A 66,047-nucleotide genomic window follows, 5' to 3' on the forward strand; every position below is an offset into this window, starting at 1 on the left:
GAAATGATATCACCATAGGAAATGATGTCACCCCAAGAAATGACATCATCAACCTAAGGAAACTCAAACATATAAATAGAAAGTGGGCTACACCACCAGTGCTTCATTCGGAGGCTCACTGAAGATGTTACCTAATATGGTGAGGAAATGTCTGAAAACAAACCTTCCAGCTCAGCAAGCAAACCTACACCCAAAATAGTCATGTTTTCAGAAGTGTCTATATTACAGAAGCAGTTGTACTGGAGGACTTAAAATGCATAAAATTAATGCTAGCTTACCAGAGGCAATGGGCAAGTCAGCATGGTGAGTGGCTTGAAGGGGAGCTTGCAAGGGGAGCTTCACACATCTGCTGCCCTTGTCCTTCTAGATGTAAGTGGTCATAGGTTTGGAAGATGCTATCTGACAACCTTCGGTAAATTTCTGCAATGTATCTTGTAGATTGTACACACCGCTGTTGCTGAGCATTGGTGGTAGAGGAAGTGAATGTTTGTGGATATGGGTGCTAATCAAGAAGGTTGCTCTGCCCTGGATGTAGTCAAGCTTCCTGAGTGTTGTTGCAGCTGGACCCAGCCAGGCAAGTGATGAACATTCCATCACACTCCTGACTTATGGCTTGTCGATGTGTACAGGCTTTTTAGGGAGTTAGGGGACTTCATGAGACATGTCATGAGATTTGTATTTCATATCTAATAACATTCTGTGGACTTTGGTGAAATTTAAATTCAATTAATTGGAATTGAAACTTGGTCTCAGTACGATGACCATGTAACTAACATTGATTGTCATAAAACACATGTGGTTCACTAATGTTCTTTAGGGGAGGAAATCTGCCCTCCCTGCCTGATCAGGTCTATATGTCTCTAGACCAGTAGCAATGTGGTTACAAAATTGAATTAACTGGAAAGGAGATTATAGAACCATACAAATTTTGTCAAGGAATATGATTCAAGATGAACAGCATTGTGGTTAACTCCTAACTGCCTTCTGAAATGGCTTACGTCTAAAAGAGCAATTAGAAATGGGTAACAAATATCAGTGGTTGCCTTTACTCCTTAATGGCAAGCATTTAACCATTTAAATAATTGCCAATTATCTTGCCCTTTTCTGTGATGGGTTGCTCGGCCACATGTCTTTACAACAATCAACAATGGTTCAATGGTCACCATTCATCAAGCATTTAATTCCAGATTTTAATAACTGAATATAAATTTCACCAAATTTGACCCCACTTCCCTACAGCGTTAGCCTTGACATCTGGACACTGATATTTTCATTGTCAATGTCTCTGTGACCCATATATCTAGTGAAATAATAAAGATTCTACAGAAATAGATTATGAATGAAAACAAAATAATCACAAACAGAAATTCAAAACTCCATTGTCATGCAGGCTAAATGTACACAGCCAATCAAATAGATCAGAAGAAAGACACTACTTTAATATTTCATTTTTATTGCTGAAAAAAGCACTCAGTACAACAGATTTCTAATATACTTGTCGTGCACAAAGCCAAATATCTGTGTGTCAATGCCAAACTATTCTAAGTTCTAAGAATTGCACATGATTGATTGAATAATGTAAGAACAGCAAAGAAATAATTAGGAGATCAAACCAAGAGTGACATTAAAGGCATTTAGCTAGAAATCATATTTTCTGCTTATTTATTGCCAGTCCATGATTTTTCTATCTAATAAGATGATTAGACGCAGAAAATATGGATTGAAATGTCACAAGCAGAAAATTCCGGCTGATGAGTACAAAACTGGGCACCAACAGGTGACCTTTTTCATGTTCATTCACACTAATTAGTCAGTCGCTGTGCTTAGACCAAATGTTGGTAGCATGACGTGTGATTCCACTTGCCTCGAATTTTAAGTTGCATTTATGGTCATCTAGTCATGGACCAGTCAAGATTTCATCATTGATTTGAATTTCAGAGGGGTTAGATATTGACAATTGGAGGTATTTCTTCAAACTCCTGCACTTTTGATGAAGATAACTCAATTCATAGTCCATCATAGCAACTGCAGCAGATATTATAAAAGTTCAGTTATGCTAACTCCAGTATAAATTACAATTGAGTAAACTAAAATAAGTATATTTTGATGCATTAAAATGTTTTATATGTACTCTGATCGGTTCTTATGTGCAATCTTCTTGATTAATTTTCACAAAGTCACCAGTGTTAATCTTATATTTTTCCAGAACACCATGCAGGTACTGTGTGGTATTTGCTGACAGCTGTCGTTCTCTTGAAAAAGTCCAGGCATAAGGGGTGTGCATTATGCCAAGGAAAGATGCACAGGAGAATACCAGAGAGTAACTTGTATAGTCAGTGTCTACCACCCAGTAATGCAAAACATTTCCATCTGGAATGAAATAAAAGAGTACTGAACATTAATCTATGAAAAAACAAGTAGCTGGTTTCTTCTTTGTTGGCTCATTAGTTAATCAGATTAATTGCAGTTTTGGAAAAGAATTTCAGACAAACTGAAACACAGCATTTCCAACAGTCATGTGATAAATATCTCCATTGATTGAGGACCATCTCACTGCTGTCAGACTGCTGGACCAATTCTTAGCACAATCCTACTACACCCGGTAAGCTAGCATTGATACCTTTGGTCTTACAAAACTTATGCTGATGATGTCCCAAGAGTTCTTCAGATCCCCTCTAAATCACCTACTCTTCACTTTAAACTTATGTCCTCTGATCTTAGACAGATCTGTTATGAAGAAAAAGATTCTCATGATCTACTCTGTCTATGTCTCTCACACGTTTGTATACTTCAAACAAATCACCCCCTTAGCCTCTTCTGCTCCAAGGAATATGACCCTGCCTATCTCAATATTTCCTCCTAACTGAGATTTTCCTTTCTAGGCAACATCCAGGTGAATCTCCTCTGCACCCTGTCCAATGCAATCACATTCTTCCGAATATGTAGAGAGCAGATCTGCACACAGTATTCCATTTGTGGCTTACCCAATGTTTTATAAAATTATAACAAGTATTCTTTGCTCCTATATTATACACTCAAGCTAATGAAGGCAAGCATCCCATATGCTTTCTTCATCACTCTGTCACCTTTGCTGACACCTTCAGGGATCTATGACTTGTACACCAACATCCCTTTGTTATCCATTACTCCCTTGGGACCGACCATACATTGTGTATAACTTCCTTTATTACAACTCTCAAAATGAATCATCTCACGCTTATCAGAATTAAACTTCATCTGCCCATTGCTCTGCCGATTACCAGGTGATCAATATCAGACTGGAGCCTGAGACCATCCTCACAATCAACAACTCCACTAATTTCTGTCATTCAAATTTCTACTTGTACATCTAAGTCATTAATGTACATAACAAACAGCAAGGGTCCCAGCAACAATCCCTGTGTTATTATTACTGGTCACAAAAATAAAACCATTCATCTTTGCCCCTTTGCCTCCTATCTGTAAGCCAATTTTATATCCGGTTGCCAAACTGCCTCAGGATCTCAAGGGCTCTTAGCTTTTGGACCATCTTCCATGTAAGACCACATCAACAATACTACTCAATATATTGAGTCACCTTTTCAAAAAACTCAAATTTGTCAGACAGCATCATCAACACAGTTTGCCAGTGTTCTAAACTTAATTCTTACTACTGCATATGCAAATAGCTAGTTTGTCAAGTTGAAGAACATTTGAAAGACTATCTCAGTTGGGTTGTTGATACTGAAATTATGTGCAAAACCAGAAAGTGAAGCCTGCTCAACTGGCAAGAACATACCACCCAACATAGACAATAGAGATCATTCAACCCACCCGGTGGGAAGTTGCTTTGCCACAGCATTCTAATCAAAGACTCAAAGCCACAATGTTAAAACCTTATCACAGTTCACACCTATTGTTTGCCACATCCACTGGTGGAACAGTGGCTCAGTGTTTCACATTGCTGCCTCACAGCACCAGCGATCAGGTTGAATTCCAGCCTCAGGTCACTGTGTGGAGTTTGCATGTTCTCCCTGGGTGTTCTGGTTTTCTCTCACAGTTCAAAGAGGTGCAAGTTAAGTGGATTGACCATGGTAAATTGCCAATAGTATTGTGTAGGTTCGTGCATCAGCCATGGAAAATACAGGGTTACAGGGAAACGGTAAGGGGATGGATCTGGGTGCGATGGTCTTTAGATGGTCGGTATGGTCTCTTTTGGCCAAATGGCCTGTTTCCACACTGTGGCTATTCATTCTATTTTATCTAGTGAGCATAGATCTACATCAGTAACATCACAATGTCAAATAAAATCTCTACCCAATGTCACAAACCAATCAGAGGCAAAATACATAAATACTGGAGTTCACAGCCCTTGGAAGTTTAGCATTTAAGCTTCAGTGACTGTTGCTGTAAAAGGACAGATTTTGTCAAAGCATTCTGTCTTACAGGTATGGGACATTCACAAGAAGACCAATATGAATGGGAATAAAATTGTATTCTGTTTGAGAAGACAGTGCTAACTGGTTGACAAGTTTACATTGCCATTAAAATGCACCAACCAACACTCTCTTTTCACACAGCATTCAATGTTGTTTCCCTTCATATTGATTTTCATGTGAATGTTCTGATAAGTGCATAATAAGAAGTTTCAATGAGATGTGTCTTTTTCAGTAATATTCTAAACTGGTATTATTAGGGAACATTTCAAGTCTAATGACTTTTTTTTCACGCACATTAAAGAGTTAAAAAATTTCCCCCATAAACCTTTGGTTTTATACTCTGCTCCATCTCATGATGTCAGTGATCCTGCATATGATACTTGTATTCATCATTAATGGCTGGTATTACAAGAGTAATGTTCCACTAGTGGAAATGCTACCGTAAATATCTCATGTTAGTTATTAGCTAGCATCAAAGTTTTATTCAGCAAGTTTGTTTTCTCAGTAAAGGCCCAACATCAATTTGTATGTTTAGAAATTCTGTTGGAAATTATTTGCCAGCTTTATTCCCAACAAATGATGCCAAATTCAAAAATTAACAAAATGTTTAATCACTGTCAATGTAATGAGAAACAATCAACAGGAGTTACTAGAAAAATGTAATCAGTAGTCAAAACACTGAATATTGTATTACATTCCCAAATAGGATCGGATTTTGTTAGTTACTGTGTAACATACTTATTACTCAAGGAGTTGTACTTTTTAATACGTACGATCTAAAGGATCTTGGACTCCGTGTTGATCTGTTGAGTGAAGAAAATAAAAAATAATCACAAGCTACAAATATTGCATTCATTTTCAAAGAACAACAAAATGGAAGTTTGCACTCTACCACTTAAATTAAAATCCTTTGCAATAGAAAAACAACAAGTTTTATTTATCCATCACCTTTAACAGAATAAAGTGTCCCCAAGGTGAATCATAGGAAGAAAAAATTATGAAGTCATAAAGTCTCTAAAAACACAAGAAGAGGTTATTTAGAACTTTGAGTCCATGTTGATTGTTCCAAAGCAATCCAGTCAATCCTGGGTCTTGGTTCAATTCCTGTAGATCTACAAATTTGCTTCCTTGAAATGCTAATCCAATTTCCTTTTTGAAATTGATTATTCCCATTTCCACCACCTTCACAGACAGTGAATTCCAAGTCTGTACAACTCACTGTATACAAAGGCTCTTTATTATACTTCCCTGCATCTCTTGATCAGATGTCCGTCTGTGTCACTGAGAAACAGTTTGTCATTGACTATCTTATTTTGGTCTGTCATAATCTTGCACACTTCGAACAAATCTTCCCACAATTTCCATTGTCCAATGACAACAACACCAGATTTTCTAACCAAACCTTGTAACTAAATTCCCCATGTCTGGGACTATGGAGGGTAAAATCTCCTTAATATTCATATCCTCTCTTAACTGTAAGCTTTACCACCCTGAACATGTCCTAGCACCTTCAAAGATCAATAGATTTTAACCCACAGCACCCCTGCACCTGTAAACTTTTTAGAATACTGCTGTTCAGTCTATCTTGCCTCTCCCTCCTCTCTGTGCCAAAATATATCACTTCACACTTCTCTGCACTAAATTCCACCTGCAACCTGTCCACCCATTCTGTTAGCCTAACTATATTCCATTGCAAGTGATTTGTATCATTTTCACTTTTTGACACTCATTCAAATTTCATAAAATGGCAAATTTTGAAATTTCCCTCCATTCCAAGATCCAAAGCATTTCTTCACAACAACAGAGTGCTGGTACTAACATTGGCTGATGGGAAACACCATATCTGGTCTTCCTGCCTGAAAAATACCCATTCATCACAACTTACTGCTTAAATCCCTAAGCCAATTTTTTTTAATCCCACTGGATACTGACCCTTTAATTTAATGAGCCTCATTTTTTTTTAAACCAACCTTTTAGGTGTTATCTTTTCAAATGCATTTTAAATACAGAAATGCTCTTTCAAAACAAAAACTATAACCTCTAGAGAATGAAGCACTCTGTACAAACAATACTGTTTCTCCCATCGATGATCCTATTTACTGGAAGTGAAAAGCCTCAATATTCTGCAAAGGATGAGGCAGTGGGGTTATGGCAATGTCAGTGGTGTAGATCGATTCTCTGTGAAGAAAGATTCAAGTCCCACCATTCCACCATGGAATTTAAACTCAATTAGCAAGTCTGGAATATAAAGCAACTGATCCACAACCCCTCCCTCCAATTATTGCTTCCGGCCCTAATTTTGTGCTTCAACAGGATTCCGGTGCCAGCATGAATCAGGTCGAGCCCATCCCATTGGAACAGTTCCCTTTTTCCTTAAGGTGCCAATGTCTTATGAATTTGAATCTATTTCCCCCACACCAATCTTGGAGCCATGCATTTACCTTGTACATCTTGTTAAACTTGTGCCAATTAGCTCATGACTCAGGTGACTCTTTCGTTGTATAGTTTTAGCAGGACCTCCCTATTTTTACCCTCTATTCCCTTTGAAATAAAAGTCAATATTCCATTTGCATTTCCTATTACTGTTGAAATTGGGTCCTAGCTTTGTGTTTACATGCATGCAGATTTTTAAAACCTTCCCTGTTATAACTCTATGTAGCCTTTAACCCATTTAAATAATACTTAGCTTTTCTCATCTTTGTGCCAAAGTGCAGAACATCATGCTTTCGTAATTTACATTCCAACTGTCAAATTTCTGTACACTCACTGGACCAGTCTATACAACTCTATATACTAGTTGTGTCATCCTCACAAGTTCACATATTTATGGGTCACCTTCAAATTTATCAATCATATATTTACTTCTATCATCCAAGTCAATAATAAATATCGTTAATAATTGTGGCACTGATCCTGTAGCACTCCACTCATTATAGTTGCCATCCTGAAAATTCCCCCTTTATCACAAAATTCTGATTTCCGTTAGTTTACTACTGACATTACCATAATCCCACTGATTTATCCTTTGCAGAATATTGAAGCTGTTCACCTCCAATAAATAGGATCATCAACGGGACAAACAATATTATCTAATCTTCTATCCATGATAACATTCTACCTTCAAAGTTCTTATCTTATGAAATAGTCTTATGTGTTGTATCTTATCAAATGCTTTTATGGAAATCCAAATATACTACATCTACTGCTTCCCCTTTACGTATCCTCCTTGTTAATTTAATCTCCATTGTTTTTCCTAGTACTTTTTCTCTCAATATTGTTTTTTGTTTATTTCCGGTTAGTTTGACGTTTGTTTGCTTGAGCATTCAGTATTATTTTTGGAATGCTATTTTGAAGACTGACAGAAGTATTTCTTCGGCCATTCTCTGGGTTCCCTTGTTATTTCTCAGCTTTGGTCTCTGAGGGACCTGTGTTCACATTATCCTCTCTCTTGTTTTTCATATATAAAAATAACCTTTTATTGACTATTCTTATATTATTGCTAGTTTGCCTTCATAGTTTATTTTCTCCATCTTTTGTTTCTTTTTTTTTCAGCTTTTAAAACTTTCTTACATCCTTTGGTTTGTCAAAGATCTTTGCAACATTGTAAGTTTTTACTTCCAATTTGGTACTATCCTTAGCTTCCTTGTTTAGCATAGTTAGTTTAACACTTTACTAGAACCCTTCTTCCTGACTGGGAAATATCCTTACCATGAATCTGAATGATTTTCTTAAATATCTGCCATGATCCTCAATGATCCTTTCTGCTGAATTTGTTTGCTAGTCCAGTCCAACCAACTCTGCCCTCAAACCTATGTAATAATCTCTATTTAAATTTAGTACTGTTGGTTCTGACCCAGGTTTCTCACACTAAGCTGCATGCTGTATCCCATATTGTGGTTACTATTCCCAAAGGGACCTTTTACTGTGAGACCCATGATTCCTGGTTGGATCCACAACATAATTTTCAATGAAACTGCCAAAAATAGTCTATTAATTATTCCTTCCCAATTAGCTTTTCCCAAAATACTTGAAGATTAAAGTCATCCGGGATCAATTTTCTGCTCTTTTTACATGCCCTCCTGTTCTGATTTATTCACTGCCCTTTATTTATATCATTGAAGAGACATTTTACCCCATCGATCATACTTGCTTGTTTTTTCTGCTCATTCCAATTCCACTCGGAGTACCATTATAAAAAATATTGCTGCAGTGCTGTCATTTCCTTTTGCATTGTAAACCAACATACCTTCCCTCCTGAAACCTTCCCCTCTAATTAACTAAAAGCCCTCCAAACCCTCAACTTCTACCAATTAGAAAGACAAGGGTTGTGGATACTTGTGAACACTGTTATCTGCAAGTTCAGCTTTAAGCCACACACCATCCCAACTTGGAACAATATCACAATTCCTTCACTGCCACTATATCAAAATCCTGGAACTCCCTTTCTAACAGCACAGTGGATCTATCTACACTTCATGACTAGATCAAGAAGGCAATTCACCACCACAGTGTTTAGAGCAATTAAAGGTGGGTAATAAATGCCGTCCAAACCTCATGAAAGGTAAATAATTTTTAAAAACTTACTAAGTCTGAAGATTAGTTTTGCTTGATCTTTGGCTGTCTCGTCAGGTGGAATTAATTCTGCAGTGTGTTCAGTCACCTCATTACCCTTCCTGCAAACAACAGAAAAGCTGTGTATATATAAAGATGAATCCTGTACTTTCATCTTGTCATGAATTCATCTGAGGTAAAGATGTGGAGTGATGGGGCAGATTTTCACCTCTTCAAGGTAGATTTCCAGTGAGATGGATTTCCATTATACCCCTTCACATCAACGACAACACCCACCGGAAAGGATTGATGTAAATAGGGAGGGGATACTGACTTAATGTGGATGGAGATGAATGATTAAAAGGGGTCTCTCCATTTTATGAGGAGGAAATTTGCTCCCAGTTTTGAGAGACATGTCGGAAAGTCATTTTTTCTGGGACTTTTTAAATATCTACTTCGTGATCGCAATAGAGTATATTTGGTATTTGCGTGAAGACATTGATAAGTCCAACAATAAACAATGAAAGAAATCAGATGGATGAGTAAAACAGAGCAAGCAGAATGTGAGCAGAGTCCACTGTCCAGTTAAGGTCAAAGGAGAAAGAGGAAATGCAAGTACAAACACCAGAGCACTACATTCAATTCAAGTTAGCGCAAAACCGATAGGTTTGTGCTGGGGACCATTGAGCATTGAGTTCTAAGCTGAATTTTTAGATTAGGCTCAATGGCCTGATTTCATTTATTACTTCTGTGAATTTTCATGTGAAAGTCCAGCTTATTTTCCTGGGTTCATTTCATAAGAGGGAAACCACAATATATGAGGAAATGTGGGAATGCCACAGTGAAGACATCACACGTGGTAGAAAAGTGAGGAGTCCCCTCAGACCAACACATATAATTGTACCATAAAGATTGAAGTCTTCAGCCACAAGATCTGGGCCTGACACAAGAGAAGAGCTGGCCAATACAAATCTCGTTTCCTCCTTTCAAGGAGCCTAGATCTCTTACATTACTTTCTACTGTATGGTGTGATCTTTCACATGGCAGTGCAAAGATGCCATGGATATGATGGAACTCTGCTGGGAAACCCCTTCCTCTTCACAATTTAGATTGTGACAGGCAAGGAAGGAGCCTCCAATGGCATTTGAGCTTATCAGGAATACAAAGAGTCCAGTTTTGATTTGATAACAACTGGGGAGACAATGATTACAGCATACAAACAGGAGAGTGGAGCTGAGACTACAACCAGATCAGACATGATCGTATTGAATAGTGAAGCAGGACCGGAAGGGCAGATGGCCTACTCTTGCTCCTATGTCCTAATATGTATTTAAGTTGAAGAATCCGTGAGCTGAATTCTCAAAAACAAATGAGCTGGAGTCATTTCAAAGGTTCGAACAGAAAACAAGTATGAAATATTGCAGGGAGGAGAATGGTTTATGACTCAATAACACTATCCCAGCCTCCCTGGTTACAAACAAGCTCAACGTGAGACTGTTGCCGCTTGGTGGAAGGGGCAAAATCCATTTGCAAAAACTAAATGGATATTAGTTTATCAGAGCTTTTTTTGGTAATGATCAAGCACCCTAGGGAGGAACAGGAGGCGAATGGGGAGGGAAGATGGTGTTTTCATTTCAGGATGGTGCCCTGATGAACTTAGGGTATCCTAAAAGCAGATATCCCTCGACTTTCTAACTTTTTCACCAGTGTAGTGAAAGCGTGGGCTGTCCACATTGCCTAACCTCCTCTGCCAAACACCATATGGTATGGGTGGTGAAACATTCCAGTCAATTGGCTTGCAGCAAGCTCATTTATTCTAAAATTATTTTCCTTTGGCCCATGCCAAATTCGATGTGCATTTTAACATCGGGTTTGCAACATCACGCTGTATTTGAAGCATTCACTATCTTGATTTCTAAATGTTACATTCCAATCACTCAAGTCTTTTAATGAGACTGCAGCCTTCATTTACATTCATGTTCTTTTTAACCACAGGCAGTTGAGTTTCCAAGGCCACAAGTAACTCTGCAACTTAAAAGAAGCAAGACTTGCTCAGTTCATATGGCAGGTGCCTTGGCAATATTGCTCGCAGGCAAACAGGAGTGTCCCATGATCTGTCTGTTTTCCACATCACTTCCAGAGACCCTCAAACATCATCTGCTCCCCTGGGTCTGCATCCACCAGAGGGCCCTCGCTGATACTCCAGGAGTGCTATTCGATCCAACATAACCCTACCCTCTCCACAATCAAGACCCCTATGACAATTTTCACACCCTTTACTGAAAGATGTTCTGCTTGTCGATCAGGCTAACTTATGGGTGAGAACTGCAGAGAATCATTTCTCAACAACAGTTGAGATGGATGACTGAAAGAAATAGAAACAGATGGGATTAAGATGGTGGATGAAGTGGATGAAGTCCCTCACAGATTGGTTTGGCCAGGCAACTTCCTTCCTTGTTATAATTTGATGTAATTTAAGTCATTTCAGTTCCTGAGAAAGAGCTTACTTATGTAACTATCATCATTGGATACAGGAAAATGTTTATTTAACTGATGGATGTTTGGTCTGTTGGACCAATGTTGCGATGCTGATTTTTACATTCAATGAAAGCAATTAACACCATTGGTCAAATGCATATCAAGGATTACTTAATGGAATCATCATTTACTGGGATCAGTATCAGTGATCTCCACTAAAACCTCTTTCATGCTGGCCACAGTGAAGTGCAGGCCAGTTACAAAATGCCAACTTATCCGCATCTGAGAGAGGATGATCAGGCTGGTGCAGCAAAAACAGCAGCAGCAGTGCTGTACAGACCCAATTTGTTGTCACAAATATTGCTTCATCTTTTTAATCTTTCTCTTTAGCAATCTGGAAAAAGACTTTTAAGTATGTAATTGAGTCCTCAGTTGGAAGAAGAAAATTATGTACTGCTTTCCCATCTTTCTGCAGTTCAATCCTTTCAAACTTGTTCAATTTTGGCTCCCCTGAGCCATTCTACACTTGGCACCGTTCCAAATTTTCATTGCTCTAATCAATGTTGGAGCTTGTGGTTTTCATTTTGGTGTATCACACTGTCCTTTGGAAAGCTGCAGTAACGCCCTGTACTGCTGTACCAAAATAGTTTTTGCTGTCCCTTTATTTGAAGTATTATGGTAGCTAAATTTTAATAAGGAAGCCATGACAATCATTTTTGTGTCTTGCATGTACAGAAACGGAACATACACAAACCTGCATTTACACACAGACACACACACCATTTATAGTCGAACTTACGTAATCAAAGTGATAACCTCATATATGTTTCTTAGCCCATTGTAAGATGAGGATATTGTTTCAGAAATACATCTGAGGTCTTCAGTGACATTGTAAAATCGTTCAATTTCATACCATGTTCCCACATACTGCAAAATAAAACCAAATGTATTAGCTTATTAATTATGTGCATAATTCATTGAGGACCAAATGCTGCAGATGGGGATTAAGTCAATAGTTGCAATGCAACAAGTCAAAAAATCTACACAAGATCCCCTTGAAGTTAAATACTTGGGATTATAAAGAGCATGAAGAGAAAATGAGGTCTGCAGATGCTGGAGATCAGAGATGGAAATGTGTTGCTGGAGAAGCGCAGCAGGTCAGGCAGCATCTAGGGAACAGGAGAATCGACGTTTCGGGCATTAGCATTCCTGAAGAAGGGCTAATGCCCGAAACGTCGATTCTCCTGTTCCCTAGATGCTGCCTGACCTGCTGCGCTTCTCCAGCAACACATTTCCATCATATATAGCATGGTAATGTAAACATGATTCTCCATGCACCAGTGACCAAATCTAGATTCATCAGATTTATCAGTCCTTTCAGAAAATAAACATGTACTTCGTGTTCCTATTAATTCCTCCTGAGAGATAGATCCAAAGCTTTAATAGCAGTAAAGTGCAAATAGATCTTGATTTCATTTATTTCTGTCGCATGTATTTTGTTACAAAATTCAGTGAAAAGTGTTGTACAGTGTACCTATTCCCTAGCACTATCTAAAAGCAGAAAAATAAATCAAAACATCGAGTAAAGAAATAAAGAAGAAGTGTACCACTTAACAGTGCTCCGTCATGGAGTAGGGGCTTGGTGACCAGGTAAGAGTCCCTTGGCCATGCCACTGGAATGTAAATTGCCACTCTTTGGCGCCATCTCACGTTCACTCTTGCCACTATGAATCATAAGACCATAAAACATGGGAGCAGAAGTTAGGCCATTCAGCCCATTGAGTCTGCACTGCCATTTAATCATGGCTGATCAGTTTCTCAGCTCCATTCTCCTGCTTTCTCTCCATAACCCTTGATCCCCTTGACAATCAAGGACCTATCTATCTCTATCTTAAATTTACTCAATGACCTGCCCACCACAGCCTTCTGTGGCAATGAATTCCATAGACTCACCACTCTCTGGCTGAAGAAGTTTCTCTTTAACTCTGTCTTAAAAGGTATTCCCTTTACTCTGAGGCTATACCCTCGGGTCTTAGTCACTCTTATCAATGGAAATGTCTTGCCAAAATCTACTCTGTCCAGGCCATCCAGTATTCTGTACAATCCAATTAAAATCTCTCTCATCCTTCTAAACTCCATCAAGTACAAACCCAGAGTCCTCAAATGTTCCTCATAAGTTAAGTTTGTCATTCCAGGGATCATTCTTGTGAACCTCCTCTGAACACACTCCAGGACCAGTACATCCTTCCTGAGATATGGGACCCAAACCGACACACGATACTTCAATCATCGCTGGAACTCACCAATGCCAGCGCCACCAATGTCATACCCCTGTCTCTTCAATATTAGAAAAGTACCCAATTAGGGTTCTCTTTCATTTAAAAAGTCCATAAAAATGATGGTAACAAGGAGAAAATTAACATCACGTAGGGATTCATTGGCTCCACTTGTATGGTATTTCAGTTACCGACCAGAGCAAATTAAAATGGAAGTGCTTAAATACACAGTGTAACATCAAAAAGAGAGTAGGCAGTTTATATTTTGGGTGATAATCCTTTGTCAGATTCTCAGAGGGAGGCAAAGGCACCTTTACATGAACTACTCAAAATAGAAATAATACAGAAAATGCTCGATTGCGAATACAGGAACATCTATGTCCTAATATAGCAAGTGATTTTATAAAGAAATTGTTATTGGATTTAATGGGTGGCTATGAGATTTTAAAATTATGCAATATTTTAATGCATGGAGTAGAAAAATTGAAGGTAAATGACACAGTTGCCATGTAGGGAAAGGTAGTGCATATTATTTGCTGACATGATAAAAGGCTAGGAGAGAAGAAAAACCCCAAGAAGAACAGGAGAGAGGAGAGCCCAGAGACAGACAGCAGCATATAAAAGAATGGGAAAGAAAAGGAGACATTTATGAATACGGGTCATATTTGATTCAAAACAAGCTACCTGTGTCCCTCTCTACACAGCTGCTGCCAGACCTCACACAGTCACAGATGTATAGCACGGGAACAGACCTTCGGCCCAGCTCGTCCACGCTGACCAGATATCCTAACTTGATCTAGTCCCATTTGCCAGCACTTGGCCCATGTTCCTCTAAACCCTTCATATTCATATACCCATCCAAATGTTATTGCACATGCTCCCACCACTTCCTCTGGCAGCTCATTCGGTACACGCCCCACCCCCTGCGTGAAAACGTTGCCCTTTGAGTCCTTTTTAAATTTTTCCCCTCTCATCCTAAACCTATGCTCTCTAGTTCTGGACTCCCACACTCCAGGGAAAATATCTTGTCTATTTACCGTATCCATGTACCTCATGATTTTATAAACCTCTTTGGTTGCCTCTCAGCCTCTGACACTCCAGGGAAAACAGCCTCAAACTATTCAGCCTCTCCCTATAACTCAGATCCTCCAACCCTGGCAACATCCTTACAGATCTTTTCTGAACCCTTTCAAGTTTCATAACATCCTTCTGATAGGAGGGAGACCAGAAATGCACACAATATTCCAAAAGTGGCCTAACCAATGTCTTGTACAGCCTCAACATGACCTCTAGCTCCTATATCCAATAAAGAAAAGCATACCAAATGCCTTCTATCTACCAGCGGCTCCAATTTTAAGGAAATATAAACCAACACTTCAAGGGCTCTTTGTTCAGCAACACTCTCCAGAACCTTACCAGTAAATCTATAAGTCCTGCCCTGATTTGTCTTTCCAAAATGCAGCACCTCACATTCACCTAAATTAAAATCAAGCTGGGAGTCTTCAGCCCATTGGCACATTTAATCAAGATCTCGTTGTATCCAAAGGTAACTTCATTTGCTGTCCACTTTACCTCCAATTTTGATGTCATCTGCAAACTTAGACTTTCTACGTTCACATCCTGCTGGGTTTCTCCAGCACTTTCTGTTTTTATTTCAGATTTTCAGAGGACTCCCAGCTTGATTTGTCCCAGAGCAGAAATGACTGATGTCCAACCATTTTCACATATGCCAGGTATGACTCCAACCAGTGGAGAGTTTTCCTCCAATTCCCATTATCAGAATACTGTAAGCAATTCTAGTCTCCCGGCTATAGGAATTATGTTGTGAAACTTGAAAGTGTTCAGAAAAGATTTACAAGGATGTTGCCAGGGTTTGAGCTATAGTGAGAGGCTGGTTAAGCTAGCGCTGTTTTCCCTGGAGCATCGGATGCTGAGGGGTGACCTTGTAGAGATTTATAAAATCATGTGGGGGAATGGATAGGGTAAATAGACAAGGTCCTTTGTCTGGGATGTGGGAGTCCAGAACTACAGGGCATAGATTTACAGTAAGATTGGAAAGATTTAAAAAGGACCTAAGGGGCAACTTTTTCATGTAGAGGGTGGTGCGTGTATGGAATCTGCTGGCAGAGACAGTGGGGAGACTGGTACAATTACAAAATTTAAAACACATCTGGATGTAAATGAACAGGAAGGGTTCAGAGGGATATGGGCCAAGTGCTGGCAAATGGTAGTAGATAATTTAGGATATCTGGTTGGCATGGATGAGTTCGATTAAAGGGTCTGTTTCCAGGCGGTTCATCTCTGACTCCACAACTCCAGTTTTGCTCGGGCTCCTTGCTAGGGATCCTCAGTTTAATGCGGCCTTGGTGTCAAGGGATGTGACTGTCACCTCATTAGAATAGTTAGGTATTTGGTTTTGACTGGAAGAGACTCAATGGGTTGAAGGGCCCTTTACGGTGCTATAGATCTCTATGTCTCATCTAAATGAATATGAAGGCATTCTCGGAAGTGGTGCAAATTGGTAGCTGCCTTTGCGTTAGCAGCAAGTTTGTGGTCAGCAGAGAATGATGAAAAGAGATTTAGTTCATTCTTTTACTTTAAAAATAAGCATATTTCAAACATTCTCTTCTAAATAAGAAACAGGAGTTAGCCATTCAACATGCTCCTCAATCAATACAAAAGCTGTTGATTAAGCACTTCAATAAATGTTTTCCCCTACCATCCCCAAGATCATTTAAATATTTAGCAATCAAAAAGTCTTTACTTTAAACATTGCCAAAGACTGAGCTTTCTCAGCTTTCTTGGACAGATAATTCCCATAATTCACAATCATCGAGATAAAAATAATTCTCCTCAGTTTGGTCCTAAGTTTGGTCCCCCCTAATCTGAAGCTTCTTTCCTTTGGTTCTAGACTCCCACACCCAACGCCCATACACAGATTTGGAGAGACTTCTTGCTTACATCTCCCGGACTTACATATCCCTTTAGGTATTTAATAAGATCATCCCTCATTTTCTGAAACTCTTCAGAAAACAGGTCCTGTTTCCCCAAACTGCCTTCATTGGACAGTTCCTCCATCCTCAAAATATGTCCTGCATGGAAACGTAGGAAATAGGAGCAGGAATAGGCCATTCAGCCCTTCGAGCCTCCGCTCACATCCCACAAGAGGAATTCCAACACTTAGCTTATTGCCTTATATGCCTTGACATTGCAAGTGCACATCTAATTATTTTGTAAATGTTATGGTGGTTTCTGTCTACCATCCTTGCAGGCAGTGATTCCAGATTCCCATTATTTTCAGAGTGAAAAGATTTTCCTCACGTCTCTTCTGAACCTCCTGCCTATTACCTTCAATCTGTGTTCCATGGTCATTGATTCTTCAGTCAAGTGTAAAATTCTTTTCTGTCTACCCTGTCTGTGACCCTCATAACTTTGTACATTTCAATTATGTCCCCCTCAGTCTCCTCTGCACCAAAGAAAACAAGCCCAGTCTATCCAATCTCTCCTCATAACCAAAACTCTCTAACATCCTGGTAAATCATCTTTGCATTCTCTTCAGTTCAATCACCTCCCTCCTATAATGTGGATTCCAGAAATGCACATGAAATTCTAACGGTGGCTGAACCGACATTTAATACAGTTTCAGCAATAAATAATGTATGCTGCTGGAACCCACAAGACAGCACTTAACATTAATACTAATTTCCAAATGTTTGGGAAGGTGTTTCTAAATTAAATCCTTAAATTATAATACAAATTTTTCAAGAAACTTCCACTACTCTTATAGTCTGTAACTAACCCAATATTAGAACTGCTGATATTCAACAATTAGCAATATTCCCATTACAATGCTGGTGTATTTTTAAAAGGTTCACTTGATAGTTACAATTAGTATTACATGATTGTTCAGCAGAATTATCCATTAAAATGATTTGCACAAAGGAATATATTTCCTGCATTTGGGCAAGTTATCTTAACAGATATTACACTGAAATCAATTAATGTATTAGTGGCAAAACTTTCTGAAACTAAATCACTATCGACATATATTTAATGTGATTATCAGGAAGTACTTGCTGCAACAAAAAGATAACATTTTGGATCAGCTTTAATCCTTCATCAGAATTACAGAAGGATCATCAATGACCGAGAGGTTAAGTCTGTTTCTCTTCACAGATGCTGCCTAACCTGCTGAGTATTTCCAACATTTTCTGCTTTGATTATTGGTGGATTCAGTGGTGATTTCCCACTCTCAATTAGGTGCCACACTCAAAGACGCTTGTTTTGGTGGACTAATTTTAACGTATTATAAGCCCTGTCTGTGCTGAATGAGAAACCATATGAGTTGGGGGTAAAGAACATTACCTGATTTTGCTTTGCCTCTCTTTCGCTAAAGTTGAGCAGATGGTGTGAAAATCCACTGAACTGTCCAATCCCTTTGGCAAAATATGTTTTATTCATCCTTTAGCATCTGCAAATTTTACTTCCTACCTGAAATGGAATTGCCAAGCAACTAAAGAATTAACAGGACAAACCTGATCAAGACTAAAATTCTTTTGCACTTCCACATGTTCACATGATCCCCATTTGACAGCTTGAACTCTTTTGGTTAAACAAATGGAAGTGATCAACAGCAACAGGAACGGCCCCCACATGGTAGCAGCTTGAGAGGAATCTGAAACACAAAGAGATTTCTGAACCAAATATACTCACAATTTGACTGACTCACAAAAACACAGGCCGTTCACTTAATCTTATGGAGGCAACAGTTTGTCTGTAAATTCTCAGTCGGGGTTGCCGGTTCACTCAGTTGGCTGGATTGTAATATAGAGTGATGCCAACAGCATGGATTCAATTCTTACTCTGGCTGAAATTACCATGAAGGACTCTCCTTCTCATCTCAGTCCTCACCTGAGGTGTGGTGACCCTCAGGTTAAACCACTGTCACCAGCCATCTCACTCTGGGAGAACAATCCTTTGGGAATTCCATAGAGGGGACACTAAGAATATATTTTGAAAAAGTTTGATTCACCATCAGAGAGAATTTTAACTTAACAATTCACACCAAGAGGTAATCCCTGATTATTCTTGATTTGGAGGAGCCGGAGTTGGGCTGGGTTGGACAAAATTAAAAATCACACAACACCAGGTTATAGTCCAACAGGTTTATTTTTAAGCACTAGCTTTCGGAGCGCCACTCCTTCATCAGGTGGTTGTGAAGCAGAACCAGAAGACACAGAATTTATAGTACAAGGATTACAGTGTCATGGAGCTGAAATGATATAACAAACAAATTTAGGTAAGTCTTTAATCTTTTAGGATGGGTTTGCTGGTTTCAGTTCTTTGACACGTAAATCCCAGAACTTCTTCTAAGTTACATTCTCAAGATACCTTCAGGTTTTCTAACAATAGGTGCCTTCGCAGCTCAGACAATACACGAAAGGTGTGCGGTTAAAGTCTGTCTGTGTTCCAATCTTGAGTCAGATTGGTTGTATTTCTAAAGTGGGATTTACAGAATCTTACATGGATATGTATTTTTTGAGCAAAATAAAACATAATCCTGCAAATACAAATTCACCCATTAATCTTAGGTGCGTGTATGTGCAGGAGAGATAGAGTGACTGTGTGCATGTGAGTGTGTACATGTGAGAGAGAGAAACACACACTCTCTCACATGCACTCACACCCACATGCACACACTCACTGTCTCTCCTGCATGCATGCACATATAGGTTTATGGGGTGAATTTGTATTTGCAGAATTATGTTTTATTTTGCTCAAAAATACATATCCATGTAAGATTCTGTAAATCCCATTTTAGAAATACAACCAGTCTGACTCAAGATTGTGACACAGACTTTAACTTCACACCTTTAATCCATTGTCTGAACTGAGATGAAACCTATTGTAAGAAAACCTGAATATATCTTGAGAACATAAATTCCAGAACTTCTTTTAAGTTATGCATCAAAGAACCGAAACCATCATTTCAGCTCCATGACATTGTAATCCTTGTACTATAAATTCTGAGCCTTATAGTCCTGCTTCACAACCACCTGATGAAGGAGCAGCGCTCTGAAAGTTAGTATTTCCAAATAAATATGTTGGACTATAATCTCATGTTATATGATTTTTAACTTTGATTATTCTTTTGCAAAATGCTTCTATATTTCTGTCGTTTCTTAAATCTACCTTCCTTACAATGCCAACAATCATTATAGATTTCTAAGATTACAGCGTTGTAACCCAATGGATTCTTCTGTCATTTTGACAAAACAGTATTCAGCAAAATGAATTTTATTTTTAAAAAAATCCTGGTTCACAGTCAGCAGGCACCATTCCTCACCTTTTTCTCCATTACATTGATGACCGTATTGGTGCTACCTCATGCTCCCACAAGGAGGTTAAATGTTCATCAACTTTACAAACACTTTCCACCCCAGTTCACCTGGACTATCTCAGACACTTCCCTCAGCTTCCTGGAACTCTCCATCTCCATTCCTGGTGATCGACTCAACATGGACATCCATTAAAAACCCACGGACTCCCCAGCTACCTGGACTACACTACCTCCTAACCTGCCTCCTGTAGAAATGCTATCCCTTCTTCCCAGTTCCTCCGCCTCAGCCACATCTGCTCCCAAGAGGACCCATTCCATGTAGAACATCTCAGATGACCTCTTTCTTCAAAGACTGTACATGGTCGACAATGCCCTACAACACATCTCCACTTCCTGCACCTCCACCTTTGAACCCCACCCCTCCAATCGCATCAAAGACAGAACTCCCCAGTCCTCATCTTCTACCCCATCAACCTCCAGATGCATTGCATCATCCTCCGCCATCTACAAAAAGACCTCATCACCAGAGATATATTTCCCTCCCCATTCCTATCTGGTTTCAGAGAGACCATTCCCTCCAAGACTGCCTTATCAGATCCACGCTCCTCCCTCCCCCTCCGCCCCCCCCCCCCCCACCAACACACCTCTCTTTCTAGCACCTTCCCCAGTCATTGCAAGAAGTGCAAAACCTGTGCCCACACCTCCTCTCTCACCTCCATCCAAGGTCCCAAAGGATCCTTCCACATCCATCATAAATTTACCCGTACTTCCACATATGTCATCTACTGCATTCATTGCACCCGATGTGGTCTCCTCTACATTGTGAAGACTGGATGCCAACTTGTGGAACATTTCAGAGAACATCTCTTGGGGACCCACATTAACCAACCCCACCACCCTGTGGCTGAACACTTTAACTCCCAGGACATGCAAGTCCTGGGCCTTCTCGATCATCAAACCCTTACCACCCGAAGCCTGAATGAAGAACGCCACATTGTCTGCCTTGCAACCCTCCAACCACACGGCATCAATGTGAATTTCACCAGTTTCCCCATTTCCCTCCCCCCACTTTATCCCAGTCCCAACATTCCAATCCTACACTGCTCCCTTGAATGGTCTCACCTGCCCATCTTCCTTCATATCTATCCACTCCACCCTCTTCACTTTCACCCCCACTTACCTATCTATCGCTTTCCCAGCTACCTTCCTACCCAGCCCCACCCCCCCCCCTCCCATTTATCTCTCAGACCCCTTGGACCACAAGCCTCATTCTTGATGAAGAGCTTATGCCCGAAATGATAACTCTCCTGCTTCTCTGATGCTGCCTGACTGACTGTGCTTTTCCAGCACCACACTCTTCGACTCTGATCTCCAACACCTGCAGTACACATACTTTCTCTGGTTTACAGTCAGTCTGTCCTGTATGACATTAGAGCAAGTTTCCATTAACAGAACCAATTAGAAATACTCAGTATGAAGTCAGTGTTGAGTGGGTGGATGAAGCCATTGGCTTGATGTTGTGTTGCACTAGTTTGTCCTGAAATTTTGTTCTGGTGAAATGTCAGTTGTTCGTTAACAGACATCATCCTCCATTTGGGTCTACCCAACGAGTCGCTCTGTATTGTGATCCAGCTTGCAAGCTCTGATGTTGGCTTTCACATTGTCTAAATACATCACTGAAGCACTAAAAACCAAAACGCTCCAATGTACATATGGAGCTGCTCTCGAACAGCTGCATGCACTGTAAGGACACAGGCTACCTTAAAGCAAGTAAATTGTTAAAATTGTGATTCATTAAAGTTTCATCGATGGTAAATCATTGAATGGTTTTCAGTTATTTCTCCTTTACAGGGCTGTTTGTCCTCAGCAGGCTTTCCTCTCAGAGTTCTTGGGAAAATTCTTTGACATAACCGGCCCTCTCTCCCCTTCCAAGGTTACAGTATATTTGCAGTATACTCTGTTCAGGCGAGTTTCCAGCACTTACTGGTGATATTTCATAGATTCAAACTTCTCGCAAGGAAATTGGCTTCCACGAAGAGAACTAGGAACAAGAAAACTGATCTGAAAAGTCTACTCGGATCGTCTCGCTGCTCCGTGCCTGCCTTTCAATATCAGCTCAGTAATTAGAGACGTGTGCGTGAAGGAATGAGCCCTTCACACACAGAGAGCATCCCACTCTTAGAGCTGGCCGGTGTGATGCGTTGAAGGACTGAGGGAGTTCCCTCACACGTTGCTTTGCACATCTTATCCCACAGAAGGTCTCTACCGAAAGGTAAACGTCCTTCCGGTGAAAAGCACTTCATTCACTTGGGCTGCTTGTGAAAACTGAAAGCAGGTCCGGAGTGAACTCCACTCACCTCGGGAACAGCGTGGCCTCCTCCTTCTCTGTACAAATCAACTCAACTCGATACAGCGAGCTGATCCCAAGCACCAACCCCAGCTCTCTTCACTCGGGAAGCTGCTGTGGCCGCTTCAGAGGAGCAACAGTCTCCCCGCCCGGTCTAAACATGTGTGTGTGTATGTGTATGTGTGTGTGTCCAAAGCAGAGCTCCCCGTGTTCCAGTCCAGGCCAATGTTTCTCCCCTGAACCTCCCCAGACAGACTGACGCTCGCTCCCTTTAGGAACAGCATCCTGGCTGTATTCAAAATGGACACAGCCCATTGCACAAACGGAGCACCTTTCAGGCGAGACAGGAGCTGTGTTCCCGAAGCTCCTTATTGTTATCATTATCACAGAATCATTCAAGTGTGGAAGGAGGCTATTCGGGCCATCGTGACTGCACCGACTCCCTCTATCCCTCTGGTGCTGCTATCCAACCCGGATCTAATCCGCTTCCAATTACTAAACTGGCTCCGTTATGCAGCCCGGTTTTATTATCCGGCCCGGCTCTATCATCCATACCGATCCTATTATCCAGCCCGGTCCTATTATCCAGTCCGGCCCTATTATCCAGCCCGGTCCTATTATCCAGCCCGGTCCTATTATCCAGCCCGGTCCTATTATCCAGCCCGGTCCTAATATCCAGTCCGACCCTATTATCCAGTCCGGTCCTATTATCCAGCCCGGTCCTATTATCCAGCCCGGTCCTAATATCCAGTCCGACCCCATTATCCAGCCCGGTCCTAATATCCAGTCCGGTCCTAATATCCAGTCCGACCCTATTATCCAGTCCGGCCCTATTATCCAGTCCGGTCCTAATATCCAGTCCGGCCCTATTATCCAACCCGGCCCTATTATCCAGTCCGACCCTATTATCCAGTCCGACCCTATTATCTAATGCCAATGCTGCCCTCACTCGCTGTGTGAAATATGGTTGTTTTCCCCCTCAGATCACTTGCTTCGTGTGTACATCATTGTTATATCGCCTTTCTCTCCTCCGAGCTTCTCCCAATAACTCTTCTCCCTTTCAGTCAGCCCCCTCCTCCCTCTCATTCCCAGCAGCTTACCCTGAGCAATGTGGAGAGTGAGCGGCGGTCAGTACCACAGCCGCTGGGTGCCAGCATCTGCCGAGCAAACTCACAGCCAGTCCTTATATTGCGGGTCCGCGCAAACCACCCAACTCCGAGATCACTGAGCGAACAGGGAGAGGGAGATTCAGAGCCGCCTCCCCCGAGGGCAGCTGCCACTCACTCACGTACACGCCCGCCCCACGGAATTAGAAACAGCTCATGGAAGCCGCTTCACAAATCTCCCGTTCTGTCCTCAGCCCACTCACCCCTGGGCCATCGTCTTCAGCAATCATGCCAACAATATTAAACCCACCTGTTTGTGGGCTCTTCAGTGCTGCTGGTTTGATTTTAAATTGATTTGTTACTGTTACAGGGAATAGTATTGTACTGTGTGCTATCCAAGCAAATCATACCGTCCACAAGTGCATCAGGGTAATGGGATGCAGAATATGGTGTTCCAGCTGCAAAGAAAGTGACAGGCTACAGGAGCAAAGCCTTGGACCGGTTCTGACCAGTGGGACTTGCCACTTGAAGGACTGGACCCCTGACAATACCTCACTTCATTATCATCCTCAATGCTTCATTGAATGCCATGATGTGGAGACGCTGGTGTTACACTAGAGTGACCTTCTGACTTACTTCATTGAACTATCATGTTCCAATATCAGGAAAGGATTTAAATCCCACAATCTGATCCTTCTGAAACAAAAACAGAGATTGCTGGAAAATCTCAGCAGGTCTCAGCAATGGCCCAAAATGATTTCTCTCCACAGATGCTGCCAGACCTGATGAGCTTTGCGCGCAATCAATATTTTTGTTCATGATTTACAGAATCTGCTGTTCTTCTGATTTTTACCTGATTCTTCTGGTTTTCTGAAGCTTAATTTAGAAATTAGCTGAATTGCTAAGAACAAAATGCGTTGCATCCATTTAGCCATGAGACAAGATGGATTCCTTCCCAGATCCAGCTTTTTCATATTAAAAGTTCTTAATTTTTTTTAAACAAAACGGAGTTAATTTTAAGTAATCATGGCACTCTCAGGATATGCTGGTCAGGTTTTAAAAATCATTTACTTTGGGTTTTGCTGTGCAAGCAGAATATTTCTTGTCTATGCTCAGTTGTCCTTGATGAGCTGGTACAGAATGGTCCTCTTGAACCATTGCTGTTCCCTAGTGAATGTACCAGTGAGGATTGGCAGCTCTAGGATTTTAACCAAGTGATAATAAAGGAATGGCAGCAATCTATTTTCAAGCCTGCCTGATGTGAGTCTTGGGAGGAAACTTGAAGTTGGTGGTCTTCCTGTTTGTCTGCTTCCACTTGTTCTCCCATAAGGTCGAGGTCACAGGTTTGGAAGGTGCTGTCAGAGGAGCCTGGCTGAGTTGCTGCAGTGTATGTTGTAGATAATGCACACTGCTGCTACCGCGCATTAGTGGGGAAGGGACTGAATGATCAAGGTGGTGGATGTGTGATCAACCTGGTTTGCTCTGGATGGTGTTGATCTTCTAGGAGAAAGTGAGGATTGCAGATGCTAGAGATCGGAGCTGAAAATGTGTTGCTGGAAAAGCGCAGCAGGTCAGGTAGCATCCAAGGAGCAGGAGAATCGACGTCTGAACCACCTTCCTAACCTGTAATCTTCTTCCTGACCTCTCTGCCCCCACCCCCACTCCGGCCTATCACCCTCACCTTATTACCCTCACCTTAACCTCCTTCCAGCTATCGCATTTCCAATGCCCCCTCCCCCAAGTCCCTCCTCCCTATCTTTTATCTTAGCCTGCTTGGCACACTTTCCTCATTCCTGAAGAAGGGCTCATGCCCAAAACGTCGCCTCTCCTGCTCCTTGGATGCTGCCTGACCTGCTGCGCTTTTCCAGCAACACACTTTCAGCTCTGGATGGTGTTGAGCTGCTTGAATGTTTATGTATGTGAACTCATTCAGGCCAATGGAAAATAGTCTGACACACTCCTGACTTGACTCCCAAAGATGGTGGAATGGGTTTTGGGAGTCAGGATGTAAGTCATTTGCCACAGAGTACACAGCCTCTCACCTGCTCTTATGACCACAATATTGCCTAGTCTAGTTCTGCTTCTGTCACTGGTAGGTACTGCAAGTATCAAAGTGGGGAATCCGTTCTATAAACTGAAACAAAGTTGTATAGAATTTGATGCATAGAAACAAATCATTTGACCTAACAAGTCTCTACACTTGGTAGAAATAAAAAAACAATTGCTGAACCAGTCAATGAAAACAATGCAGATTCTTTTTCCTTTAGATTCTTTCCTTGTCCTGCCAAATGCTCCTATCTGAATCATAGAATCCCTACAGTGCAAATAGAGGTTACTCAGCTGATCATGTCTGCAATGACACTCCGAAGAACAACATGCCAGGATCCAAGTACCCTCCCCCCTTACCAGAGTTAACCCACCTAGCGTACACAATGCTGGACATTATGGGCAATTTGTTGAAACTTTATTGCTGGAACAGCACAGCAGGTCAGGCAGCATCCGGGGAACAGGAGATTCGACTTTTCGGGCACAGGCCCTTCTTCAGGAATGAGCAGAGAGTGTTCAGCAGGAGAAGATAAAAGGTAGGGAGGAGGGACTTGGAGGAGGGGCGTTGGAAATGTGATAGGTGGAAAGAGGTCAAGGTGAGGGTGATAGGTCGGAGTAGGATGGAGGCGGAGAGGTCAAGAAGAAGACTGCAGGTCAGGAAGGCGGTGCCGGGCTGGAGGGTAAATTATGGGCAATTTACCATGTCCAAACTACCTACCTTGCACATCTTTGGACTGTGGGAGGAAACTGCAACACCCAGCAGAAACCTATGCAGACACCAGGAGAACATGCAAACTCCACACAGACAGTCACCCATGGGTGGAATCCAACCTGGATCCCTGTGAGGCAGTAAAACTAACCACTGAGACACCAAGATGCCTCCTCAAGAAAAGTCACTGGACTCAAAACATTAACTCTGCTTTCTTTCCACAGATGCTGCCAAACCTGCTGAGTTTCCCCAGCAAATTGCTGTTTTTGTTACTTATTGGAGAAAGTGAGGTCTGCAGATGCTGAAGAAGGGCTTATGCCCGAAACGTTGATTCTCCTGTTCCCTGGATGCTGCCTGACCTGCTGCGCTTTTCCAGCAACACATTTTCAGCTTTGTTACTTATTGCCCATCTCTAGAAGGTGGTGACAAGCTGCTTTCTTGAACTACTGCAATTCATGCAGATCCGCAATGCCATTAGGAAGGGAATTTCAGGACCTAATGACACGGTAGGATTGGCAATATATTTCCATGTTCGGAAAAGTGAGTGCTGTGGCAAGACGTGAGTTATTTATATTTTGGCTTTTCTTAAATTTTTTTTATTTTTTTTTATTTTGCCACTATACTGTTTCAAGATAACAGTTAGTAAGTGCTCAAGAGTAGTAAGGAACACATTGCCCACCAGTTCACTTTTTTTTCTCTGTACACAAATAATTTAGTGCAGCTTATCCCATGGAGAATCATGCACATGAATTATTTGCTGCAGCGCAATTGTGCACCTAAGCAACACAAGGGTTATACTGTTATATTAATGAATTCCAGAAACAGCTAGATCAGGTTTCATGCTGTCCCTGTCAACAAAACAAACCTTCTGCTCCATAGCTCCAGATGCTACACAATACGGAAATACCCAGGGGACAGAGGCAGAAAATATGTCAACAAATACATTACTTTCCACATGAAATGTTCTTTAAAGGAACATTGTCCTTTAGTTTATTAACATATGAATATTATACTTCCCCTTTGGTTGTGGTTTTCACACATCATGCATAATCCACCAATTTAGCAATCTTCCCTCAATTATACTATTCAAGCAACCAATGGACAGTGTATATAAACATACAGATTTAAAGAGAAATAGGCCACTTAGCGCTTCAAGCCTGACCTAATGTTAAATAAAATCATTATTCCAAATTCCTGCCTACCCTGATAACACTTCATCCTCCTGCTTACAAAGAACCTGCCTTAAAAACGTTTTGACTCTGCCTCCATGACTTTTGAGGATAATTTCCAAATCACACAAGCCTCCTAAGAAAATAATATTCCCATGTCTCTATCTTATTATTTCAAGCTAAGACTGATGGTGCGTTTATTTCAATGCAAGAGGTCTGGCAGGGAGATTAACTTACAACATGGTTGGGAACATGGAACTAGAATAACATAGCTATTATAGAAATGTGATTCAGGGAAGGGCAAGACTGACAGCTTCATGTTCTCGGTTTGGATGCAATAGGAAGGATAGAAAATTGGAGGAGGGAGGAGGCGGGTGCAAAAGAGGTGGGGGAGTGACATTTTTCTTAAGGATAACATTACAGTTGTAGTCAGGGAGAATATTCTTGGGAGGATGTCCAGTGAAGTTATCTGTACGGAACTGAAGGGAGGCAATGGCCTAATGGTATTATCACTGGACTGTTAATCCAGACACCCAGGTAATATTCTGGGGACCCACGTACTAATCCTGCACAACAGCAGATGGTGGAATTTGAATTCCACAAGTGCCTAGAATTAAAAGCCTAATGATGATCATGTATCATGTTGATTGGCAGGAAAAGCCTATCTGGTTAAATAATGTCCTTACCTGGTCTGGCTGATATGTGATTCCAAACCCACAACAACTTGGTTGACTCGTAACTGCCCTCTAGGCAATTAGAGATGGTAACAAATTCTGGCCTAGCCAGCAATGTCCTCATCCTGTGAATGAATACTGAAAAAATGAGAAATAAAAAAGGGATGATCGCCTTATTGTAATTGTACTATAGGCTGCCCAATAGTTAGCAGGAAATAAGGAAGCCAATATTTAAAGAGATCTTAGATATCTGTAAGAACAATATATTCATTACAGTAAGGGCTTTTAACTTTTCAAACATAGACTGGGACTGCCATTGTGTTCAGGGCTTGGATGGAGAAGAATTTGTTATGTATGTACAAGAAAATTTCCATATTCAATATGTGGATGCACATACTAAAGAAGGTACAAAACTTGACCTACTCTTGGGAAATAAGGCAGGGCAAGTGATTGAGATGTCAGTGAGGAAGCACTTCAGGGCAAGTGATCATAATTCTATTATTTTCAAAATAGTTATGGAAAAAGATCCACAAGTTAATACTCTAAATTGGAGAGAGGCCAATTTTGACAGTATTAGGCAAAACCTTTCTAAAATCAATTGGGGGAGGCTATTCACAGGTTGGTGAGAGGGAGAGCTTCAGAAATAAAATTACAAGAGTTCAGAAACAGTATGTTTCTGCTGGTGCGAACGGTAAGGCTGGTAGGTATAGGGAATGCCGGATGACTAGAAAAATTGAGGCTCTGATCAAAAAAAAGCAAGATGTCAGGTGTAGACACTTGGAATCAAGTGAGTCTCTAAAGGAGTTCAAGGATAGTAGGAATATACATAAGAGGGAAATCAGGCAAAAAGGGGACATGAGATTGCCCTGGTAAATAGGGTTAAGGAGAATCAAAATAAATTCTATAAATACATTAAGGGCAATCGAGTAACTAGAGAGAGAATAAGGCCATTAAAGATCAACATTGTCATCTATGTGTGGAACCACAGGAGATAGATGAGATACTAAACAAATATTTCAGGGTCAGTATTTACTATGGAGAAGGACATTGATGTGAGGGACCTTCGGGAAATAAATAGTCATGTTTTGAAAATTGTCCACAGTACAGACAGAAGATACTGGAAGACTTAAAATGCATAAAGTAGATAAATCCCAAGGACCTGGTCAGGTGTATCCCAGAACTTTATGGGAAGCTCAGGGAAGAAATTGCTGGGCCCTTTGCTGAAATATTTGTATCATCATCAGCAACCAGTGAGGTGCCAGAAGAGTGGAGACTGGCGAATGGGGTGCCCTTATTTAAGAAAGATGGTAAGGGAAAAGTTAGGAAACTAAAGAGCAGTGAGCAGATTCTGAGGGATAGGATTCACATGCATTTGGAAAGGCAAAGACTGATTAGGGATAGTCAACATAGTTTCCCACGCTGAAAGCTATCTCACCAACTTAATTGAGTTTTTTGCTGGTGAACTGCCTTCTTCAACTGCTGCAGTCCTCCTGCTTTAAGTTGACCCATAATGCTCTTTGGATGAGAAATCCAGGATTTTAACCGAGCGACAATAAAGAAATGGCAATATATTTCTAAGTGAACAAGATGAGGAGGAGAACATGCAAGTGGTGGCATTCCCATGCATCTGCTGCCCTTGTCCTTTTAGAAGGAGGTGGTCATGGGTTTGGAAGGTGCTGTCTGAGAACCCTTGATAAATTTCTGAAATGCATCTTGTAGATTGTACACACTGCTGCTACTGCACAATGATGGTAGAGGGAATGGATGCTTGTGGATGTCACTCCCAATCTAGTGGGCTGCATTGCCCTGGGTTTAGTAAAGCCTCTTGAGTATTGTTGGAGCTGCACCCATCCAGGCAAGTGAGGAACATTCCATCACACTCCTGACTTGTGACTTGTCAATGTGGATAGGCTTCAGGAGAGTCAGGAGACTTCATGAGGCATTTAATGCATATCTAACATCATTCTGTGGACTTTGGTTAAAATTCCACAACAAAAGTTGGTGAAGTTTGAATTTAATTAATAAAATCTGGAATTGAAACTTAGTTTCATTAAAATAACCATGTAACTACCAATAATTGTCATAAAAACACTTGTAGTTCATTAATGTTCTTTCAGGCATGAAGTCCGCTATCCCTGCCTGATCAGGCCGATGTGACACCAGACCAGTAGTGGGGAAAAGAGATTATGGAAGAGATTATGTTGTATAGGAATATAATTTAAGATGAACAGCAATGTGGGAAACTCTTAATTGCCCTCTGAAATGGCTTACATCTAAAAACTGAAAATGTGTTGCTGGAACAGCGCAGCAGGTCAGGCAGCATCCAGGGAACAGGACTATCGACGTTTCGGGCATAAGCCCTTCTTCAGGAATGAGGAAAGTGTGTCCAGCAGGATAAGATAAAAGGTAGGGAGGAGTGACTTGGGGGAGGGGCGTTGGAAATGCGATAGGTGGAAAGAGGTCAAGGTAAGGGTGATAGGTCAGACAGGGGTGGGGCGGAGAGGTCAGGAAGAAGATTGCAGGTTAGGAAGGTGGTGCTGAGTTCAATGGATTTGACTGAGACAAGGTGGGGGGAGGGGAAATGAGGAAACTGGTGAAATCCGAGTTCATCCCTTGTGGTTGGAGGGTTCCTAGGCAGAAGATGAGGCGCTCTTCCTCCAACCATCGTGTTGTTGTGGTCTGGCGATGGAGGAGTCCAAAGACCTGCATATCCTTGGTGGAGTGGGAGGGGGAGTTGAAGTGTTGAGCCACAGGGTGGTTGGGTTGGTTGGTCCGGGTGTCCCAGAGGTGTTCTCTGAAACGCTCCGCAAGTAGGCGGCCTGTCTCCCCAATATAGAGGCCACATCGGGTGCAGAGGATGCAATAGATGATGTGTGTGGAGGTGCAGGTGAATTTGTGGCGGATATGGAAGTTTCCTTTGGGGCCTTGGAGGGAGGTGAGGGGGAAGATGTGGGCGCAAGTCTTGCACCTCCTGCAGTTGCAGGGGAAGGTGCCGGGAGTGGAGGTTGGGTTGGTGGGGGGTGTGGATCTGACGAGGGAGTCACGGAGGGAGTGGTCTTTACGGAATGCTGATAGGGGAGGGGAGGGAAATATATCCTTGGTGGTGGGGTCCGTTTGGAGGTGGCAGAAATGACGGCGGATGATACGCTGTACATGGAGATTGGTGGTGTGGCAGGTGAGGACCAGTGGGGTTCTGTCCTGGTTGCAGTTGGAGGGGCGGGGCTCAAGGGCGGAGGAGCGGGAAGTGGAAGAGATGCGGTGGAGGGCATCGTCGACCACGTCGGGGGGGGAATTGCGGTCCTTGAAAAAGGAGGCCATCTGGGTTGTACGTTTTTGGAACTGGTCCTCCTGGGAGCAGATGCGGCGGAGACGAAGGAATTGGGAGAATGGGATGGCGTTTTTACAGAGGGCAGGGTGGGAGGAGGTGTAGTCCAGGTAGCTGTGGGAGTTGGTCGGTTTGTAGTAGATGTCCGTGTTGATTCGGTCACCTGAGATAGAAATAGAAAGGTCGAGGAAGGGGAGGGAGGAATCTGAGACTGTCCAGGTGAATTTGAGGTCGGGGTGGAAGGTGTTAGTGTAGTGGATGAACTGTTCAACCTCCTCGTGGGAGCACGAGGCGGTGCCGATACAGTCATCGATGTAGCGGAGGAAAAGGTGGGGGGTGGGGCCAGTGTAGTTGCGGAAGATGGACTGTTCCACATATCCTACGAAGAGGCAGGCATAGCTGGGGCCCATGCGGGTGCCCATGGCTACTCCTTTCATTTGGAGGAAGTGGGAGGATTGGAAAGAGAAGTTGTTCAGAGTGAAGACCAGTTCAGTCAGTTGAAGGAGGGTGTCAGTGGAAGGGTACTGGTTGGTACGGCGGGAAAGGAAGAAGCGGAGGACTGTGAGTCCTTCGTGATGGGGGATGGAGGTGTACAGGGACTGGATGTCCATGGTGAAGATAAGGCGTTGGGGACCGGGGAAGCGAAAATCATGGAGGAGGAGGAGGGCGTGGGTGGTGTCCCGAACGTAGGTGGGGAGTTCTTGGACTAAGGGGGACAGGACCGTGTCGAGGTATGCAGAGACGAGTTCGGTGGGGCAGGAGCATCTAAAAGGGCAATTAGGAATGGGTAACAAATGTCTGTGCTTGCCTTTACTCCTTAATGGCAAGCATTTAACCGTTCAATTTAATCTGGAAATGTGTTGCTGGAAAAGCGCAGCAGGCCAGGCAGCATCCAAGGAACAGGAGAATCGACGTTTCGGGCATAAGCCCTTCCTGAAGAAGGGCTTATGCCCGAAACGTCGATTCTCCTGTTCCTTGGATGCTGCCTGACCTGCTGCGCTTTTCCAGCAACACATTTCCAGCTCTGATCTCCAGCATCTGCAGACCTCACTTTCTCCTCCGTTCAATTTAATGCCAATTAAATTGACAGTATCTGCGATGGGTTGCTAGGCCACTAAGTTTACAACAATCATAATGGTTCAATGGTCACCATTCATCAAGCATTTAATTCCAGATTTTAATAATTGAATTTTAATTCCTACAGTATTAGCCTTGATGTTTAGATTACTAGCCCACTGATATTTTCTCTATGTCACCATTACCCATACTCTGTGAAAGAATAAAGATTCCAGGGAAAGGGATTATGAATGAATACAAAATTTTCACAGACACAAATTCAAAGCATTGTAACTGTGTCGGCTAAATGTACACACACAATCAAATGGATTATATAGAGATGAGGATCAGAAGAAAGACACTATTTTAATTTTTCATTTTTATTGCTGAAGAAAGCACTTAGTTTAACAGATTTCTGATTCTCTTGTAGCACACAAAGCCAAATAACTGTGTCAATGCCAAGCTAATCTAATTTCTGAGTATTGCACATTATTTATTTGCTGTTCTTATATTATTCAATCAAATGATTAGAAGATCAAACCAAGAGTGACATTAAAGGCATTTAGCTAGAAATCATATTTTCTGCTTATTTACTGCCAGTCCATGATTTTTCTAGCTAATAAAATGATTGGGTGTAGAAAATATGAATTGAAACGTCACAAACAGAAAATTCAGCTGTTGAGTACAAAACTGGACACCGTCTGGTGACCTCTTTCATGTTCATTAGCAGTAGCCAGTCTCTGTACTTAGACCAAATGGTGGTTGCATGAAGTGTGATTCCAGTTATCTCGAATTTTAAGAGGCATTTATGGTCATCGATAGATGGACCAGTCAAGATTTTATCATTGATTTGAATTTCAGAGGGGTTAGATATTGACAATTGGAGGTATTTCTTCAAACTCCTGAACTTTTGATGAAGATAACTCAATTCATAGTCCATCATAGCAACTGCAGCAGATATTATATAAGTTCAGATATGCTAACTCCAGTATAAATTACAATGGAGTAAACTAAAAATCAGTATATTTTGACGCACATTAAAATGTTTTATATGTACTCTGATTGGCTCTTAAATGCAACCTTCTTGATTAATTTTCACAAAATCTTCAGTTTTAATGTTGTATCTTTCCAGGACACCATGCAGGTTCTGTGTGATATTTGCTGACAGCTGTCGTTCTCTTGAAAAAATCCAGGCATAAGGGGTGTGCATTATGCCAAGGAAAGATACACAGGAGAATACCAGAGAGTAACTTGTATAGTCAGTGTCTAACACCCAGTAATGTAAAATATTTCCATCTGAAATAAAAGAAAAAGAGTACTGAACATTAATCTGTGATAAATCAAGCAGCTAGTTTCTTTTTGTTGGTTCACCAGTTAATCAAATTAATTGCAGTTTTGGAAAAGAAATACAGACATACTAAAACACAGCATTTCCAACAGTCATGTAATAAATATCTCCATTGATTGAGGACCATGTCATTGCTATCAGACTGCTGGACCAATTCTTAGCACCATCTCATTGCCCCTGGTAAGGTAGCATTGATGACTTTGGTCTGACAGAACTTATGCCGAATGCCATCCCAGGAGATCTTCAGATCCCCTCTAAATCACCTCCTCTTCACCTTAAACTCATCCTCTGATCTTAGACACATCTGCTATGAAGAAAAGATTCTCATGGTCTACTCTGTCTATACCTCTCATAATTTTGTATTCTTCAATCAGTCTCCTCTGCTCCAAGGAATATGACCCTGCCCATCTCACTCTCTCTTCATAACTGAGATTTTCCTTCCCAGGCAACATCCAGGTGAATCTCCTCTGCACCCTGTCCAATGCAATTCACATTCTTCTAATAGTGTAGCGAGCAGAACTGCACACAGTATTCCATTTGGGGATTACCCCAAATTCTTCCTTGCTCTTATATTACACACCCAAGTTAATGAAGGCAATCATCCCATATGCCTTCTTCATCACTGTCACCATGCTGACACCTTCAGGGATCTGTGACTTGTACACCAATGTCCCTTTGTTATCCATTACTCCCTTGGGACCGACCACGTATTGTGTAATCCTTCCCTTATTACAACTCTCAAAATGCATTATCTCCCACTTATCAAAATTAAAGTTCATCTGTCCATTGCTCTGCCAATTACCAGGTGATCAATTTCAGACTGAAGCCTGAGACCATCCTCCTTACAATCAAAAACACCACCAATTTCTGTCATTCAAATTTCTACTTGCACATCCAAGTCATTAAGGTACAGAATAAACAGCAAATGTCCCAGCAATAATCCCTGTGGTATTACCACTGGTCACAGGCTTCCTATCACAAAAATAAAACCCCTCACCATTGCTCCTTTGCCTTCTGTCTGCAAGCCAACTTTGGATCCAGTTTGCCAAATTGCCTTGGATGCCATGCGCTCTTAACCTTTGGATCGGCCTTCCATGTAGGATTTTGTCAAAAGCCTTAGTGAGGTCTATGTAGATCACATTAACTACACTACCCACATCAATATATTTAGTCAACTTTTCAAACAATTCAATTAAAGTTATCAGACAGGACCATCAACACAGTTTGCCAGTGTTCTGAACTTAATTCTTACTATTGTGGATGTAATTAACTAGTTTGCTGAGTTGAAAAATATTTGAAAGACCACCTCAATTTGTCTGTTACTGAAATTATGTTCAAAACCAGCAAGTGAGGACATTCTACCCTCCCAGTGGGAGGTAGTGTTGCGATAGCATTCTCATTAAAGACTCACAGCCACAACGTTAAAACCTATCTGAGTTTACACGTATTGTTTGCAACACCTATGGGTGGCACTGTGGTTCAGTAGTTAGCACTACTGCCTCACAGCACCAGCTCGTTTCATTCCAGCCTCAAGACTATCTGTGTGGAGCTTGCATGTTCTCCCCGTATCTGCATGGGTTTCCCTGTGTGCTTCAGTTTCTTCCCACAAGTTAAGTGGATTGGGCATGGTAAATGGTCCTTAGTGTGCACAGATGAATAGGTTAGCTCTGTTAGCCATGGGAAATGCAGGGTTACAGGAATAAGGTTGGGGATGGGTCTGGGTGGCATGCTCTTCAGATGGTTCGTGCAAGCTTGTTGAAATGAATGGCCTGTTCCACACTGTGGGAATTCTATACTATTTTCTCCATTCTATTCTATCCAGTGAGCACATATTTACACCAATAATGTCAATATACCAAATAAAATTTCTACCCAATGTCACAAATCAATCAATTAGAAGCAAAATAAGTCAATACTGGAGTTCACGCCCCTTGGAGGTTTTTAATTTATGATTCAAGAGTTTGAGTGTTGCTGTAAAAGGACATATTTTGTCAAGGTTTTCTGTCTTAGACTTACTGGATATTCATAGGAACACCAATATGAATGGGAATAAGATTGTATTTTGTTTGAGAAGACAGTGCTAACTGGTTGACAAATAGACATTGCAATTAAATGCACGGATCAGCACTGTCTTCCCACACAGCATTCAATATTGTTCCCCTTCATATTGATTTTCATGTGAATGTCCTGATTATTGCACCTTAAAAAGTTTTAATAAAGTGTATCTATTTTCAGCAATAGTCTAAACCTGTATAACCAAATGACTATTCGAGAGACTCATGACTTGTTTTGCACCCGTATTAATGTATTAAAAAATTATCTCTCCCATATGCCTCTGGTTTATACACTTCTCCATCTCATGATGTCAGTGATCCTGCACACCATACTTGTGTTCATCGTTAATGGCTGTTGTTACATGAGCTATGTTCCACCACTGGAAATGCTATGGTGAATATCTCATGTTAGTTATTAGCTAGCAGTAGAGTTTTATTCAGGAAGTTTGCTTTCTCGGTAAGGGCCCAACATCAATTTGTATGTTTGGAAATTCTGGCGGAAGTTACTTGCTAGCTTAATCCCCAAGAAATGATGATGCCAAACTCAAAAATGAACTATTTTTTAAAAATTACTGCCAATTTAATGAGAAGCATTAATGAGAAACAGTAGTGAGGAAAATGTAATCAGTAGTCAAAATACTGAACACTGTATTACATTCTCAAATAGGATCGGATTTTGTTTGTTTATTAATCAAGGAGTTGTAATTTTTAATACATACCATCGAAATGCTCTTGCCCTATTATCTGATCTGTTGAGTGAAGAAAATAAAAATTAATCACAAGCCACAAACTTTGCATTGATTTTTAAAGTAGAACAAAATGGAAGTTTGCACTTTACCACTGAAATTAAAATCTTTCACAATAAACAACCAACAACAAATTGTATTTATTCATCACCTTTAACAGAGTAAAGTGCCCCTAAGGTGAATCATAGGAAGAAAAAATTATCAAGTCATAAAGTCACTAATTACACAGGAGGAGACTATTAGAACCGTCAATCCATGTTGATTATTCCTACCCAATCCAGGAAATCCTGGGTCTTGGTTCAATTCCTGTAGATCTAGTTTACTTCCTTCAAATGCCAACCCAATTTCCTTTTTGAAATCATTGATTGTTCCCCTTCACAGGTAGTGAATTCCAGGTCTGTATAACTCACTGTATACAAAGATTCTTTCTTATATTGCCTTGCACCTCTTGATCAGGTGTCCATCCGTGTCACCTAGGAATAATTTCTCATTGACTACCTTATTTTGGACTGTTATAATCTTGCACACTTTGAAAAAATCTTTCCAGAATTTCCATTGTCAATGAGAACAACACCAGATTTTCCAACCTAACCTTAACTAAATTCCCCCATGTCTGGAACTATTGAGGGTAAATCCCCTTCATATTCATCTTCTCTTTAATTGTAAGCTTTGTTATCCATTCCCTGACTATATGCTGACATCTTTAAAGATCAATAGACTTGAACCCGTAGCACCCATGCACCTGTAAACTCTTTAGAACACTGCTACTAAGTCTATATTGCCTCTCCCTCCTCACTCTGCCAAAATACATCACCTTACATTTCTCTGCACTAAATTCCACCTGCACCTTGTCCATCTATTCTGTTAACCCATCTGTATTCCGCTGCAAGCAATTTGTATCATTTTCACTTTTTGACACTTCTTCAAATTTCATAACATTGGCAAATTTTGAAATTTCCTTCCATTCCAAGATCCAAAGCATTTCTTCACAACCACTTAGAGTGCTGGTATTAACACTGGCTGATGGGAAACACCACTATCTGTTCTTCTTGCCTGAAAAATACCCGTTCATCACAACTTGCTGCTTAAGTCCCTGAGTCGAGAGTGTGGCTCTGGAAAAGCACAGCAGATCAGACAGAATCTGAGGATCAGGAGACTCGACATCTCGGATATAAGCCCTTCATCGGGAATGAAGCTTGTGGGCCGAAGGCCTGAGAGACAAATGGAGAAGGTGGGGCTAGGGGGAAGGTAGCTGAGAGCGTAATAGGTAGATGAAGATGCAGGTGGAAGCAGTAGGTCAGGGGGGAAGGTGGAGTGGATGGGTGGGAAGGAAGGAGGCGGTGCCGTGTTGGAGGCTTGGGACTGGGATAAGGTGGGGGAGGGGAAATGAGGAAACTGGAGAAATCCACATTGATCCCATATGGTTGCATCTCTGAGTCAATTTTTTATCTAACAGGACATTGACCCTTTAATTTCATGAGCCACAACTTTGTTAATCAGCCTTCCAAGTGCTATCTTCTTGAATGCTTTTTAAGTGCAAAAATCTTTTGTAAAATAAAAGCTATAACCTCTAGAGAACGAAACCCTCTGTACAAACAAAACAGTGTTTCTCCAGTGAATGATCCTATTTATTGAAAGTGAAAAGCTTCAGTATTATGCAAAGGATGAGGCAGTGGGGATGTGGTAATGTCAGTGGTGTTTGCTTGAGTATTTAGTATTATTTTGGAATGTTATTAGTGTCTTCTATCACGAAGACAGACAAAAATATTTCTTCTGCCATTCTCTGGATCCCTTGTTATTTTTCAGTTTTGTTCTCTGAGCGACCTGTGTTCACATCGTCCTCTCTCTTCTTTTTCATATATAAAAATAATCTTTTATTGACCATTCTTATGTTATTGCTAGTTTGCCTTCATAGATCATTTTCTCCATCTTTTTGTTTCTAGTTTTCCTTTTTGGCTTTTAAAACTTCCTTACATCATCTGGTTTGTCACAAATCTTTTCCAGTACCAGTCTAACCCAGGATCAATGCATTGCCTTTTTTACATGCCCTCCTATTCTGATTTATTCACTGCCCTTTATTTGTGATAGCAACATTTAAGAGACATTTGGACAGATACATAAACAGGCCGGGAATAGATGGCTATGGACTATGTGTAGGCCAATGGATTAGTTTAGAATGGCATCATGGTCAGCAAAAACATGATGGGCTGAATGGCATATTTTTGCGGTATATTACTCTATGTCCTAACAGTCACTATTAGGGGGGGGCTGTAAACTATTCCCACCAATATCCTCTTCCTCTAGTTATTTTCTACCACCACCCATATGGATGTTACATCATTCAATGCAAAGTCATTTCTTGCTATCATATTTATTTCAGTTTGTGCGAACAAACCTTCCTCTTTCTAACCATGTCTTCATAAATGCTAAAAGATTGTTCCCAGTAACCCCATTGTGCTGTTAATTTGTTTATTTTGTTATGAATACTGTGTACAATCAAGTAAAGAGCCATTAATTTTATTTTTTTAAAATCAATTTCACCCCTTCAATCATATTGGCTCGTATGCTCTGCTCCTTCCTATTCCACTCTTAGAATCATTATAAAAATAATTGCCTGCAGTGCTGTCATTTCCTTTTGCTTTGTAAACCAACATATCTTCCCTCCTGAGACCTTCCCCCTCTAATTAAGTCAAAAGCCCTCCAAACCCACAACTTCTGCCAAATAGAAGGACAAGGGTTGTGGATACTTGTGAACACTGTTATCTGCAAGTTCAGCTTCAAGCCACACACCATCCCAACTTGGAACAATATCACAATTCCTTCACTGCCACTATATCAAAATCCTGGAACTCCCTTTCTAACAGCACAGTGGATCTATCTACACTCCATGACTAGTTCAAGAAGGCAGTTCACCACCACAGTGTTTAGAGCAATTTGAGGTGGGTAATAAATGCTGTCCAAATCCCATGAAAGATAAATAATCAAAAAAAACTTACCAAGTCTATATTTTAGTTTTGCTTGATCTTTGGCTTTCTTGTCAGGTGGAATTAATTCTGCAGTGTATGCAGTCACATCATTACCCTTCCTGCAAAAAGCAGAAAAGCTGTGTATATATAAAGATGAATCCAGTACTTCCACATTGTCATGAATTCATCTGAGGTAAAGAAGTGGAGTGATGGGGCAGACTCACCTCTTCAAGGTGAATCTTGAAACCACAAACCATTTTTTCTCCTTTCAAGGAGCCCAGGTCCCTTACATTACTTTCTACTGTATGGTGTGATCTTTCACATGGCCGTCCAAAGATGCAAGGTGAGCATGAGGGAACTCTGCTGGGAAACCCATCCCACTCCACAATTTGGATTGTGACAGGCAAGGAAGGAGTCTCCAAAGGCAGCTCCAATGGCATTCATGCTTATCAGGAATGTAACCTTTGAAGAGTCCAGTTTTGATTCTCGAACAAGGTATTTGATAAACAAGGGAGATAATGATTACTGCACACAAACAGGGAGTGGAGTTGAGACTACAACCAGATCAGAAATGATTGTATTGAATAATGAAGCAGGACCAAAGGGGCAGATGGCCTACTCTTGCTCCTACATCCTACATTCGTATCTAAGTTGAGGAATCCATGGGTTGAATTCTCAAAATCAAATGAGCTGGTGTCATTTCACAGGTTCGAATAGAAAACAAATATGAAACATTGCAGGGAGGAGAATGGTTTATGACTCAGTAACACTATCCCAGCCTCTCTGGTCACAAACAAGCTCAATGTGAGATTGTTGCCCCTTGGTGGAAGGGGCAAAATCCATTTGCAAAAACTAAATGGATACTAGACATGCGTATGTCAGGGCTTTTTTAGGTAATGATCAAGCACCCTAGGGAGGAACAGGAGGGGAATGGTGTTTCCATTTCAGAGTGGTGCCCTGATGAACACAGGGTATCCTAAAAGCATTTACCCCTCGACCTAACATTTTCACCAGTGTAGTGAAGACGTAGACTGTTCAGACTTGCCCAGTGTCCTCTGCCAAATACCATATGGTATGAATGATGAAACATTCTAGTCAATTGGCTTGCAGCAACCTCATTTATTCTAAAATTATTTTCCTTTGGCCCATGCTTAATTCCATGTGCATTTTAACATCAGGTTTGCAACATCACACTGTGTTTGAAGCATTCACAGATTGGTAGCTGTTTTGATTTCCAAGTGTAACATTCCAATCACTTAAGTCTTTTAATGAGACTGTAGCCTTCATTTACACTCATTCTTTTTAACTACAATTAGCTCTGTTTCCAAGGCCACAAGTAACTCTGCAACTTAAGGCGCAAGGCTTGTTCAGTTCATATGGCAGGTGCCTTGGCAATTTGCTCGCAGGCAAACAGGAGTGTCCCATGATCTGTCTGTTTTCCTTATCACTTCCAGAGACCCTCAAACATCATCTGCTCCCCTGGGTCTGCATCCACCAGAGGGCCCTCGCTGATACTCCAGGACTGCTATTGGATCCAACATAACCCTACCCTCTCCACAATCAAGACCCCTATGACATCTTTCACATCCTTTACTGAAAGATGTTCTTCTTGTCAATCAGGCTAACTTAAGGGTGGGAACTGCAGAGAATCTAGATCCATGTAATTTTTCAACAACAGTTGAGATAAATGACTTAAAGAAATAGAAACAGATGAGAACTAAGATGGCAATAAGTATGGTGGATGAAGTCCCTCATGGATTTGTTTTGCCAGGTAACTTCCTTCCTTGTTATAATTTGATGTAACTTAAGTCATTTCAGTTCCTGAGTAACAGCTTACTTATACAACTGCTTATCATCATTGGATACAGGAAAATGTTTAACTAACTGGTTGGCCATTTGGTCCACTGGACTAACATTGTGGTGCTGATTTTTACATTGAGTGAAAGCAGTTCACACAGTTGGTCAAAGGGGTATTAGGGATTACTTGGTGGGATTATCATTTACTGGGATCAGCATCTAGTGATGCTCCACTATAACCTCTTTCATGGTGGCTGCAGTGAAGTAAAGGCCAGGTACAAAATGCCAACTTATTCACACCTGAGACAGGAAGATCAGGCTGGTACAGCAGAAACAGCAGCAGCAGCAGTGCTGTAGAGACCCAGTTTATTGTCACAGATATTGCTACATCTTCTTAATCTTTCTCCTTAGCGATCTGGAAGAAGACTTTAAAGTATGCAACGGAGTCCTCAATTGGGAGAAGAAAATTAGGTACTCCTTTCCCACCTTTCTGCAGTTCAATCTTATCAAACTTGTTCAATTTTAGCACTGTTCCAAATTTTCGTTGCTCTAATCAATGTTGGAGCTTGTGGTTTTCATTTTGGTGTATCACACTGTCCTTTGGAAAATTGCAGTAACGCCCTGTACTGCTGTACCAAAATAGTTTTTGGAGTATTATGGTAGCTAAATTTTAATAAGGAGGTCATGACAATCATTTTGGTGTCTTGCATGTACGCAAACAGAACATACACAAACCTGCATACATAGACACACACACACACGCACACACTCACTCCATTTACAGTCGAACTTACGTAATCAAAGTGGTAACCTCATATACGGTACTTATCCCATTGTAGGCCGAGGATATTGTTTCAGAAACACATCTGAGGTCTTCAGTGACATTATAAAATCGTTCAATTTCATACCATGTACCCAAATACTGTAAAATAAAGTGTATTAGCTTATTAATAATGTGCATAATTCATTGAGGACCAAATGCTGCAGATGGGAATTAAATCAATACTCGCAATGCAACAACTCAAAAATATCTTCACAAGATCCTCTTGAAGTTAAACCCTGCTGTGGTGGTGTATATCATGATTCTGTAAACATGATTCTCCATGCACCAGTGACCAAATCTCAATTCCTCAGATTTACCAGAAAATAAACATGTACTTCATGTTCCTATTAATTCCTCCTGAGATATAGATGCAAAGCTTTAATAGTAGAAAAGTGCAAATAGATCTTGATTTCATTTATTTATTGTCACATGTATTTTGTTACAAAATACAGTGAAAAGTGTTGCACAGCGTAGCCATTCTCTGGCACTATCTAAAAACAGAAAAATAAAGAAAAATATCGAGTAAAGAAATTTTAAAAAGTGTAGAACTTTACAGGCCTTCTTGTTAAGTACTCCGTCATGGAGTAGGGGCCTGGTGACAAGGTAAGAGTCCCTTGGCCATGCCATTGAAATGAAAGTTGCCACTCTTCTGTGCCATCTCACTTTTACCGATGCTCTCGCCACTATGAATCATAAGACCATAAGACCATAAAACATGGGAGCAGAAGTTAGGCCATTCAGCCCATCAGGTCTGCTCTGCTACTCAGTTACGGCTGATAAGTTTCTCAACTCCATTCTCCCGCTTTCTCCTTGTAACCCTTGATCCCCTTGGCCATCAAGAACCTATCTATCTCTGTCTTAAATATACTCAATGACCTGGCCACCACAGCCTTCTGTGGCAATGAATTCCACAGACTCACCACTGTCTGGATGAAGAAGTTTCTCTTTATCTCTGTTCAAAAAGGTCTTTCCTTTACTCTAAGGTTATGCCCTCGGGTCTTAGTCTCTCTCACCAATGGATACATCTTCCTAACATCCACTCTGTCCAGGCCATTCAGTATGTTTCAATTAGATCCTCCCTCATCCTTCTAAACTCCATCAATTACAAACTCAGAGTCCTCAAATGTTCCTCACATGTTAAGCTTTTCATTCCTGGGACCATTCTCGAGAACCTCGAGCAGCATATAAAAGAATGGGAAAATAGGAGACATTTCTGAATACGAGTCATATTTGATTCAAATCAAGCTTGCCCTGCTCTTTTCTACACAGATGCTGCCAGACCTCAGAGTCATAGACATACACAGCACAGAAACAGAACTTCAGTCCAACTCGTCCATGCCGACCAGATATCCTAACTTTCATATACCCATCCATATTCAAAGTTTGTGCGAAGATTCATAGCTCGGGTGCTCGTTGTTGTGGTTCTGTTCGCCGACTGGGCATTTGTGTTGCAGACGTTTCGTCCCCTGTCTAGGTGATATCCTCAGTGCTTGGAAGCCTCCTGTGAAGTGCTTCTGTGATGTTTCCTCCAGCATTTATAGTGGTTTGAATCTGCCGCTTCCGGTTGTCAGTTCCAGCTGTCCGCTGCAGTGGCCGGTATATTGGGTCCAGGTCGATATGCTTATTGATTGAATCTGTGGATGAGTGCCATGCCTCTGGGATTTCCCTGGCTGTTCTCTGTTTGGCTTGCCCGATAATAGTAGTGTTGTCCCAGTCAAATTCATGTTGCTTGTCATCTGCGTGTGTGGCTACTAAGGATAGCTGGTCGTGTCGTTTCGTGGCTAATTGGTGTTCATGGATGCGGATCGTTAGCCGTCTTCCTGTTTGTCCTATGTAGTGTTTTGTGCAGTCCTTGCATGGGATTTTGTACACTACATTGGTTTTGCTCATGCTGGGTATCGGGTCCTTCGTTCTGGTGAGTTGTTGTCTGAGAGTGGCTGTTGGTTTGTGTGCTGTTATGAGTCCTAGTGGTCGCAGTAGTCTGGCTGTCAGTTCGGAAATGCTCTTGATGTATGGTAGTGTGGCTGGTCCTTTGGGTTGCGGCATGTCCTCGTTCCGTTGTCTTTCCCTTAGGTATCTGTCGATGAAATTGCACGGGTATCCGTTTTTGGTGAATACATTGTATAGGTGTTCTTCTTCCTCTTTTTGCAGTTCTGGTGTATTGCAGTGTGTTGTGGCCCTTTTGAATAGTGTCTTGATGCAACTTCTTTTGTGTGTGTTGGGGTGGTTGCTTTCGTAGTTCAGGACTTGGTCTGTGTGTGTGGCTTTCCTGTATACCTTTGTGGTGAATTCTCCGTTAGGTGTTCTCTGTATCATCACGTCTAGGAATGGGAGTTGGTTGTCCTTCTCTTCCTCTCTAGTGAATCGGATTCCTGCGAGTGTGGCGTTGATGATCCGATGTGTGTTCTCTATTTCTGTGTTTTTAATGATTACAAAGGTGTCATCCACATATCTGACCCAGAGTTTGGGTTGAATTTGCGGGAAGACTGTTTGTTCTCATCTTTCCTAGAGGCATGGCACTCATCCACAGATTCAATCAATAAGCACATCGACCTGGACCCAATATACCGACCACTGCAACGGACAGCTGGAACTGACAACCGGAAGCAGCAGATTCAAACCACTATAAATGCTGGAGGAAACATCACAGAAGCACTTCACAGGAGGCTCCCAAGCACTGAGGATGTCACCTAGACAGGGGACGAAACGTCTGCAATACAAATGCCCAGCTCGGCAAACATAACCAGAACAACCCATCCATATGTTAATGTATCAGCCTCCACCACTTGGAGGGTTTAGGCTAAAGAGAGAGGCTGAACAGGCTGGGGCTGCTTTCCCTGGAGCGTCAGGGGCTGAGCGATGACCTTATAGAGGCTTATAAAATCATGAGGGGCATGGATAGGTTGAATAAACAAGGTCCTTTCTCTGGGGTGGGGGAGTCCAAAATTAGAGGGCATTCATTTAAAGTGAGAGGGGAAAGATTTAAAAGGGACCTAAGGGGCAAATGTTTCATAGAGGGTGGTGCGTGTATGGAATGTACTGCCAGAGACAGTGGGGAGGTTGGTACAATTATAACATTTAAAAGGCATCTGGATGGGTGTATGAATACAAAGGGTTCAGAGGGATATGAGCCAACTGCTGGCAAATGGGACAAGATTAATTTAGGATATCTGGTTGGCAGGAACTAGTTGGATTGAAGGGTCTGTTTCAAAGCTGTACATCTCTGTGACTCCACAATTCCAGTTTTGCTCAGGCTCCTTGCTCGGGGTCCTCAGTCCAATGCGGCCTTGGTGTCAAGGGCTGTCACTGTCACCTCATTAGAATAGTTAGGTATTTGGTTTTGACTGGCATAGACTTGATGGACTGTAGAGTCCTTTATGGTGCCATAGATCTTGGTGTCTCTTCTGAACGAATATGAAGGCATTCATGGGAGTGGTGCAGATTGGTAGCTGCCTTTGCATTAGCAGCAAGTTAGCTTGATCAGCAGAATATGAAAGAAGAGGTTTAGTTCATTCTTCTATTTTAAAAATAAGTACATTTTAAACATTATCTTCTAAATTGGAAACAGGAGCTGGCCATTCAAACCATTGAACATGCTCCTCAATCAATACAAAAACTCAAACACTTCAATAAATGTTTCCCATACCTCCTCCAAGATCATTTAAATATTTAGCAATCAAAAAGTCTTTATCCTAAAAGTCATCTGAGGTTTACCAGCTTTCTTGGATAGAGAATTCAAATGATTCAGAATCCTCCAGATAAATACAATTCTCCTCAGTTTGGTCCCCTTTAATTTGAAACTTTTTTCCTTTGGTTCTAGATTCCCACACCCAACACCCATACACAGATTTGGAGAGACTTCTTGCCCACATCTCCTAGATTTACACTATCCCTTTAGGTATTCTGTAGGTTTTAATAAGATCATCTCTCATTTTCTGAAATTCTTCAGAAAACAGGCCCTGTTTCCCAAACTCTCTTCATTTTACAGTTCCTCCATCCTCGGAACAGATCCTGCATGGAAACCTAGGAAATACGAACAGGAGTAGGCCATTCAGCCCTTCAAGCCTAAACCCACATCCCAGGAGAAAATTTTACAAATCACATTTTCCAACACTTAGCCTATCGTCATGTATGCCTTGACATTGCAGGTGCACATCTAAATATTTTGTAAATATTATGAGGGTTTCTGTCTCTATCATCCTTACAGGCAGTGAGTTCCAGATTCCCAATACTTTCAGAGTGAAAAGATTTTCCTCACATCTCTTTTGAATCTCCTGCCTGTTACCTTCAATCTGTGCTCTATGGTCATTGATTCTTCAGTCAAGTATAAATTTCTGTCTTGTCTACCTTATCTGTGACCCTCACAATTTTATACATCTCCATAAAGCCCCCCCCCCCCCCCCCCCCACCCCCTCAGTCTCCTCTGTGCCAAGGAAAACAAGTCCAGTCTATCCAATCTCTCCTCACAACCAAAACTCCCTAGCCCAGACAAAATCCTGGTAAATCTTCTTTGCACTCTGTCCAGTGTAATCACATCCCTCCTATAATGTGGATTCCAGAACTGTACATGAAATTCTAACTGTGGCCGAACCAACATTTAATACAGTTTCAGCAATAAACAGTGTGCGCTGCTGGAACCCACAAGACAGCATTTAACATTAATTCTAATTTCCAAATGCTTGGGAAGGTATTTCTAAATTAAATCCTGAAATTATAATCCAAATGGTTCAATATTTACCAAAGCAAAACAAAGAGAGATTTCCCCTTCTCTTATGGTCTGTACCTAACCCAACATTAACAATGCTGGTATTCAACTATTAGCAATGTTTCCATTAAAATGCTGGTGCATTTTTAACAAGTTCACTTGATAGGTACAATTAGTGTAACATGATTGTTCAGCAGAATTATCCATGCAAATGATTTGCACAAATGAATGTATTTCCTGTATTTGGGCAAGTTATCTTAACAGATATTACACTGAAATAAATTAAAATATTAGTGTCAACACTTTCTGCAACTAAATCACCACAGACATATATTTAATGTGATTATCAGCAAGTACTTGTTGAGACAAAAAAGTAACTTTTTGGAGCAGTGTTGACCCTTCATCAGAAATTTCAGAAGGATCATCAATGACCAAGAGGTTGACTCTGTCTCTCTTCACAGATGCTGCCTAACCCGCTGTCTATTTCCAACATTTTCTGCTTTGATTATTGATGGGTTCAGTGGTGACTTCCCACTCTCAATAAGGGACCACGCTCAAAGACGCTTGTTTTGGGGGACTAATTTGTGCTGTTTGTGCTGAATAAGAAACCATATAAGTTGGGGTGTAAGAACATAAATTGATTTTGCTTTCATCTCTGTCGCTAAAGTTGAGCAGATGGTGTGAAAATCCACTGAACTGTCCAATCCCTTTGGCAAAAGATGTTTTATTGATCCTTTGGCATCTGCAAAATGTATTTCATTACATAAAAAGGAATTGCCAGGCAACTGAAAAATTAACAGGACAGACCTGATTGAGACTAAAATTCTTTTGCACTTCAACATGCTCACATCCACCCCACAGCGCAGCCTGAACTCCTTTGGTTAAACAAATGGAAGTGATCAACAGTGACAGGAATGGCCCCCACATGGTAGCAGCTTGAGAGGAATCTGAAACACAAAAGAGATTTCTGAACCAAATATACTCACAATTTGACTGACTCACAAAAACACAGGCCGTTCACTTAATTTTATGGAGGCAACAGTTTGTCTGTACATTCTCGGTCGGGGTTGCCGGTTCACTCAGTTGGCTGGATTGCAATATAGAGTGATGCCAACAGCATGGATTCAATTCTTACTCTGGCTGAAATTACCATGAAGGACTCTCCTTCTCATCTCAGTCCTCACCTGATTTGGTGACCCTCAGGTTAAACCACTGTCACCAGCCATCTCATTCTGGGAGAGCAATCCTTTGGGAATTCCATAGAGGGTGCACTTGAGAATATTTTTTTAAAAAGCTTGCTTCACCATAGAGAGAATTTTAACTTAACAATCCACATCAAGAGGTAATCCCTGATTATTCCGTATGAAGGAGCTGGTGTTGGACTGGGGTGGACAAAGTTAAAAATCACACAACACCAGGTTATAGTCCAACAGGTTTATTTGGAAGCACTAGCTTTCAGAGCGCCACCCCTTCATCAGGTGGTTGTGAAACAGAACCATAAGACACAGAATTTATAGCACAAGGAATACAGTGTCATGGAGCTGAAATGATATAATAAACAAATTTAGATTAAGTCTTTCATCTTTCAGAATGGGTTTGCTGGTTTCGGTTCTTTGATGCATAAATCTCAGAACTTTTTTTAAGTTACATTCTCAAGGTACCTTCAGGTTTTCTAAGAATAGGTGCCATCACTGCTCAGACAATGCATTAAACGTGTGTGGTTAAAGTCTGTGTTCCAATCTTGAGTTAGATTGGTTGTATTTCTGAAGTGGGATTTATAGAATCTTAAGTGGATTTTTTTTGAGCAAAATAAAATATAATTCTGCAAATACAAATTCAGGAGAGACAGAGTGATTGTGTGCGTGTGGGTGTGATGTGCATGCGAGAGACACACGCATACACACTCTGACACCAAGCACTAACCCCAGCTCTCTTCACTCGGGAAGCTGCTGTGTCCGCTTCAGAGGAGCAACAGTCTCCCCGCCCGGTCTAAATACCGACAGAACGGAGTCAATTTCTCTCTCTCTCTCTCCACCCCCACCCCGTGTCCAAAGCAGAGCTCCCCGTGTTCCAGTCCAGGCCAATGTTTCTCCCCTGAACCTCCCCAGACAGACTGACGCTCGCTCCCTTTAGGAACAGCATCCTGGCTGTATTCAAAATGGACACAGCCCATTGCACAAACGGAGCAGCTTTCAGGCGGGACAGGAGCTGTGTTCCCGAAGCTCCTTATTGTTATCATTATCACAGAATCATTCAAGTGTGGAAGGAGGCCATTCGGGCCATCCTGACTGCACCGACTCCACTATCCATCCAGTCTGGTGCTGTTATCCAACCCGGATCTAATCCGCTACAAATAACTAAACCGACTCCGTTATCCAGCCCGGTTTTGTTATCCGGCCCGGCCCTATTATCCAGTCCGGTCCTAATGTCCAGCCTGGCCCTATTATCCAGGCTAGCCCTATTTTTCAGGCCGGCCCTATAATCCTGGCCAGCCCTATAATCCAGCCCGGCCCTATTATCCAACCCGGCCCTATTATCCAGTCCGACCCTATTATCCAACCCGGTCCTATTATCCAGTCCGACCCTATTATCCAACCCGGCCCTAATATCCAGTCCGACCCTATTTTCCAACCCGGCCCTATTATCCAGTCCGACCCTATTATCCAGTTCGACCCTATTATCCAACCCGACCCGAATATCCAGTCCGACCCTAATATCCAGTCCGACCCTAATATCCAGCCCAGTCCTAATATCCAGTCCGACCCTATTATCCAGTCCGACCCTATTATCCAGTCCGACCCTATTATCTCGTGCCAATGCTGCCCTCACTCGCTGTGTGAAATATGGTTGTTTTCCCCCTCAGATCACTTGCTTCGTGTGTACATCATTGTTATATCGCCTTTCTCTCCTCCGAGCTTCTCCCAATAACTCTTCTCCCTTTCAGTCAGCCCCCTCCTCCCTCTCATTCCCAGCAGCTTACCCTGAGCAATGTGGAGAGTGAGCGGCGGTCAGTACCACAGCCGCTGGGTGCCAGCATCTGCCGAGCAAACTCACAGCCAGTCCTTATATTGCGGGTCCGCGCAAACCACCCAACTCCGAGATCACTGAGCGAACAGGGAGAGGGAGATTCAGAGCCGCCTCCCCCGAGGGCAGCTGCCACTCACTCACGTACACGCCCGCCCCACGGAATTAGAAACAGCTCATGGAAGCCGCTTCTCAAATCTCCCGTTCTGTCCTCAGCCCACTCACCCCTGGGCCATCGTCTTCAGCAATCATGCCAACAATATTAAACCCACCTGTTTGTGGGCTCTTCAGTGCTGCTGGTTTGATTTTAAATTGATTTGTTACTGTTACAGGGAATAGTATTGTACTGTGTGCTATCCAAGCAAATTATACCGTCCACAAGTGCATCAGGGTAATGGGATGCAGAATATGGTGTGCCAGGCTACAGGAGCAAAGCCTTGGACCGGTTCTGACCAGTGGGACTTGCCACTTGAAGGACTGGACCCCTGACAATACCTCACTTCATTATCATCCTCAATGCTTCATTGAATGCCAGGATGTGGAGATGCTGGTGTTACACTAGAGTGACCTTCTGACTTACTTCATTGAACTATCATGTTCCAATATCAGGAAAGGATTTAAATCCCACAATCTGATCCTTCTGAAACAAAAACAGAGATTGCTGGAAAAGCTCAGCAGGTCTCAGCAATGACCCGAAACGATATTTCTCCACAGATGCTGCCAGACCTGATGAGCTTTTCCCACAATCAATATTTTTGTTCATGATTTACAGAATCTGCAGTTCTTCTGATTTTTACCTGATTCTTCTAGTTTTCTGAATCTTTGTTTAGAAAGTCTGAACAATGGGAAGCCCCACGTTATGTCCATTCAACTGCCATTGCTAAGAGCAAGATAAGTCGAATCCTTGTAGCCATGAAACTAGCTGGATTCCTCCCCAAATTCAGCTTTTTCATATTAAAAAGTTCTTAATTTTGTTTAAGCAAAAAACCCCAAGTTCCCTTTGAATAATATTGGCAGTTTCAGGATGTGCTGGTCAGGTTTTAAAATCATTTACTTTGGGTTTTGCTATTTTGTCTCCATGCTCAGTTGTCCTTGATGAGCTGGTACAGAATGGTCCTCTTTAACCATTACTGTTCCGTAGTGAACGTATCAGTGAGGATTTGCAGCTCTAGAATTTTAACCCAGTGATAATAAAGGAATGGCAGCAATCTATTTTCAAGCCTGCCCGATGTGAGGCTTGGGAGGAAACTTGGAGTTGGTGGTCTTCCTGTTTATCTGCTTCCACTTGTTCTCCCATAAGGTCGAGTCACAGGTTTTGAAGGTGCTGTCAGAGGAGCCTGGCTGAGTTGCTGCAGTGTATGTTGTAGATAATGCACACTGCTGTCAAGGTGGTGGATGTGTAATCAATCAAGTGGGCTGCTTTGCTCTGGATGGTGCTGAGCTACTTGTGTGTCTCTGGATGAACTCATTTAGGTGTGACAATGCCACTCCTTTAACAAGGTTATATTTTCAGCGAACTCATAAAAGACACAGACTCCAAAAGTCTACAGTTGAAGGGTTTCAGGGCCAATTCAATTATAGCTAACTGACACTGTCTCAGAAGGCTTTCAGTTTAAAAAAAACATGTGTACAATGAAAGGGAAGTGGCCAGTTCTCCTAGCTCAGCTTTTCTCTGGCTTGGTTTGGTTTTTAGCAGTAGTCTTGAAAAAGCCGCTGGACTCAAAGAAGCTGGGTCCAGGCTGGTACTCTCTCTCTGGTATCTGTCCTGTAAGACCCTGGGTTTGATTTTACCTTTGTGTGCCAAGGAGTATTTGTGAGGATTGTTGCAAGTATTTGGAACAGCAGCATTACATTGGGATAATCTGTTGAGTTTTCCGATAGGCTGTTATTCTGTATTCTATTCCCTTTTGTTTGTTTCATTTGGTAATCTTGTAAATAAATTCTGTTTTGTTTAAAACTAAATGGTTTGGCCAGCTGCACCACTCCTGAAATATCCATGTTACACCTGCTTAAAGCAACAAGCAAAGTTCGGGTCTGGGCTACTTTTTTGAAATGTTTTGAGGGTGTCTGGCCTGGTCCATAACATAGATCAGTGGAAAATAGTCAGACACATTCCTGGCTTGACTTACACAGATGTTGGAATGGGTTTGGGGAGTCAGGAGATAAGACATTTGCCACAGAGTACACAGCCTCTCACCTGCTCTTGTAGCCACAATATTGCCGCTTCTGATCACTAGTAGGGATTGCAAGTATCAAAGTGGGGAGTCAGTTTTGTAAACTGAAACAAAGTTGTATAGAGTTTGCTGCACAGAAACAGATTACTTGACCTAATAGGTCTCTGCACTTGGTAGACATGAAGTTGCTGAACCAGTCAATGAAAACAATGCAGATTCTTTTTCCTTCAGAGCAAGTGTTTGACTTACCAAATGCTCACATCTGAATCGAAGAATTCCTACTGGGCAAATAGAGACTATTCAACTGATCAAGTCTGCACTGACCCTCCAAAGAGCATTCCACCAAGATCCAACCACGCTTCCCCCCTTAACATGGCTAAACTACCATGCCTGCACAAAACTGGACACTATGGGGCAATTTACCATGGCCAATCCACTAAACCTGCACATCTTTGGCCTGTGGGAGAAAACTGGAGCACCCAGCAGAAACCTACACAGACACGTGGAGAACATGCAAACTCCACACAGGCAGTTGCCTGAGGGCGGAATCAAATCTGGATCCATACAAGACAGCAGAGTTAACCGCTGAGCCACCGAGATGCCTCCTCAGCACTTCTCATGAAGTGACACCAGACGCAAAACATTAACATTGCTTTCTTTCCACAGACCTGTTGCGTTTCCCCAGCAATTGCTGTTTTCTTACTTATTGTCCATCCCTAGTTATCGTTGAGGAAGTGGTGATGAGCTGCCTTCTTGAACTGCTGCAATCATGCAGACCCACAATGCCATCAGGAAGGGAATTTCAGAACCTAATGACACTGAAGGAATGGCAATATATTTCCAAGTTTGAAAGAGTGAGTGATGGGGCATGACATGAGTTATTTATATGGTGGCTTATTTATATTTTTACTTTTTATTTTGCCACTGTAATTTTTCAAACTAACAGTTAGTAAATGCTCAAGAATCATATTGAATACACTGTCCACCAGTTCACATGTTTTTCTCTGCACCTAAATATTTCAGTGCGGCTTATCCCACAGAGAATTATGCACATGGATCATTTGCTACAGCTCAATTGTACATTAAGCAACAAAAGGTTTCTAACCAATATATTTATGCATTCCAGAAACAGCAAGAGCAGGTTTCATGCTGTCCCTGTCAACAAAACAAACCTTCTGCTCCATAGCTTCATATGCTACATAATACGCAAGAACCCAGGGGACAGAGGCAGAAATATGTCAACAAATACATTACTTTCCACATGAAATGCTCTTTAAGGGAGCATTGCCCTTTAGTTTCCTAACGTGTGAATATTATACTTTCCCTTTGGTTGTGGTTTTCCCACATCATGCATATTTCAGCAGTTTATCAATCTTCTCCTAATTATACTATTCAAGCAATCAATGGACAGAATATATAAACAAACAAATTCAAGGAGGAACAGGCAATTCATCCCCTCAAGCCTGGCCCAATGTTAATTAAAACCATGGCTGAACTGATTACTCCACATTTCTGCCTCCCCTGATAATTCTTTCTCCCCCTGCTTACAAAGGATCTGCCTTAGACTCTGCTCCACCATGTTTTGAAGAAGATTTCCAAAACACTTGTAACCCTCTTGAGATAGAAAAATCTTCTTATCTCTATCTTAAAAGGGTAACCTCTTATTTTTACATAGTGACCTCTTTTTCTACAACCTTTCTACAACAACCTGATAATGCCTTCCTCTTCTGAACTACTGCAGATGTAAGTCTGGTCTATCCAACTTTTCCTCATAAGACAGCCAGCTAATCCAGGTATTACTCTTGTAAGCTTTCTCTGAACTGCTTCCAATTCGTTTACATCCTTCCTTATTTAAGGGGACTCATTCTGAGCACAGTACTCTAAATACAGTCTTACCAATGCCCAGTATAACTAAAGCATAACCTGCCTATCTTTATATTTAAATCCCTTCACTTTAAACAAACACATTTTAACAGCTTTCTTGCTTAATAATCTGTTGTGAATCAAGTACTTGGACATTTAGATGCTTTATAATCTGAGAGCGCTGCAGTCTCTCACCATGCTATTTTGTTATTCTTCTACCCAGAATGGACAATTTCACATTTTCCTTGGTAATGTGTTACAGGTTTTGGCCAATGATTTTCCTTCTCAGTCAGTGGTAAATGGTACGTGGCTGTCTTTCCAAATCAGCTTACAACATGCAAAGACTACTGATTCATTGTGTGGTGATTCTTAGACATTAACTCATGTCTTAATGTTTTAATTTGCTGTGTGCCCACTACACCCTGAAATTTTCATCAACAGAAAGTTGTGTTTAAAATCTTTATTCTGGCAGGCCTATAGAGTTATAATTACTTCATGAATTTTGCGAAAGGAATACAAATTAGTCATTGTAAGTAAAATGAAGTGAGGGTCGATCTTTGTAATGTTTCACCCCATTAAGAGTTTTATGTTGACCATAATTAGTCAGGAATATGGCAAAAATCATTTACACAGGATCTCCATTCATAATGCACATGTTGTCTTTCATAGTTCTAGTCAAGTGCACAGCTATCACAAGAATATGTAGAATTCTGTGAAACATTATTTCAAGGTAAGACTAATAGTGCATGTATTTCAATGCACGAGGTCCGACAGGGAGGTGAACTTAGGACATGGTTGGGAACATCAAAGTGGGACCAGGATTTCGTAGTTATTGTAGAAATGTGGCTCAAGGAGGGCAACTTAATGTTCTAGGGTTTGGATGCAACAAGAAGATAGAAGGGAAGGCAAGAATGGAAGGGGAGTGACACACACACGCATACACACAGGCGCTCCTATACACAGACACACACAAAGACACTCACATACACTCCTACAGACACACACACACTCACACTCACACATGCATCCTCTCCCAGACTTAGAGACTTTACACTCACACACAAATATACACTCTCTCTCACAGACACTCACAACCCCCCACCCCAGAGACACACACACACTCCCACATTCACTTCAGGAATTCCTGAAGAAGGGCTTATGCCCGAAACATCGATTCTCCTGTTCCTTGGATGCTGCCTGACCTGCTGCGCTTTTCCAGCAACACATTTTCAGCTCTGATCTCCAGCATCTGCAGTCCTCACTTTCTCCAGCTTCTCATACATGTCAGCAGTCATCAGTCATGGGATGGACATGCTGCTCTATGGCATAATCCTATGTCAATCACACACCGAGAGCATGCACTAGCGGCCTACACACCAAACGCACCACTCATGTTTTAACCAAAAGAGCACATCTCAAATTTCGAAGGTGGGGGGTAGTCCTCAGTGAAGTCAAGGAAGGTTATTGTCAGTCAGGGGATCCCAGTGCAGTTAGTCAAGGACATTTTGCAATTATAGACTAAAGGTTTGGACATGCTCAGTTGACCACTTATGTCAGTCAGTGGGTCAATTTCACTACAGTCCAGAGAATAGACCACAATCAATCCTGCAGATGCAGTGCAAAAGCTTCACAGAACATCATTCAGGCAGTTGCATGGAGATTAGTCAGGGGTGCGGTTAGTCATCGGTCCATTGAATTCAGCCAAGGGTGTGTATCATGGTCAGTCCAGCAGGTGAGTAGGGAACACTCCTGTGGTTCAGAAGTGGGGGAGTTCAATGTTGGGTATTGAATACACCAACCTGTTGTTCAAGATATTGTATGGGGTAAATTTGACTGGGAGGTGATCATGCATAAGAGGATGTGGGGTACTGTGGCAGGGAATATTATCTGTGGTCATCAATGTCATGATGGCCTCAGTGGGAGGAGCATGGGTCATGATATGGTTGGCAGGACAGAACTTAGGTATGTGACTCAGAGGTTAAGGATGAGAGCTGCAGGCATAATTTCACATGGTATGTGGAAACCTATGACGAAGTCAATTGTAAATGGCTATCGGAAAGAAAGGGACATGAAAGTTTTGGGAGGATGTTGGAGACCAGACTGAGCCTGAGACTCAATGTGCCTAGGCTAGAAACTCACCATGAAACTTGACAAAAATTACACTTGACTGAATTCTGCTGAGGTTCAGCCTTATGTCTGTTATTACCCATCTCTGTAATCTGATTAAGTATCAGAGCAAAATTAAACACTCGTGAAGTTGCAGGGAGTGTGAGCTCACAAATAAGAGCAACCTGAAAGACAGAAATCAAACAGAAAATCCAGAATTTCAAAAACTCGCTGAATAGCTTGAAGTTCCTCTGCAGTTCCCTCCTTATTTTGCTGTTTTCGAAGAAGGAAGATGGCAGGGGTGTCAGCCATGTTATTTTAAACTAGGGACTTGCGCTCCTTATTATATCAAAGGGAAACATGTGCCCACTGGAAATAAGTCACAAACGGTGAAAAACAGGTATGCCTCAGTGAAGCTACACCAGGCAGAGTGGAATTGGTTTTGCTCAGTTGGCTGAATTGTTGGCTTACAAAACAGTGTGATGCCAACAGTGTGGGTTCAATTCCCATCACCAGTTTGAGGTTATTATGAAGGGCTCTCCTTCTCAACCTCTTCCCTTGCCTGAGGTCTGGTGGTCCTCAAGTTAAATCATGACCAGTTGCTTCTCTCTAATGAGAAAGTAGCCCAATGGTCTGGCAAGTTGATGGTGACACAACAGCAGGCAGGCTGTACAAGGTGCAGCACTCCCAGTGACTGCCAAGGTCATCTCAACTTGAACTCCTGTTCCTTCAATCCATTCCAGAGTGCCTCAGAGGATCTCAGTAAAAGCACAGAGAGCAGATGTGTCAACCAGATGACTTACCTGTTTTCCACAGCTAATGACATCATTACTTTCCCCACAGGGATCTGGCAATAGCATAGCAGGCTATTGGATTTATTTCAGTTTATATGCCTCTCCCATCTTATCTAGCCTCACAGTTCATTGATATTAATTCATAAATTACACAATTTATTACTCTAACAATACACAACTGATAAATGATCATCTGCAAAGGATCATGCATGTCAATAATCATTTCCAAGACAGTAGTCATCATGATTTTATTTAAGGCAATCTACAATGCAAGTGCCACACTTGCTATCACCTACAAGAGGTTAAACAGCATTGCAATGATTGCAGTTACTTTCATGGTTTGGAAAACAAGTCTCTGGTGTCTGATCCTGGTCCTCCAAAACTGAGGAGAGACATAACCTAACTCTCCAGAGAGAAACTTCTCAGTCACCATGTGCTACCACCACCTGGTGCTCCTTATTTCTGTTTATCAGCCATTGCAGTTTGCTTCAACTTTATTTTCTAAACCTCCAGGGTGTTGAAAGTGGTACTTGGAGTGAGGGATCATGTGTGCAATTATCTGGAAATGTGCCATAAGTCTTTTAGTTTGATTTGCTTTCACATGAAACACCTAGAGAAAAAGAAGAACGTATGTCTTGCTGTGAACTTCCTGCTGCATTTTTACTTGTTCTCAGAATGTGGGAGACATTATCAAGGCATCATTTATTTACCATATTTAGTTATCTTGACGTTGCAGCTCACGTCCACCTACAAGCCTCAATTCTGGCGTGTGACAGAATATTCTTTAATTACTTGAATGGGTATTATTCCAATAGCACAGAAGAAACTCAGCACCATAACAGTTGCTGGGTCAAAATCCTTACGAACAACACAGAAAGGTAGACAGCATTTGTCAGTACTGAAGTCTGGAGGAGGTTGAAGACATTGGACTTTTATGTTCATTCACGTGGAGCAGTTTGATATCAAAGGGAAAGAGGCTGAAAATAGATTTTCTAAAACAATGGAGATGCAGCTGCAGGGAAGTGCAAGGAAGATTCAGGAATTTTTCTATTAAATCAAAGAAAAAAATACAGGAGAAAGAAAGATGGAGTATGAGTGTTCATCAGGAGGAGGAGGGGTAACAAGGCACATTGGGATGGCATGCTGGCTAGGTGATTAGCATTGCTGCCTCACTGCCCAGAGACCCAGGTTTGATTCCAGCCTTTGGCAACAGTCCATGCGGAGTTTGCACATTCTCCCTGTGTCTGTTCAGGTTTCCTCCGAGTGCTCCTAGATTCCTCCTACAGTCCAAACATGTGCAGGTGAGGTGGATTGGCCATGCTGAATTGCCCATAGTGTCTAGGGATGTGCAGACTATGTGGATCTGCCATGGGAAATTCAGAGTTACAAGGATAAGTTGGGGGAGTGCATCTGGGCGGAATGCTCTTCAGAGGGACAGTGTGGACTTGATGGGCTGAATGGCCTGGTTCCACTCGAGGGATTCTGTGGTTACATGTCCTTCATGCACTGGTCCGGGCCAATAGGTACAATCTACTTGCTATCTTTGAGGATAAGGATGTGGGGTGAACAAACAGAATGTTAACTGTGGTGTCATGAAACTGGAGACAGTCAAAGTATTGAGGGGATGCTAGAAGAGCAGAACAGAAAGACTGCAATTAAAAGGAAATTCAGGAATCAAAGGGACAGGTAGTGTCCTCTGCAATTTGGATTAAGATTGCAGAAGATTATGTTATTTTACCTGATGTAGGAACTTGGGAAGTGCAATGGGGAATGGGATGTGTGCTTGACTGGAGTGGGAACTAATTGTAGACAAGTGGGAGCGGTGTTGCAGTTGTGATGATGATGAGCAGAGGATCCAGTTGTCACAGTTCACAAGTAAGAAACAAAAGTCACATAAACCTTCAAGGAATGAAAACAATTATAAAATGGAAGCGTTAAAGAAACAGTAAAAAGGCACAAATATTGAGATCAAATTATAAAGCTTACACAGTAATGTGTATAGCATCCAAATGAAAAGCAAGAACTGGAAACAATAATCAACATCAAGAGCCATATGTGAATGAAGAAGGAACAACAAAAGAATAAAGAAGAATTAGGAGGGAGGAAAAATAGCAAAGAATGAGAAAGAGGAGGGAAAGAAGAGGGAAGGAAAGTAAGGAGTAAAACTTTGTTGTACTCTCTTTAATGTGTCCACATCCTCTTGGAAGTGTGGTGACCAGAACTGCACACAATATTCCAAATGGCCAAGTCATAGTGAAATATCCAAAATGCACATGATCAATTTCCTGTCACACAGAACAATAGGATGGATACTGAAAGTCTATTGCCACACAGCTATAGCAAATTATTCACATCCATCAGCAATGACAGATAGCACAACTCAAAGTGAAGCTGCAAAACCAAGTTGTGATGCTTGTGTAAGGTTTAACCTGCATGTCCTTGGGGAGGAGGGGAGTTAAAGTGTTCAGCCATAGAGTGGTGGGGTTGGATGTTCTCCCGCACACGCAAGTCCTGGGCCTCCTCCACCCGCCAAACCATTACCCCTGATGCCTAGAGGAGGAATGCCTATATTCTGCCTTGGGGCCCTGCAACCACATGGGATAAATGTGGATTTCAACAGCTTCCTCATTTCCCTTCCCTCCACATTATCCCAGTCCCAAGCCTTGAACTCAGCCCGCCCTCCAGACCCATCCATCAATGCCCCCTCTGACCTATCATCTTCTCCCTCACCTTCATCCACCTATCGTTTTCCCAGCTACCTTCCCCCAAACCCCATCCCCTCCCATTTGTCTCTCAGCCCCGGCCCACAAACCTCATTCCTCATGAAGGGCTTATGCCTGAAACATTCATTCTCCTGCTCCTCGTTACTGCCTGATCAGATGGAGGGACAGATAGTGTTGAGGAGACAGGGAGGCTACAGAAAAACTTCACTAGCTGGGAAAGTGGATAAAGATAGAATACAATGTAGGAAGGTTTGAGGTTATGCATTTCGTTAGGAAGAATAGAGTATAGACCATTTTCTAAAAAGGGAAAGGCTTCAGAAATCTGAAGTACAAAGGGACTTAGGAGTCCTGCTGCATGACTCCCTTAACATACTGCTGAGGTTGTATAAGGCTCTTGTCAGACACATTTGGAGTATTGTGAGCAGTTTTGGGCCCCATATCTAAGGAAGGATGTTCTGGCCTCGAAGGCGGTCCAGAGGAGGTTTACGAAAATGATCCCAGGGATGAAGGCCTTATCATATGAAGAGCTGTTGAAGACTCTGGGTCTGTACTCAATGGAGTTTCAAAGAAGAAGGAGGGAATCTGATTGAAACTTACAGAATACTGAGGCCTGGATAGAGCGGATGTGGAAAAGATGTTTCTGCTAGTAGGAGAAGCTGGAGTTCAAGGGAATAGCCTCAGAATAAAGGGTTGACCTTTTAGAACTGAGAAAAGGAGGAATTTCTTCAGCCAGAGGGTGGTGAATTTGTGAAACTTATAGCCACAGATGGCTGTAGAGGCCAAGTCATTCAGTGTAGTTAAGACAGAAATAGGTAAGTTCTTGATTAATAAGGGGATCAAAGGCTATAGAGAAATGGTAGGAAAATGGGGTTGAGAAATGTATTAAACATGATCAAATGGTGGAGCAGACCTGATGGACTGAACAGCTTACTTCTGCTCCTATATCTTACAATCATATGGCCTAATTAACATATAGGAAGCAATCAGACTAGATCATACCTGCGATGGTGTTTGTCCCAGGAAACCACATCAAGACCCATCTAAATATTTGTACAGCACTTGGGCAATCACTTGGGTATCGATTAGTTGGAGACAAATCGCTTTTACAATGAGACACTAATTGAGAGAGGAATTTCCAGCCATAATCCAGTCAAGGAATATGCAATGCACTGGCTGTGACTAGGTTTGGATCATTGGGCAGTTGGAGTGTGAAGTATGTGACAAGCCACTCGTGATTAAATGACTGTTTTCTTTACAGAACTGGACAAAATCAACTGGGAAGCTGAAGGAACAGTACACCAAGGGGGTTCCTTCCCTCTTGCAACATCTCAGCCAACTTGCCCAGTTTTACATTTAGACTGCTATTTGACCATCTCTGTGCTGCATTTCTTTTCTTAAAACACACAACTGAGCTAGTGCTGCTGTTGTTGGAAGATTATATAAATAATCTATCCATCGTTTTAAACTGTCTCAATGCCAAGAGTAGCAGAACAACCGAGTTAAAGCAGCAGGACCATCAAGTTCAGGCTGAAGCTGAAGCTAAGTTGCCAACCTTCCAGAGCCAGATAGCACTTTAGTTATGCTAGACTCTAAATTACTTAGTTCATCGTGTGTGTGTGTACGTGCCTGTGTGTATATACGTGCCTGTGTGTGTGTGTGTGTGTGTGTGCGTATACGCACCTGTGTGTGTGTGTACACACCTGTATGCGTGTACACACCTGTGTGTGTGTGTGTGAGTGTGTACGCGCCTGTGTGTGTGTGTGTGTCAGCCTGAGTGTAAAGGTCAGAGAAAATTTAATATTCTACTTGTACTGAGTTAAATACAATTGAATTATCACCTTTTTATAAACTCAAGAACATATCTTTTGGGACGCAACATGTGAACAGTTAAATACTCATGGAATTGGCAAGCATTTTTTTTAAGGAAAATCATCCACAGTCAAAAACAAGCAGGAAAACAATGCATCACCTTCCCACCTGCTTGCAAACATGAGCAATAACTGGGAGATATGTGGTGTTCCCATCCATTTGCTGCCCTAGCTCTTCTTGATGACAGAGGATATGGATTTAGGGAAGAGCTGGCAAAGGAGCAGTCTCTTGTGAAGATAGTTTTTACTCAACCGCGATGTGCTAATATCGGAGGGAATTTGGTATGGTGGATGGTATGCTGTTTTAAGCAGATGGATTTGTTCCTGGTTAGTGTTGAGCTCCTTGATTGATCTAAGAACCAAACCAATCTAGGTAAACGGAAAGTATTTCATTACCCTATTGTCGTCTGCCTAGTACTTCGTACAATAAAAATAACTTGCATTTATGCCATCACTTTTACAAAATAAACTATCCCAATGCAATTCACAGGATCATCAAAAACATTTGAAACCAAGCTGCATGAGACATCATCAGGCAGGAGGTAAAAATTTCCTTTGAGGAGTGCCCTCAAAGAAGCAAAGAAGTTGAGAAACTTACAAATGGAATTCCAGGCCTTAGGGCAGGGCAGCATAAGATGGAGCATTTTAAATTGGGGATGGAGTAGATATTAACATAAATCCACTGGATTAGATAAAATTAAGTTAAATTAAATTAAAATGAGAATAGGAAAGTGAAGTCTGGTGAGAACGTTATGGTTAGAAAGGTCATTGCTTTTAATGTGTTTCAGTGTTTTGCTGAAGGAACTTGCATGTGTTTTTATAGAAGGTTGCAATTCATCAGTAATGAACTGAACTGTCATAGAGCCATAGAGATGCACAGCATGGAAACAGACCCTTCGGTCCAAACGTCCATGCCGACCAGACATCCCAATTCAACTAATCCCACCTGTCAGCACCTGTCCCATATCCCTCCAAACCTTTCCTATTCATATACCCATCCAAATGCCTTTATGTTGCAATTGTACCAGCCTCCACCACTTCCTCTGGCAGCTCATTCCATACACGTACCACCCACTGCGTGAAAACGTTGACCCTTAGGTTTCTTTTATATCTTTCCCCTCTCACCCTAAATCTGTGCCCTCTAGTTCTGGTATTGCAGACCCCAGGGAAAAAAACCTTGTCTATTTATCCTATCCATGCCCCTCATAATTTTGTAAACCTCTATAAGGTCACCCTTCAGCCTCCGATACTCCAGGGAAAACAGCCCCAGCCTGTTCAGCCTCTCCCTATAGCTCAAATCCTCCAACCATGGCAACATCCTTGTAAATCTTTTCTGAACCCTTTCAAGTTTCACAACATCTTTCTGACCAGTAGGAGACCAGAATTGCACACAATATTCCAACAGTGGCCTAACCAATATCCTGTACAGCCGCAACATGATCTCCCAATCCTGTACTCAATACTCTGACCAATAAAGGAAAGTATATCAAATGCCTTCTTCACTATCCTATCTACCTGCGACTCCAATTTGAAGAAGCTATGAACCTGCACTCCAAGGCCTCTTTGTTCAGCAACATTCCCTAGGACCTTACCATTAAGTGTATAAGTCCTACTAAGATTTGCTTTCCCAAAATGCAGCACCTCACATTTATCTGAAATAAACCCCATCTGCCAATTCTCAGCCCATTAGCCCAACTGATCAAGATCCTGTTGTAATGTGAGGTAACCCTCTTCGCTGTCCACTACACCTCCAATTTTGGTGTCATCTGCAAACTTACTAACCAGACCTCTTATGCTCGTATTCAAATCATTTATTTCAATGACAAAAAGTACAGTACCCAGCACTGATTCTTGTGGCACTCCACTGGTCACAGGTCTCCAGTCTGAAAAACAACCCTCCACCACCACCACCAAAGGTCTTCTACCTTTGAGCCAGTTCTGTATCCAAATGGCTAGTTCTCCCTGTATTCCATGAGATCTAACCTTACTAACCAGTATCCCATGGGGAACATGGTTGAACGCCTTACTGAAGTCCATATAGGTCACATCTATCGCTCTGCCATCATCAGTCCTCTTTGTTACTTCTTCAAAAAACTGTCACAGCAACTCTAAAAAAGCTGAAGTTCTGTTTAAAGACAGACAGCAATAGACAATTTATCAGTTAACAACTTGTGATTGTCACATAGAATTCTGCTGTGTAAATGTCATATTATTGATTGGATGACTTAAAAGTGAGCAAGCTAAAACTAAGGTCAAAGTTTTTTAAAAGTAAGAGAAAAGCTTCTTTCCGGGGAGAATCAAGCAAGTCTTAATGAACAATTAATGAAACTAACCATGGAAGGTGACATGTTTGTGATGTTTGATGGTCAAACTGATTGCTTGCTGAGGACAGAGCAGTGTAAAAGTTTAAAGATGAAAATCACACAACACCAGACTATAGTCCAACAGGTTTATTTGGAAGCACAAGTTTTCAGAGCACTGATCCTTCAACAGGTGGTTGTAGACTTCTACAACCACTTGATGATGGAGCAGCACTCCAAAAGCTAATGCTTCCAAATAAACCTGTTGGACTATAACCTGGTGTTGTGTGATCTTTCAACTTTGTACACCCCAGTCCAACACCGGCATCTCCAACTTGTGTAAAAGTTTGAATACATAGCTTCTTTTTATAGAAAAAGGATATAAAAAGAGTTTGCCTTAGAACACAGTTAGTTACCTCAGGAGCGACCATCCGATTAGTGGCTGGAAATTGGATGGGAGGGTTGAACTGGTCTGATCCCCACCAAGTCCATCTAACTAGATTCATTTGTGATTGTAAGTCATGTATGGGCAAGTTTTTCGTAGGTTTGTTTGTAGTGTACATTACTATAATAAAGAGCTTTGCGTATATTCCGTTGTTTGAATTACTTTGGGTTAGTGATATCCAGAGTAAAGCCAACAGTCCAAAGAAAGTGGGAACAAAAGCCTATAGTTCTCAAGAGTCTAGAATTAGGATATAGATGTCTTCAAACATCATGGATAGAAGTGATCAAATGAAAAGGGTAAGACTATCAGGACGTTTTAAATCAAAGATAAAAATTTTTAAGTTGAAATATTACTTAACCTGAGAACCAATATAGGTCAGCAAGCACAGAGATGATGGATGAGTAAAGATATTCAGCAGATGCTTAAATAAGCTCAGGTTTATGGACAGTCGGATGTCAGATGGAGGACGCCATCTTGGAGTGTGCCAAGTCAAGTCTAGATGTAACAATGGCTTGAAAGACGGTTTCAACAGATGAGCTGAGAAAGATAGTCAAAAGATGTTGCAGGGAAGGAAATGGATATTCTTTTTGACAAGTATAGACTGTGGCTAAATTTGACACCAAAGGTGTGAACAGTCTGACAGAGTTACAGTTACCAGACAGAGTCAGCAGATATTTAATAGAACTAGTGCATAATAGATCATCAAACTGAAACACTCTCTGCACAGATGATACTACACCTGTGAAGTATTTACAACCTTCTGTTTTCATTTTCTATATGTGAAGTATTTCATGCATTTCATGGTAGATGGAGGACAATGTGGGAAAGTATGAGGTTATGCATTTTGGTACAAAGAGTAGAGGTGTACTATCTTGTCTAAATGGGAAGAGGCTTCAGAAAACAAGCACAGAGGGACTTGAGAGTGTAAGTTCAGATTCTCTTAAGGTTAACATGCAGTTACAGCTGCCAGTTAGGAAGACAAATGCAATTCATTTCAACACGGTCAGAATACAAGAGCAGAGATTACTGTTGAGGCTGGAAGGGCTCTGGTCAGACCACATTTAGAAGGTTGCAAGGAGTTTTGGTCACAATAACAAAGATGTGCTGGCACTGGGGACACTCTTGAGGAGGTTTATTATGGGATGAAGGATATTAGGATCAGTTGAGGACTCTGGGTCTGTGATCAATAGAGTTTAGAAGAATGGTGGGGGACCTCATTGAAACTTACAGAATACTGAGAGGCTTGGATGGAATGGATGTAGAGAAGATGTTTTGACTACCAGAAGAGCCTGGGACCCAAGAATAGAGCCTCAGATTGAAAAGACAACCTTTTTGAACTAAATAGTGGAGAAATTCCTTCAGTCAGTGTGTGGGTGAATCTGTGGGACTCATTGCCATAGAGGGCTGTTGAGGCCAAGTTATTGTCTGTTTTGAAGATAGACTAAGACAATCAAGTCCTTCAGTGAGAAGGCAGAAGAATGGATTTTGGAAACAGATCAGCCATGGTTGAATGGCGGAGTAGACTCTATCCACCAACTGGCCAAATTCTGCTTTTATATCTTATGGCATTCAATTTCTGCTGCTTTATTTGTAGATTTTCCTTACTTATAATTAGAGATAAGATTTTCTGAAAACTATGTGTAACTTAAAAATGAAAAATGTGACGCAACTGCAACTGAAGTGAAACATTAGGAAGGCAAATGCAATGTTGGCATTCATTTCAAGGGGGACAGAATACAAGAGCAGCGATTGCTGTTGAGGCTGGAAAGGCTCTGGTCATATTTTTTAACACCATTCGTGTATCTCTTGAAGCATT

At 41.6% G+C, this 66,047-nt stretch overlaps 2 protein-coding genes across 2 annotated transcripts; both read right to left on the bottom strand.

Moving 5' to 3' along the window:
* Positions 1 to 1,432: 1,432 nt before the first annotated feature.
* Positions 1,433 to 23,662, bottom strand: LOC122556080 (apolipoprotein D-like). The gene is made up of 6 exons (XM_087993445.1): positions 23,511 to 23,662; positions 18,259 to 18,398; positions 12,247 to 12,374; positions 9,003 to 9,091; positions 5,192 to 5,221; positions 1,433 to 2,370 (listed from the first exon to the last, which is right to left on the bottom strand). Exons 2-6 carry the CDS (start codon positions 18,376 to 18,378, stop codon positions 2,144 to 2,146), a joined length of 594 nt encoding a protein of 197 aa, XP_087849571.1. The 5' UTR covers positions 18,379 to 18,398; positions 23,511 to 23,662; the 3' UTR covers positions 1,433 to 2,143.
* Positions 23,663 to 32,856: 9,194 nt separating this feature from the next.
* LOC122556079 (apolipoprotein D-like) lies at positions 32,857 to 50,072 on the bottom strand. The gene is made up of 6 exons (XM_043702510.2): positions 49,915 to 50,072; positions 47,742 to 47,881; positions 42,201 to 42,328; positions 39,640 to 39,728; positions 36,617 to 36,646; positions 32,857 to 33,791 (listed from the first exon to the last, which is right to left on the bottom strand). The coding sequence occupies exons 2-6, from the start codon at positions 47,859 to 47,861 to the stop codon at positions 33,565 to 33,567; spliced, it is 594 nt and encodes a 197-aa protein (XP_043558445.1). The 5' UTR covers positions 47,862 to 47,881; positions 49,915 to 50,072; the 3' UTR covers positions 32,857 to 33,564.
* Positions 50,073 to 66,047: the final 15,975 nt, after the last annotated feature.

This window comes from Chiloscyllium plagiosum, unplaced genomic scaffold, assembly GCF_037043375.1.
Source record: "Chiloscyllium plagiosum isolate Xiang-an unplaced genomic scaffold, Cpla_swu_hap1 HiC_scaffold_13, whole genome shotgun sequence".
Classification (NCBI taxonomy): Eukaryota; Metazoa; Chordata; class Chondrichthyes; order Orectolobiformes; family Hemiscylliidae; genus Chiloscyllium; species Chiloscyllium plagiosum.

What these genes read in the sequence shown, in the direction of transcription:
- LOC122556080 (XM_087993445.1), bottom strand. Translation starts at nt 18,378, where the DNA reads ATGTGGGGGCCGTTCCTGTTGCTGTTGATCACTTCCATTTGTTTAACC. An exon ending in GAGGTTATCACTTTGATTAC is followed by an intron (nt 9,092 to 12,246) that starts GTAAGTTCGACT and finishes TGTTGTTTGCAG; the next exon opens with GAAGGGTAATGAGGTGACTG. An exon ending in AGTCCAAGATCCTTTAGATC is followed by an intron (nt 2,371 to 5,191) that starts GTACGTATTAAA and finishes ATTTCATTCCAG; the next exon opens with ATGGAAATGTTTTGCATTAC.
- LOC122556079 (XM_043702510.2), bottom strand. Translation starts at nt 47,861, where the DNA reads ATGTGGGGGCCATTCCTGTCACTGTTGATCACTTCCATTTGTTTAACC. An exon ending in AGAATTTTAGTCTCAATCAG is followed by an intron (nt 42,329 to 47,741) that starts GTCTGTCCTGTT and finishes TTTATTTTACAG; the next exon opens with TATTTGGGTACATGGTATGA. An exon ending in AGGGCAAGAGCATTTCGATG is followed by an intron (nt 33,792 to 36,616) that starts GTATGTATTAAA and finishes CTTTTATTTCAG; the next exon opens with ATGGAAATATTTTACATTAC.